Source organism: Podarcis melisellensis (genome assembly GCF_964234715.1).
Source record: "Podarcis melisellensis genome assembly, chromosome: 9".
Lineage (NCBI taxonomy): Eukaryota > Metazoa > Chordata > Lepidosauria > Squamata > Lacertidae > Podarcis > Podarcis melisellensis.
In genome coordinates this window covers 79,226,532-79,298,620 of record NC_138541.1, presented here as the reverse complement: position 1 = coordinate 79,298,620, position 72,089 = coordinate 79,226,532, and positions in this window count along the sequence as shown.

The window sequence follows — 72,089 nt, the reverse complement described above, 5'->3', positions numbered from 1 at the left end:
AGAATCCCAGAGAGATGAGGAGGAGGATGACGATGACCAAAGGTCGTCCATGAGTCTGTCCAGTGAGTCAGAGGACTCCCAGAAGGGAGCCCCCCTGGTCAGACCAAAGGGAGGCCAAGGGGGAAGCAGTGAGGAGCAGGGGAGCGAAGGGAGAAGCCCCAGTAGGAGTTGGACACAGGAGCCGGCTTCTCAGCCGGAACGGAGTGAAGGGGGTGGAGTTACCAGTGTGTCAGAGGGAGCAGAGCAAGAAGGAGACAGGGGGAGGAGATCGGAGCAGGACGCTCAGCCGGAGGGGGTGGAGAGTAGCACCGGGAGCAGTGTAGCGGTCGAGAGAAAGGTCAGAAGCAACGTACGCGCGCCAAGTTCAAATGTAGAGGCGCGCGGAAGTGAGGAGAGCCCTGGGGAGGAGCCCGGCCCCAAAGCGAGAAGGAGGGGGGCAGAGGCATCAGAGGATTCAGCCTCGGGCGAGTCCCGGCGAGGGGGAACCCAGGGGGGCAGAAAGACCCTGCGGAAAAGGAAGGAGAGGAAGAGGTGGTCCAGCACAAGCCTCTTAAATTGGTGCCGAGGCGGTACGGATTCAGAGGGTACTTCAGCGGTCTAACGTTACAGACGTAGAGTCGCAAAGATGGAATGTAAACGCAACCATGATCTTCAATAAAGACTTTCTGTAAATAAACCGGATTGGAGTTGGGTCTCTTGTGAGCTGGGACCAGACGGGTGGCTCTGACACGTGTTTTTCTTCTTCACAAAGAAAACAGGACTGCCTCCCACTGCTTTGGATTCCCGGATGAAACCGCGCTTCAAATTATGCTCTATGAACTCTCTGAGCTCTTGCATCTCGTCCTCAGACATGGAATACAGCTTTGCAGTCGGCAGCTGCGCCCCCGGCACCAGGTCGATCGCACAGTCGTAAGGCCTGTGAGGCGGCAACTTGTCAGCTTCTTTCTCGCAGAAAACCTCCAAGAATCCTTCGTACTTGCGAGGCACTGCCTGCACCATGCCAAGTTGCAGCTGCTGCTCAGCTCCCTCCTCCTGATTGGTCTGGATGCAATGCTGAGCACAATACGATGAGCAGAAGGTGATTTGCCGCTGGTACCACGCTACAGCGGGACTGTGCCTCTCCAGCCAACTCATGCCCAATACTATGGGCGTGTCTGACAGGTGGGTGACATTGAAGCTAATGACTTCTCGATGATTTCCAATCTGCATCACCATGGGAGGCGTCTGCTGCACAACTTGCCCTCCCAGCAATTTCCTGCCGTCCACCGTAACTACGTTCAGAGGCGTTGTTGCGGGCAGGAGCGCTATACGATGCTGCTTGACAAATTGCATTCCCACAAAATCCGCATTGCTCCCTGAATCAATCGTGATGGGAACTTCCAGGGTGTGTCCATTCGGCAGCTGAAGCGTTGCAGCGAGTTGCACTGCTGGCTTGGGTGGTAAGGGGTCTGTGCGTTGCAAGGGTGCTGGGGACTGCTCTACAGATTCGCCTGGCTGAGCCCCAGTAGCTCCGCTTCCAGCCAGGCACTGTCGTTTCCCTGAGGTTGCTCTCTTTGCACCACTTCCGCTGCCACTGTTGCTAGAGCTGCAGTGTGTTTTTGGAGCCTCTGGGGGCACTCTTTCGCCATATGCTGTGCACTGTCACAGATGTAACATTTCCTGGTCCCTCTAGGAGGCTTCGCCTTTACTGCACCGGAAACAGGGGCTCTGGTTGGTGTCTGAGCCCTAGCACCACCAATTTCCATCGGCTCTTCTCCCTGCCTCCCCAAGGGCGAGGGGTGCGTCTGGCTGAAGTCCCTGGGGACAAAAGGGGGGGTTCTCGCTGGTGCACGCGCCTGGGGTCCCTCCCCCTCGTGCCAAGGGCGTCCCTCGTGTCGTATTCCAATCGGAAGAGCCCTCTGCACCACGTCTTCTAGGGTCTGGGGTCTGTCTCCTCTGGCAATCTCATCCTTGATGGGGGCGCTAAGACCTTCCCAGAACAGATCTCTTACTGGTTTACTGTCTTTCTCCCAGCCTAACGCAGTTAATAATGCGAAGAATCTGGAATGATATTGACGTACAGTGGCTTTGCCTTGCCGCAGTCCATGCATCTCTTTACGTGCAATATCCACATCCACAGATGACTGGAAACAAGCATCCATCGCTTTAATAAACTCATCAGAATTGCGGCGGGCAGGGCCATCTTCGCGCCACAAATTGCGCAACCAAGCTCTGGTCTCCCCATGCAAATGCGAAATTATAAACCCCACTCTCTCTTCCTCATCTTTAAAATCATTGCGAAGCAAATGCAGTGCATACACGACATCTGCCCTGAAGTTAGGGTAGTTCTTCAGGTTCCCATCGAAGTGAGTGACTAGGGTGCCCCCCCGCCGTCCAAGTCCAACTCCCTCCGATCTGGATCCCGGGAACCCTGCCCCGCTTGCATGCTCCCACCTTGTTCGCAGGTCCTGGCAAGTCTTCTCCAGTTCGTCATTCTTCTTTTGAGATGCAATGACTGCAGCTGTGAGGTCGGTAACCTGATTCCTCAGTGCTAGCAGCTGTTCCTCCGTACTCATGGCTGCTACCGTTGGTGAGCTTTGCAAAAAAAAATTTTGCGTTCTGAGAGAGGGGACTTACTGTCAGAGCCACCCGTTGGTCCCAGCTCACAAGAGACCCAAGTCCAAACCAGTTTATTTACAAAAGTCTTTATTGAAGAGCATTGCTGCTTTTACATTCCATCTCCGTGGCTCTACGTCTGTGACATCAGACCGCCGAAGTCCCCTCTGAATCCGTGCCGCCTCTGCACCAGTTTAAGAGGTTTGCGCTGGACCACCTCTTCCTCTCCTTCCTCTTCCGCAGGGTCTTTCTGCCCCCCTGGGTTCCCTCCCGCCGGGACTCGCCCGAGGCTGAATCCTCTGACGCCTCTTCCCCCCTCCTTCGCGCTTTGGGGCCGGGCTCCTCCCCAGGGCTCTCCTCACTTCCGCGCGCCTCCACATTTGAACTTGGCGCGCGTACGTTGCTTCTGACCTTTCTCTCGACCGCTACACTGCTCCCGGTGCTACTCTCCGCCCCTTCCGGCAGAGCGTCCTGCTCCGATCTCCTCCCCCTGTCTCCTTCTTGCTCTGCTCCATCTGACACACTGGTAACTCCACCCCCTTCACTCCGTTCCGGCGGAGAAACTGGCCCCGATCTCCAACTCCCACTGGGGGCTCTCCCTTCGCTCCCCTGCTCCTGATTGCTTCCCCCTTGGGCTCCCCTTGGTCTGACCAGGGGGGCTCCCTTTTGGGAGTCCTCTGACTCACTGGACAGACTCATGGACGACCTTTGGTCATTGTCATCCTCCTCCTCGTCTCTCTGGGATTCTTCCCCCTCGCTCTCTGTCTCCTCCCCCATCTGCCCTTCTCTCCCTGAAACCCTGACACCTTCATTTGAAGAAAACCCTGCCAAAATCATTAAGCTGTTTGAGGGAATTTTTTTAAACATACAACCCCACTTTTTATGATGTGCAATATTTGATGGATGCCCTGCTAGCTACAGAGGAGGATAGGCGAATTCATGCTGAAGCCCGAGCACACATGAGAGCGCAGGGGGCAGGAGATCAAGCTGTTGCAGCAGGATATCCTGAAAATACACTGAATTGGGATTATCAGATCACTGAAGGGCAAAATACCCTCACCACTTATCGCCAGAATGTCTTAAATGGCATGAGGAGGGCAGCCAGAAAACTCACCAACTTTGTGGAAGCCAGAGAAATAGTGCAAGGGACAGAGGAGGCCCCTGGAGCCTACTTAAAGAGGCTGAAGGAAGCCTACCGCCAGTATACCCCCGTGGACCCAGATGAGGCTGCCAACGCCCTAATTTTCAAAGCGGCCTTTTGTAGCCCAGGCAGCGCCCGATATTTGCCGAAAAATCCAGATGGGCCACACCCTGAAATGGATGTTAGAAATAGCCCAAACCACTTATAATCAGAGAGAGGAAGAGGCCCAGAAGAAAAAAGGAGAAGTACCAGGCAGAGAAGTTGATGGCCCTGAAGACGGGAGGTCCACTGTTAGGAGAAGAAGAGGAGGGCGAGGCCGCTTAGGAAAGAGTCAGCGTGCCATCTGCCGAACGGCACCTATTTCCTCTCCTAGGCTAAAATGAGGAAATGTCAGATGCTACTACTACATCCACGTTAAAAATTCCAAGTCACCACAGCCCTCAACCCAGCTGCCCTATTACCGGTAGGAGTAGGTGAGGAGCCCACGCATGATTGCATTGAAGTAATGGATGAGGTGTACTCTAGCAGACCTGACCTTAAAGATGAAGCAGACCCCCAGTGGCCATCATGGTTTATGGATGGAAGCAGCTTCATTGAGGCTGGACACCGGAAGGCAGGTTATGCAGTGGTAGCCCTGGAAGACCAGGTGATCAAGGCAAAGCCACTCTCGCCTGGAACATCGGCCCAGATGGCAGAATTAACTGCGCTCACCAGAGCCCTAAACCTGGCAAAGGGGCAGACGCTGACAATGAACCAGTCTTTGTTCATTCAATGTTGCAGGAATTGGCTAAGGCACTACAAATCAACTGAAAATTGCATATAGCACACAGATCCCAGAATCAGCGATCCAAGCTAACATAGGAAACTGGGTCTAATTGGGTGACAATGTTACCTCTGGCATTACTCAGGGTCCGCAATCTCCCATTAAATTGTGCTTGGGAGACCGGTCCCATATGTCAGAATGTTGTCCCCACATGCTGGTCAGGATATGCAATTGAATAATTATGTCCAGACATTTTTCTGAGTTTTCTTTTGTCTCGACAGGTGGACCCAGGCTCGCAACCCCTGTGTGTTGGCTGCATCAGTTCGAGCCAGGTGATGAAGTGTGGGTAAACGATTGGGCACGGACGCAGCTACAACCGTGCTGGAAAGAACCTTATACCGTCCTGCTCTCCACACCCACCGCCGTGAAATTCGCCGGCATCACCCCTTGGGTCCACCACACCAGAGTGACCACTACAGATTGGACTGTGCAGTTAAATCCTGATTAACCCCTTCGGCTGACCATCTCCAGACCCTCCGCTGACGACCGCTCTGCTGATATCACACCGGAAGCTGATATCTCTATGCACAGCTGAAGAATTGGATGGGAGGGGCGCCCGCGGGCAGCGTCCCCAACGTGAAAACCCGTGCCGGGACTGATCCAGGAAGTCCACCAGGACATTTAATACTTTCATAAGGACTTTCTCTTTTCTTTTTTTCTGTTATCTGCTCTATGCCCCACAGCCCTGACCCCACTGAGCCATACCGCCCTTATTGGCCTGCTGGCCTCTGCTACGACTGGTTCGTCTTGCCGGTGGTAAGAGATGGCGTGCTCTTTGGCTATTGGAAACTGGGGTTTGATGAGATTGCCGTATTGAAACACCCCACTGCCCCGTTGTGGCTCCTCTCCCACACCACTGTCCAGCACGCGTGGATAGTGCTCATACGGGAAGTTGCAGAGACGGTCGAAATCTATCGAGTTCTGGACCGCTCTTGCTGTTGTGGGAGGGTAGTCAACTGTTATCTGGGAGGTAGAGCACTGTACCAACCTCATTTGATAGACCAGGTCCTACTCTTAATCCAGGCGATAGATGGGACGGAACCTATCTTAATGCAAGTATTGCAGGGGTGGGAGCCTTAACCAGGTGTGCATTGAAATTGCTAAACAAGTGCCAGTAAGAGTTGCCACCCCAGGATTTCAGCTTCCATATGCTCTGGTCAGTAGGGAGGCAGCACGAGAGCTCAATCCACCCAACAGGGTTAGTAGAAAAGTTGACCCACATAGTGGGAGCATCAGCTCACCGGTGGGCTCTCATCCTTGTGGGGCGAAGATTGGTGCTTCGCAAGCTCACAAAAACGGGGCAAAATGACTACCGAAGAACACCTAGCAAGCCTGCGGGAAGCAGTGACGCAACTTAACGCGGAAATTTTTGCATCCAGGAAAAAGGAGGCGGAAGCAGCGGCTGCCTGCCAGGATCTGCGAGCCAGGTTAGAAGCGTTGACTACACAGGGGCTGCCGGGACCCAGACCAGAGGGGATTGGGCTGGGGAAGAGAGGAGGGAGCCTTGTGTCTCATTTCGATGGGAATCTGCAGCAGTATCCTAACTTCAGAGCAGACGTAATTTATGCACTAAAGTTGCTGGAGAAGGACTTTAGAGATCAGGAGGAGAAAGTGGGCTTCATAGTCAGTCATCTCTATGGAGAAGCTAAAGCATGGTTGCGCAATCTCTGGAGAGATAAGGATCCAGCCCTCCAGAATGCGGATGCCTTCATTAAAGCGATGGATGCGTGTTTTTTGTCAGAGATTGATGTAGATATCGCCAGGAGAGAGATTCATGGACTGAGACAAGGCAAAGCCACTGTGAGGCAATATCACTCCCGTTTTTTTGCATTGGTCAACGCATTAGGGTGGGAGAAAGAGTCAGCTGCCGTCAGAGACGTGTTCTGGGAGGGGCTGAACGGGGCTGTGAATGACGAAATTGCAAGGGGGGAGAGGCCCCAAACCACCAAAGATGTAGTGCAGAGGGCGCTAACGATTGGGGTGCGCCTGGAAGAACGCCCTTGGAGCAAGGAGGAAGGGCGTTGGGGACGCACGCCAGCAAGAGCACCGCCCTCCTTTCCCAGGGAAACGGTGCGCGCTCAATCCACGCCTCCGCTGGGAGGGGGAGAAGAGCCGATGGAGATAGGTGGTGCTAAGGCTCGGTCAGCAGCCGGAGCCCTAACGCCGGGAGCAGTCAAAACGAAGCCTCCTAGAGGGAACAGGAAATGTTACATCTGCGACAGTGCTCAGCACATGGCGAAAGAGTGTCCCCAGAGGATCCACAAGCACACTGCAGCCTCAGCAACAGTAACAGAATCAGTTCAGCAGAGTGCACCACAGCAGGGAAACGGAATGGTCTGGCTGGAATCGGAGGCACTGGGGCCCAGCCAGACAAGTCAATGAAGCAGTCCCCAGGGATCTTACAGCCCACAGACCCCCTCCCACCCAAACCAGTGGTGCAACTCACCGCATCTCTCCAGCTTCCCCATGGGCTCACCATGGAAGTCCCGATCACCATTGACTCTGGGAGCAATGCAGACTTTATCGGAGTGGATTTTCTCAAGCAACACAACGTGGCGCTCCTACCGGCCACGATGCCCCTGAACGTAGTCACAGTGGACGGCAGAGAGCTACTGGGGGGGCAAGTGCTGCAGCAGACACCGCCAATGGTGATGCGAATTGGAAATCACTGCGAAGTCATCAGCTTCAATGTCACCCACCTGTCAGACACGCCCATAGTGTTGGGCATGAGTTGGCTGGACAGGCACAGCCCTGCATTAGCATGGTACCAGCGCCAACTGACCTTCGGCTCCTCCTACTGTGCAAAACACTGCATCCTCGCTAACCCGGAAGAGGAGGGGCAAGAGGATGGACCACAGCTGAACCTAGGCATGTTGCAAGCAGTACCCAATAAGTACAAAGAGTTTTTGGAGGTTTTCTGCGAGAAGGAAGCAGACAAGCTGCCTCCCCACAGGCCCTACGACTGCAAAATTGATCTCCTGCCGGGGCGACGCTGCCGACGGGGAAACTGTATTCCATGTCTGAGGATGAACTGCAGGAACTCAGAGAGTTCATAGATCACAATTTGGAGCGGGGATTCATCCGAGAATCCAAGGCGGTAGGGGGCAGTCCCGTGTTTTATGTGAAGAAGCGGGACACGCCCCAGAAGAGGCTGGTAGTTGATTACAGAATCTTGAACTCGAAAACCACGCCCTCAGCCTTCCCCATACCCAAGATCGATGACCTGCTGGCGACGGTGAGGAAGGGTCGCATCTTTACCAAGTTGGATCTACGCGGAGCGTACAATCTCATACGCGTGAGGGAAGGCCACGAGTGGAAAACGGCCATGTTTACGCCGCTAGGCACCTATGAATATAGAGTTATGCCTTATGGATTACAGAATGGTTCCCACTGCTTTCAAGCCTTCATGCACGACGTCTTAGGGGGTCTCCTCTACAAGAAGTGCGTCTGCTTCCTGGACGACATCCTGATCTTCTCAGAGTCGAAGGAGGCTCACGAGGGCGATGTCAAGGAAGTCCTGCAGTGGCTGAGGGACCACAGGCTTTACGCCAAGCTGGAGAAGTGCCAGTTCGAGAAGACGGAGGTGGATTTCCTGGGGTACAAGCTGTCCGACAAGGGACGCGCCATGGACAGCGCCAAGGTCCATTCGGTGCTGGACTGGAAAAGCCCGCGCAATCGGAAGGAGGTCCAGAGGTTTGTCGGCTTTGCCAACTTTTATCGCAAGTTCATCAAGGGTTTCGCTATGCAGACGGCGGCCATCACCGACACCCTCAGCTCCAAGAAGAAGAAGTTCATCTGGACGGAGCAGGCGGAGCAGTCCTTTCAGAAACTCAAGCGTCTCTTCGCGTCTGAAGAACAACTACTGCATGTGAACCCCAGCAGGCCCATAAGGGTGGAGACGGACGCCTCAGACAGAGCCGTGGGGGCCGTCCTGTTGCAGCAAGACCACCAGGGGGACTGGAGGCCGTGCACTTTCTACTCCAGGAAGCTAAGCAAGTCGGAACAGAACTACACCATCTGGGACAGGGAGTTGCTGGCCATTCATGCAGCCTTCAAGGTGTGGCGGCACTTCCTCATTGGAGCCAAACACACGGTGCAGGTCCGCACGGACCATAAGAACTTGGAGTACTGGCGCACGGCGAGGTTCCTGAACCAGAGGCACATCCGCTGGGCGGAGTTCTTTGCGGATTTCGACTTCAGGATAGAATACATCCCGGGAGACAGCAACACCATGGCGGATGCGCTATCCAGGAAACCGCAGTATCTAGAGGAAGAGGCACCGGCGGCGGCCAAGCACATTTTCGCACCAGAAGCGTGGGCCTGCGCCTCAGTCACAGTGGACCTGGAGGCGGTACGTCGTGCGCTGCAGACGGACCCCTTCGCTCAAGCCAAGATGGAGGAGGTGCGCAGCGGCACGGCGGGGGGCGACGAGTTCCAAGTACGTGACGGACTGCTCATACGCAAAGGGGCCCTCTACGTGCCGGGAGACGACCTACGAGCGAGAGTACTGCAACAGTTGCACGACGCACCCAGCGCTGGGCACTTCGGCAAAGAGAAGACGGTGGAATTAGTAGCCAGAGACTTTTGGTGGCCCAAGATGAGAGGGGAGGTCGCGGATTATGTCAATAGGTGCAACACCTGCCAAAGGGCCAAGCCAGTACACAGGCCACCGGCGGGACTGTTGGAACCACTACAGACACCGTTCGAACCGTGGGAGAGGGTGGCTCTGGACTTTGTCACTGATCTGCCCAGCTCAAGGGGAAAGACAGCAGTACTCGTGGTAGTAGATCTGTTCACCAAGATGGCCCACTTCATTCCTTGCGCGAAGGTGGCCACGGCGGAACAGACGGCCAAACTGTTCATAGACCACGTGTTCAAGGTGCACGGCCTGCCACGGTCCATCCTGTCCGACCGGGGGCGCCAGTTCATTTCGAGTTTCTGGCAGAAGCTGATGGGCATCCTGAACGTCAAAGTCAACCTGTCGTCGGCGAGACACCCACAGACCAACGGACAAGCGGAGAGGGTTAACGCCGTCATGCAGCAGTACTTGAGATGCTACGCGAACCAGCAGCCCTCGACCTGGGTGGACTATCTACCGCTGGCCAAGTTTGCCTACAACAACACGAAGCACGTGTCCACGGGGGTGACACCGTTTTTCGCCAACAATGGGCGGCATCCCAGAACCTTCCCGGGTTTAGAGAAAGTGAGGGAGGGGGAGCCGCAGGGAGCAGACGCTGTGGCAGCGGAGTTACAGGAGGTCCACGAGCAGCTCAGGAGGCAGTTAGAGCTAGCAAAACAAGCTTACAAAGTGCAGGCAGACAGACACAGGAGAGTTGGGGAGGACATCCGGGTGGGGGACTGGGTCTGGTTGGCAGCCCAGGCAGTCCCGGCCAGATCGTTAGCCAAGAAGAAGTTCGGACACAAGCAGCTAGGGCCTTACCAAGTCGAGGCACAGATCAACCCAGTGGCCTTCCGGTTGACACTCCTGGAGGGAGCCAGAATGCACCCGGTCTTTCATAGAGCAGTGCTAACGCCCTACAAGGCGCCTCACAGGTTCCAGGTGCCAGGGACGGCTCCGAGCCCGCTCAGGGAAGCGCCCACTACGGGGGGGGTCGCCGAGGGCGGAGCCGCTCAACGAGGTCACAGAGATTTTGGACTCCAGATGGGGGGTAGAGGGGGTTGAATATCTCCTTGCCAGGGAAGGTACCCCGGCCAGCGCCAACAGCTGGGTACCGTATTTTGCAGTGGAGGAGCACTACCTCAAGGACGAGTTCCACGCACTTTCCCCACACAGGCCCATGCCGGCAGATTATTTCGACGAATATCTTTTCACGCCCACACTCTCAGACAGCACGTTTCAGGGGTTCTCTTCAGCTGAGGACAAGGCGCCAGAGACTAGCTCCCCAGAGGGATCACTCTCAGGGTTCGGCACAGGGGGCTCCTATTGGTGGGAGGATCAACCTGAGGTGGGGTGGCGCAGAGGGATGCCGAGAGGGCCACTGCACGCAGCATCACCCCAGGAGACGGGGGATGAGGGGGTCATGGGCGAGTTGGGGGAAGATCCCGGGTTCGAACACGCCGCCCAGGAGATGGAAGCCGAGGAGATCGCCGTCGATGAGCCCGTACAGGACTTCCCGGACTTATCCCGATGGCTGCACGCCACGGGGGACGAACTGTATCCTGCACTCAACCCCACAACACTGGAGCCACCGGAACGCGCACCTGAAGAGGGGGAGGGGGAAGGGGGGGCTTCGAGGGGGGAATGGATGTCAGGGGTTCAGGAGCAGAGACACAGGAGAGGGAGCAAATGGAGAGCGAGGAGGAGGAATCCGAGGGGGGAGTAGGCAGTGACAGTGGTCAGAGAGATTCCACGAGTCTCACCAGCGAATCGGAAGACTCACAGAAGGGAGCGCCCATAGCCAGGGCGAGGGGGGTGCCAAAGGGAAAGCCCCAGAAGGAAGGGGCCAGCGGGGACTCCTTGAGCAGCAGCTGGAAATCAGGACCAGCTTCCCCACCAGAGCACAGTAGGGGGGAGGAGTCCCAGGAATCGGGAACAGTGTTCTCGCCACCAGCGAGAGGAGATGAGTCAGGGTTGACCACGCCCACATCGGAGAGCGGGAGAACGGTCAGGAGGAAGGTTACCGGCTGGGCGCGCGCGCCAAGTTCAAATGTACAGGCGAGCGGCACAGCAGGTAGCCCGGATGGGGAGCCAGGTCCTAAAGCCCGCCGGAAGGAAGGGCAAGACTCAGGAGGGTCAGCGTCAGAAGAGTCGAGAAGGGAGGAAACCCCAGGGGGCAGAAGGACCCAGAGGAGGAAAGAACAGCGGAGGAGGTGGAGCCGGGCCAGGATCTTAAACTGGTGCGGAAGGGGTAGTGATTCAGAGGGGACTTCGCCGATCTGAAGTCAAGACGTAGGGCTGCACGCTCTGGGGTTTGAAATGGAAACTAAACTTCAATAAAGACTTTTGTACATTAAATCAACTGGGCGTTGGTCCTCTGTGAGCTGGGACCTGGAGGCAGTCCTGACACATGTCAATAGAAAAAGGACGAATGAGCTTCGATTGCTCTTTCGGTGTTCATTGCCGCACAAATAGCAAAGCGAACTGTGATAAGCCTAAACAAAGTAAAAGAGGTTTGTTTTGGGTTCCAGCTACATAGAAAGAAGAATCTTGGATTTTGCTTATTTCAAGTCGTGATCTTTGGTGTTAAGCACTTTGACCCAGAAATCGCAAGATGTGTGGAATGAGACCAAAATAACACAATGACCTCTTTTCGCTTCCATATGCGTAGAAAGACGAGGAATAAGCTTTGATTGGGCTTATTTCAATTCGCATGGTGTTTTTTGGGTGTGCACCAGAATCACCCCCAAACAAAGCAAAAAGGTGTTTGGGGTTCCAACTACATAAAAAGAAGATGATAAAGCTCGAATTGGGCTTATTTCAAATTGGTGTTTTGGGGTTAGAATGCACATTCACCCACAAATCGCAGTGACATGCTTGTTAGCAGCCCAAATCAAGCATAGGTAAGTTTTGGTTCCCTGTCAATAGAAAAAGGACGAATGAGCTTCGATTGCTCTTTCGGTGTTCATTGCCCCACAAATAGCAAAGCGAACTGTGATAAGCCTAACAAAGCAAAAGAGGTTGTTTTGGGTTCCAGCTACATAGAAAGAAGAATCTTGAATTTCGATTATTTCAAGTCGTGATCTTTGGTGTTAAGCAATTTGACCCAGAAATCGCAAAATGTGTGGATTGAGACCAAAATAACACAGACCTCTTTTCGCTTCCATATGCGTAGAAAGACGACGAATAAGCTTTGATTGGGCTTATTTCAATTCGCATGGTGTTTTTTGGTGTGCACCAGAATCACCCCCAAACAAAGCAAAAAGGTCTTTGGGGTTCCAACTACATAAAAAGAAGATGATAAAGCTCGGATTGGGCTTATTTCAAATTGGTGTTTTGGGGTTAGAATGCACATTCACCCACAAATCGCAGCGTGACATGTTAGTTATCAGCCCAATTCAAGCATAGGTGTTTTGGTTCCATGTTAATAGAAAAAGGACGAATGAGCTTCGATTGCTCTTTCGGTGTTCATTGCCCCACAAATAGCAAAGCGAAATGTGATAAGCCTAAACAAAGCAAAAGAGGTTGTTTTGGGTTCCAGCTACATAGAAAGAAGAATCTTGGATTTCGCTTATTTCAAGTGTGATCTCTGGTGTTAAGCACTTTGTCCCAGAAATCGCAAAATGAGTGGAATGAGACCAAAATAACACAATGACCTCTTTTCGCTTCCATATGCGTAGAAAGACGACGAATAAGCTTTGATTGGGATTTCAATTCGCAAGGTGTTTTTTGGTGTGCACCAGAATCACCCCCAAACAAAACAAAAAGGTCTTTGGCGTTCCAACTACATAAAAAGAAGATGATAAAGCTCGGATTGGGCTTATTTCAAATTGGTGTTTTGGGGTTAGAATGCACATTCACCCACAAATCGCAGCGTGACATGTTAGTTATCAGCCCAATTCAAGCATAGGTGTTTTGGTTCCATGTCAATAGAAAAAGGACGAATGAGCTTCGATTGCTCTTTCGGTGTTCATTGCCCCACAAATAGCAAAGCGAACTGTGATAAGCCTAAACAAAGCAAAAGAGGTTGTTTTGGGTTCCAGCTACATAGAAAGAAGAATCTTGGATTTCGCTTATTTCAAGTCGTGATCTTTGGTGTTAAGCAATTTGACCCCGAAATCGCAAAATGTGTGGATTGAGAACAAAATACCACAGACCTCTTTTCGCTTCCCTATGCGTAGAAAGACGACGAATAAGCTTTGATTGGGCTTATTTCAATTCGCATGGTGTTCTTTGGGTGTGCACCAGAATCACCCCCAATCAAAGCAAAGAAGTGTTTTGGATTAAATCTCCATAAAAAGAAGATGATAAAGCTCGGACTGGGCTTATTTCAAATTGGTGTTTTGGGGTTAGAATGCACATTCACCCACAAATCGCAGCGTGACATGTTAGTTATCAGCCCAATTCAAGCATAGGTGTTTTGGTTCCATGTCAATAGAAAAAGTACGAATGAGCTTCGATTGCTCTTTGGGTGTTCATTGCCCCACAAATAGCAAAGTGAACTGTGATAGGCCTAAACAAAGCAAAAGAGGTTGTTTTGGGTTCCAGCTACATAGAAAGAAGAATCTTGGATTTCGTTTATTTCAAGTGTGATCTTTGGTGTTAAGCACTTTGGCCCAGAAATCGCAAAATGTGTGGAATGAGACCAAAATAACACAGACCTCTTTTCGTTTCCATATGCGTAGAAAGACGACGAATAAGCTTTGATTGGGCTTATTTCAATTCGCATGGTGTTTTTTGGGTGTGCACCAGAATCACCCCCAATCAAAGCAAAGAAGTGTTTTGGATTAAATCTTCATAAAAAGAAGATGATAAAGCTCGGATTGGGCTTATTTCAAATTGGTGTTTTGGGGTTAGAATGCACATTCACCCACAAATCGCAGCGTGACATGTAAGTTATCAGCCCAATTCAATCATAGGTGTTTTGGTTCCATGTCAATAGAAAAAGGACGAATGAGCTTCGTTTGCTCTTTCGGTGTTCATTACCCCACAAATAGCAAAGCGAACTGTGATAAGCCTAAACAAAGCAAAAGAGGTTGTTTTGGGTTCCAGCTACATAGAAAGAAGAATCTTGGATTTCGCTTATTTCAAGTGTGATCTTTGGCCCAGAAATCGCAAAATGTGTGGAATGAGACCAAAATAACACAATGACCTCTTTTCGCTTCCATATGCGTAGAAAGACGACGAATAAGCTTGATTGGGCTTATTTCAATTCGCATGGTGTTTTTTGGGTGTGCACCAGAATCACCCCCAAACCAAAGCAAAAAGGGTTTTGGGTTCCAACTACATAAAAAGAAGATGATAAAGCTCGGATTGGGCTTATTTCAAATTGGTGTTTTGGGGTTAGAATACACATTCACCCACAAATCGCAGCGTGACATGTTAGTTATCAGCCCAATTCAAGCATAGGTGTTTTGGTTCCATGTCAATAGAAAAAGGACGAATGAGCTTCGATTGCTCTTTCGGTGTTCATTACCCCACAAATAGCAAAGCGAACTGTGATAAGCCAAAAGAGGTTGTTTTGGGTTCCAGCTACATAGAAAGAAGAATCTTGGATTTCGCTTATTTCAAGTCGTGATCTTTGGTGTTAAGCACTTTGACCCAGAAATCGCAAAATGTGTGGATTGAGACCAAAATAACACAGACCTCTTTTCGCTTCCATATGCGTCGAAAGACGACGAATAAGCTTTGATTGGGCTTATTTCAATTCGCATGGTGTTCTTTGGGTGTGCACCAGAATCACCCCCAAACAAAGCAAAAAGGTCTTTGGGGTTCCAACTACATAAAAAGAAGATGATAAAGCTCGGATTGGGCTTATTTCAAATTGGTGTTTTGGGGTTAGAATGCACATTCACCCACAAATCGCAGTGACATGTTTGTTATCAGCCCAAATCAAGCATAGGTGTTTTGGTTCCATGTCAATAGAAAAAGGACGAATGAGCTTCGATTGCTCTTTCGGTGTTCATTGCCCCACAAATAGCAACGCGAACTGTGATAAGCCTAAACAAAGCAAAAGAGGTTGTTTTGGTTTCCAGCTACATAGAAAGAAGAATCTTGGATTTCGCTTATTTCAAGTTGTGATCTTTGGTGTTAAGCACTTTGACCCAGATATCGCAAAATGTGTGGATTGAGACCAAAATAACACAGACCTCTTTTCGCTTCCCTATGCGTAGAAAGACGACGAATAAGCTTTGATTGGGCTTATTTCAATTCGCATGGTGTTTTTTGGGTGTGCACCAGAATCACCCCCAATCAAAGCAAAAATGTGTTTTGGATTAAATCTTCATAAAAAGAAGATGATAAAGCTCGGATTGGGTTTATTTCAAATTGGTGTTTTGGGGTTAGAATGCACATTCACCCACAAATCGCAGTGACATGTTTGTTATCAGCCCAAATCAAGCATAGGTAAGTTTTGGTTCCATGTCAATAGAAAAAGGACGAATGAGCTTCGATTGCTCTTTCGGTGTTCATTACCCCACAAATAGCAAAGCGAACTGTGATAAGCCAAAAGAGGTTGTTTTGGGTTCCAGCTACATAGAAAGAAGAATCTTGGATTTCGATTATTTCAAGTCGTGACCCAGAAATCGCAAAATGTGTGGATTGAGACCAAAATAACACAGACCTCTTTTCGCTTCCATATGCGTAGAAAGACGACGAATAAGCTTTGATTGGGCTTATTTAAATTCGCATGGTGTTTTTTGGGTGTGCACCAGAATCACCCCCAATCAAAGCAAAAAGGTGTTTTGGGTTCCAACTACATAAAAAGAAGATGTGATAAGCCTAAACAAAGCAAAAGAGGTTGTTTTGGGTTCCAGCTACATAGAAAGAAGAATCTTGAATTTCGATTATTTCAAGTCGTGATCTTTGGTTAAGCAATTTGACCCAGAAATCGCAAAATGTGTGGATTGAGACCAAAATAACACAATGACCTCTTTTCGCTTCCATATGCGTAGAAACACGACGAATAAGCTTTCATTGGGATTTCAATTCGCAAGGTGTTTTTTGGTCTGCACCAGAATCACCCCCAAACAAAGCAAAAAGGTCTTTGGGGTTCCAACTACATAAAAAGAAGATGATAAAGCTCGGATTGGGCTTATTTCAAATTGGTGTTTTGGGGTTAGAATGCACATTCACCCACAAATCGCAGCGTGACATGTTAGTTATCAGCCCAATTAAAGCATAGGTGTTTTGGTTCCATGTCAATAGAAAAAGGACGAATGAGCTTCGATTGCTCTTTCGGTGTTCATTGCCCCACAAATAGCAAAGCGAACTGTGATAAGCCTAAACAAAGCAAAAGAGGTTGTTTTGGGTTCCAGCTACATAGAAAGAAGAATCTTGGATTTCGCTTATTTCAAGTGGTGATCTTTGGTGTTAAGCAATTTGACCCCGAAATCGCAAAATGTGTGGATTGAGAACAAAATACCACAGACCTCTTTTCGCTTCGATATGCGTAGAAAGACGACGAATAAGCTTTGATTGGGCTTATTTCAATTCGCATGGTGTTTTTTGGGTGTGCACCAGAATCACCCCCAACCTAAGCAAAAAGGTGTTTTGGATTAAATCTTCATAAAAAGATGATGATAAAGCTCGGATTGGGCTTATTTCAAATTGGTGTTTTGGGGTTAGAATGCACATTCACCCACAAATCGCAGCGTGACATGTTAGTTATCAGCCCAATTCCAGCATAGGTGTTTTGGTTCCATGTCAATAGAAAAAGGACGAATGAGCTTCGATTGCTCTTTCGGTGTTCATTGCCCCACAAATAGCAAAGCGAACTGTGATAAGCCTAAACAAAGCAAAAGAGGTTGTTTTGGGTTCCAGCTACATAGAAAGAAGAATCTTGGATTTCGCTTATTTCAAGTGTGATCTTTGGCCCAGAAATCGCAAAATGTGTGGAATGAGACCAAAATAACACAATGACCTCTTTTCGCTTCCATATGCGTAGAAAGACGACGAATAAGCTTGATTGGGCTTATTTCAATTCGCATGGTGTTTTTTGGGTGTGCACCAGAATCACCCCCAAACCAAAGCAAAAAGGGTTTTGGGTTCCAACTACATAAAAAGAAGATGATAAAGCTCGGATTGGGCTTATTTCAAATTGGTGTTTTGGGGTTAGAATACACATTCACCCACAAATCGCAGCGTGACATGTTAGTTATCAGCCCAATTCAAGCATAGGTGTTTTGGTTCCATGTCAATAGAAAAAGGACGAATGAGCTTCGATTGCTCTTTCGGTGTTCATTACCCCACAAATAGCAAAGCGAACTGTGATAAGCCAAAAGAGGTTGTTTTGGGTTCCAGCTACATAGAAAGAAGAATCTTGGATTTCGCTTATTTCAAGTCGTGATCTTTGGTGTTAAGCACTTTGACCCAGAAATCGCAAAATGTGTGGATTGAGACCAAAATAACACAGACCTCTTTTCGCTTCCATATGCGTCGAAAGACGACGAATAAGCTTTGATTGGGCTTATTTCAATTCGCATGGTGTTCTTTGGGTGTGCACCAGAATCACCCCCAAACAAAGCAAAAAGGTCTTTGGGGTTCCAACTACATAAAAAGAAGATGATAAAGCTCGGATTGGGCTTATTTCAAATTGGTGTTTTGGGGTTAGAATGCACATTCACCCACAAATCGCAGTGACATGTTTGTTATCAGCCCAAATCAAGCATAGGTGTTTTGGTTCCATGTCAATAGAAAAAGGACGAATGAGCTTCGATTGCTCTTTCGGTGTTCATTGCCCCACAAATAGCAACGCGAACTGTGATAAGCCTAAACAAAGCAAAAGAGGTTGTTTTGGTTTCCAGCTACATAGAAAGAAGAATCTTGGATTTCGCTTATTTCAAGTTGTGATCTTTGGTGTTAAGCACTTTGACCCAGATATCGCAAAATGTGTGGATTGAGACCAAAATAACACAGACCTCTTTTCGCTTCCCTATGCGTAGAAAGACGACGAATAAGCTTTGATTGGGCTTATTTCAATTCGCATGGTGTTTTTTGGGTGTGCACCAGAATCACCCCCAATCAAAGCAAAAATGTGTTTTGGATTAAATCTTCATAAAAAGAAGATGATAAAGCTCGGATTGGGTTTATTTCAAATTGGTGTTTTGGGGTTAGAATGCACATTCACCCACAAATCGCAGTGACATGTTTGTTATCAGCCCAAATCAAGCATAGGTAAGTTTTGGTTCCATGTCAATAGAAAAAGGACGAATGAGCTTCGATTGCTCTTTCGGTGTTCATTACCCCACAAATAGCAAAGCGAACTGTGATAAGCCAAAAGAGGTTGTTTTGGGTTCCAGCTACATAGAAAGAAGAATCTTGGATTTCGATTATTTCAAGTCGTGACCCAGAAATCGCAAAATGTGTGGATTGAGACCAAAATAACACAGACCTCTTTTCGCTTCCATATGCGTAGAAAGACGACGAATAAGCTTTGATTGGGCTTATTTAAATTCGCATGGTGTTTTTTGGGTGTGCACCAGAATCACCCCCAATCAAAGCAAAAAGGTGTTTTGGGTTCCAACTACATAAAAAGAAGATGTGATAAGCCTAAACAAAGCAAAAGAGGTTGTTTTGGGTTCCAGCTACATAGAAAGAAGAATCTTGAATTTCGATTATTTCAAGTCGTGATCTTTGGTTAAGCAATTTGACCCAGAAATCGCAAAATGTGTGGATTGAGACCAAAATAACACAATGACCTCTTTTCGCTTCCATATGCGTAGAAACACGACGAATAAGCTTTCATTGGGATTTCAATTCGCAAGGTGTTTTTTGGTCTGCACCAGAATCACCCCCAAACAAAGCAAAAAGGTCTTTGGGGTTCCAACTACATAAAAAGAAGATGATAAAGCTCGGATTGGGCTTATTTCAAATTGGTGTTTTGGGGTTAGAATGCACATTCACCCACAAATCGCAGCGTGACATGTTAGTTATCAGCCCAATTAAAGCATAGGTGTTTTGGTTCCATGTCAATAGAAAAAGGACGAATGAGCTTCGATTGCTCTTTCGGTGTTCATTGCCCCACAAATAGCAAAGCGAACTGTGATAAGCCTAAACAAAGCAAAAGAGGTTGTTTTGGGTTCCAGCTACATAGAAAGAAGAATCTTGGATTTCGCTTATTTCAAGTGGTGATCTTTGGTGTTAAGCAATTTGACCCCGAAATCGCAAAATGTGTGGATTGAGAACAAAATACCACAGACCTCTTTTCGCTTCGATATGCGTAGAAAGACGACGAATAAGCTTTGATTGGGCTTATTTCAATTCGCATGGTGTTTTTTGGGTGTGCACCAGAATCACCCCCAACCTAAGCAAAAAGGTGTTTTGGATTAAATCTTCATAAAAAGATGATGATAAAGCTCGGATTGGGCTTATTTCAAATTGGTGTTTTGGGGTTAGAATGCACATTCACCCACAAATCGCAGCGTGACATGTTAGTTATCAGCCCAATTCCAGCATAGGTGTTTTGGTTCCATGTCAATAGAAAAAGGACGAATGAGCTTCGATTGCTCTTTCGGTGTTCATTGCCCCACAAATAGCAAAGCGAACTGTGATAAGCCTAAACAAAGCAAAAGAGGTTGTTTTGGGTTCCAGCTACATAGAAAGAAGAATCTTGGATTTCGCTTATTTCAAGTGTGATCTTTGGTGTTAAGCACTTTGGCCCAGAAATCGCAAAATGTGTGGAATGAGACCAAAATAACACAATGACCTCTTTTCGCTTCCATATGCGTAGAAAGACGACGAATAAGCTTTGATTGGGCTTATTTCAATTCGCATGGTGTTTTTTGGGTGTGCACCAGAATCACCCCCAAACAAAGTAAAAAGGTCTTTGGGGTTCCAACTACATAAAAAGAAGATGATAAAGCTCGGATTGGGCTTATTTCAAATTGGTGTTTTGGGGTTAGAATGCACATTCACCAAAAAATCGCAGCGTGACATGTTAGTTATCAGCCCAATTCCAGCATAGGTGTTTTGGTTCCATGTCAATAGAAAAAGGACGAATGAGCTTCGATTCCTCTTTCGGTGTTCATTACCCCACAAATAGCAAAGCGAACTGTGATAAGCCAAAAGAGGTTGTTTTGGGTTCCAGCTACATAGAAAGAAGAATCTTGGATTTCGCTTATTTCAAGTGTGATCTTTGGCCCAGAAATCGCAAAATGTGTGGAATGAGACCAAAATAACACAATGACCTCTTTTCGCTTCCATATGCGTAGAAAGACGACGAATAAGCTTGATTGGGCTTATTTCATTTCGCATGGTGTTTTTTGGGTGTGCACCAGAATCACCCCCAAACCAAAGCAAAAAGGTGTTTTGGGTTCCAACTACATAAAAAGAAGATGATAAAGCTCGGATTGGGCTTATTTCAAATTGGTGTTTTGGGGTTAGAATGCACATTCACCCACAAATCGCAGTGACATGTTTGTTATCAGCCCAATTCAAGCATAGGTGTTTTGGTTCCATGTCAATAGAAAAAGGACGAATGAGCTTCGATTGCTCTTTCGGTGTTCATTGCCCCACAAATAGCAAAGCGAAGTGTGATAAGCCTAAACAAAGCAAAAGAGGTTGTTTTGGGTTCCAGCTACATAGAAAGAAGAATCTTGGATTTCGCTTATTTCAAGTCGTGATCTTTGGTGTTAAGAACTTTGACCCAGAAATCGCAAAATGTGTGGATTGAGACCAAAATAACACAGACCTCTTTTCGCTTCCATATGCGTCGAAAGACGACGAATAAGCTTTGATTGGGCTTATTTCAATTCGCATGGTGTTCTTTGGGTGTGCACCAGAATCACCCCCAAACAAAGCAAAAAGGTCTTTGGGGTTCCAACTACATAAAAAGAAGATGATAAAGCTCGGATTGGGCTTATTTCAAATTGGTGTTTTGGGGTTAGAATGCACATTCACCCACAAATCGCAGTGACATGTTTGTTATCAGCCCAATTCAAGCATAGGTGTTTTGGTTCCATGTCAATAGAAAAAGGACGAATGAGCTTCGATTGCTCTTTCGGTGTTCATTGCCCCACAAATAGCAACGCGAACTGTGATAAGCCTAAACAAAGCAAAAGAGGTTGTTTTGGGTTTCAGCTACATAGAAAGAAGAATCTTGGATTTCGCTTATTTCAAGTCGTGACCCAGAAATCGCAAAATGTGTGGATTGAGACCAAAAAAACACAGACCTCTTTTCGCTTCCATATGCGTAGAAAGACGACGAATAAGCTTTGATTGGGCTTATTTCAATTCGCATGGTGTTTTTTGGGTGTGCACCAGAATCACCCCCAATCAAAGCAAAAAGGTGTTTTGGGTTCCAACTACATAAAAAGAAGATGATAAAGCTCGGATTGGGCTTATTTCAAATTGGTGTTTTGGGGTTAGAATGCACATTCACCCACAAATCGCAGTGACATGTTTGTTAGCAGCCCAAATCAAGCATAGGTAAGTTTTGGTTCCCTGTCAATAGAAAAAGGACGAATGAGCTTCGATTGCTCTTTCGGTGTTCATTGCCCCACAAATAGCAAAGCGAACTGTGATAAGCCTAAACAAAGCAAAAGAGGTTGTTTTGGGTTCCAGCTACATAGAAAGAAGAATCTTGAATTTCGCTTATTTCAAGTCGTGATCTTTGGTGTTAAGCAATTTGACCCAGAAATCGCAAAATGTGTGGATTGAGACCAAAATAACACAGACCTCTTTTCGCTTCCATATGCGTAGAAAGACGACGAATAAGCTTTGATTGGGCTTATTTCAATTCGCATGGTGTTTTTTGGTGTGCACCAGAATCACCCCCAAACAAAGCAAAAAGGTCTTTGGGGTTCCAACTACATAAAAAGAAGATGATAAAGCTCGGATTGGGCTTATTTCAAATTGGTGTTTTGGGGTTAGAATGCACATTCACCCACAAATCGCAGCGTGACATGTTAGTTATCAGCCCAATTCAAGCATAGGTGTTTTGGTTCCATGTCAATAGAAAAAGGACGAATGAGCTTCGATTGCTCTTTCGGTGTTCATTGCCCCACAAATAGCAAAGCGAACTGTGATAAGCCTAAACAAAGCAAAAGAGGTTGTTTTGGGTTCCAGCTACATAGAAAGAAGAATCTTGGATTTCGCTTATTTCAAGTCGTGATCTTTGGTGTTAAGCAATTTGACCCCGAAATCGCAAAATGTGTGGATTGAGAACAAAATACCACAGACCTCTTTTCGCTTCCCTATGCGTAGAAAGACGACGAATAAGCTTTGATTGGGCTTATTTCAATTCGCATGGTGTTCTTTGGGTGTGCACCAGAATCACCCCCAATCAAAGCAAAGAAGTGTTTTGGATTAAATCTCCATAAAAAGAAGATGATAAAGCTCGGACTGGGCTTATTTCAAATTGGTGTTTTGGGGTTAGAATGCACATTCACCCACAAATCGCAGCGTGACATGTTAGTTATCAGCCCAATTCAAGCATAGGTGTTTTGGTTCCATGTCAATAGAAAAAGGACGAATGAGCTTCGATTGCTCTTTCGGTGTTCATTGCCCCACAAATAGCAAAGCGAACTGTGATAGGCCTAAACAAAGCAAAAGAGGTTGTTTTGGGTTCCAGCTACATAGAAAGAAGAATCTTGGATTTCGTTTATTTCAAGTGTGATCTTTGGTGTTAAGCACTTTGGCCCAGAAATCGCAAAATGTGTGGAATGAGACCAAAATAACACAGACCTCTTTTCGTTTCCATATGCGTAGAAAGACGACGAATAAGCTTTGATTGGGCTTATTTCAATTCGCATGGTGTTTTTTGGGTGTGCACCAGAATCACCCCCAAACAAAGCAAAAAGGTCTTTGGGGTTCCAACTACATAAAAAGAAGATGATAAAGCTCGGATTGGGTTTATTTCAAATTGGTGTTTTGGGGTTAGAATGCACATTCACCCACAAATCGCAGCGTGACATGTTAGTTATCAGCCCAATTCAAGCATAGGTGTTTTGGTTCCATGTCAATAGAAAAAGGACGAATGAGCTTCCTTTGCTCTTTCGGTGTTCATTACCCCACAAATAGCAAAGCGAACTGTGATAAGCCAAAAGGTTGTTTTGGGTTCCAGCTACATAGAAAGAAGAATCTTGGATTTCGCTTATTTCAAGTGTGATCTTTGGCCCAGAAATCGCAAAATGTGTGGAATGAGACCAAAATAACACAATGACCTCTTTTCGCTTCCATATGCGTCGAAAGACGACGAATAAGCTTTGATTGGGCTTATTTCAATTCGCATGGTGTTTTTTGGGTGTGCACCAGAATCACCCTCAAACAAAGCAAAAAGGTCTTTGGGGTTCCAACTACATAAAAAGAAGATGATAAAGCTCGGATTGGGCTTATTTCAAATTGGTGTTTTGGGGTTATAATGCACATTCACCCACAAATCGCAGTGACATGTTTGTTATCAGCCCAAATCAAGCATAGGTAAGTTTTGGTTCCATGTCAATAGAAAAAGGACGAATGAGCTTCGATTGCTCTTTCGGTGTTCATTGCCCCACAAATAGCAACGCGAACTGTGATAAGCCTAAACAAAGCAAAAGAGGTTGTTTTGGTTTCCAGCTCCATAGAAAGAAGAATCTTGGATTTCGCTTATTTCAAGTTGTGATCTTTGGTGTTAAGTAAGCACTTTGACCCAGATATCGCAAAATGTTTGGATTGAGACCAAAATAACACAATGACCTCTTTTCGCTTCCATGTGCGTAGAAAGACGACGAATAAGCTTTGATTGGGCTTATTTCAATTCGCATGGTGTTTTTTGGGTGTGCACCAGAATCACCCCCAATCAAAGCAAAAATGTGTTTTGGATTAAATCTTCATAAAAAGAAGATGATAAAGCTCGGATTGGGTTTATTTCAAATTGGTGTTTTGGGGTTAGAATGCACATTCACCCACAAATCGCAGCGTGACATGTTAGTTAGACCAATTCCAGCATAGGTGTTTTGGTTCCATGTCAATAGAAAAAGGACGAATGAGCTTCGATTGCTCTTTCGGTGTTCATTGCCCCACAAATAGCAAAGCGAACTGTGATAAGCCTAAACAAAGCAAAAGAGGTTGTTTTGGGTTCCAGCTACATAGAAAGAAGAATCTTGGATTTCGCTTATTTCAAGTCGTGATCTTTGGTGTTAAGCACTTTGGCCCAGAAATCGCAAAATGTGTGGAATGAGACCAAAATAACACAATGACCTCTTTTCGCTTCCCTATGCGTAGAAAGACGACGAATAAGCTTTGATTGGGCTTATTTCAATTCGCATGGTGTTTTTTGGGTGTGCACCAGAATCACCCCCAAACAAAGCAAAAAGGTCTTTGGGGTTCCAACTACATAAAAAGAAGATGATAAAGCTCGGATTGGGCTTATTTCAAATTGGTGTTTTGGGGTTAGAATGCCCATTCACCCACAAATCGCAGCGTGACATGTTAGTTATCAGCCCAATTCAAGCATAGGTGTTTTGGTTCCATGTCAATAGAAAAAGGACGAATGAGCTTCGATTGCTCTTTCGGTGTTCATTACCCCACAAATAGCAAAGCGAACTGTGATAAGCCAAAAGAGGTTGTTTTGGGTTCCAGCTACATAGAAAGAAGAATCTTGGATTTCGCTTATTTCAAGTGTGATCTTTGGCCCAGAAATCGCAAAATGTGTGGAATGAGACCAAAATAACACAATGACCTCTTTTCGCTTCCATATGCGTAGAAAGACGACGAATAAGGTTGATTGGGCTTATTTCAATTCGCATGGTGTTTTTTGGGTGTGCACCAGAATCACCCCCAAACAAAGCAAAAAGGTCTTTGGGGTTCCAACTACATAAAAAGAAGATGATAAAGCTCGGATTGGGCTTATTTCAAATTGGTGTTTTGGGGTTAGAATGCACATTCACCCACAAATCGCAGCGTGACATGTTAGTTATCAGCCCAATTCCAGCATAGGTGTTTTGGTTCCATGTCAATAGAAAAAGGACGAATGAGCTTCGATTGCTCTTTCGGTGTTCATTGCCCCACAAATAGCAACGCGAACTGTGATAAGCCTAAACAAAGCAAAAGAGGTTGTTTTGGTTTCCAGCTACATAGAAAGAAGAATCTTGGATTTCGCTTATTTCAAGTTGTGATCTTTGGTGTTAAGCACTTTGACCCAGATATCGCAAAATGTGTGGAATGAGACCAAAATAACACAATGACCTCTTTTCGCTTCCATATGCGTAGAAAGACGACGAATAAGCTTTGATTGGGCTTATTTCAATTCGCATGGTGTTTTTTGGGTGTGCACCAAAATCACCCCCAAACAAAGCAAAAAGGTCTTTGGGGTTCCAACTACATAAAAAGAAGATGATAAAGCTCGGATTGGGCTTATTTCAAATTGGTGTTTTGGGGTTAGAATGCACATTCACCAAAAAATCGCAGCGTGACATGTTAGTTATCAGCCCAATTCAAGCATAGGTGTTTTGGTTCCATGTCAATAGAAAAAGGACGAATGAGCTTCGTTTGCTCTTTCGGTGTTCATTACCCCACAAATAGCAAAGCGAACTGTGATAAGCCAAAAGAGGTTGTTTTGGTTTCCAGCTACATAGAAAGAAGAATCTTGGATTTCGCTTATTTCAAGTGTGATCTTTGGCCCAGAAATCGCAAAATGTGTGGAATGAGACCAAAAAAACACAATGACCTCTTTTCGCTTCCATATGCGTAGAAAGACGACGAATAAGCCTGATTGGGCTTATTTCAATTCGCATGGTGTTTTTTGGGTGTGCACCAGAATCACCCCCAAACCAAAGCAAAAAGGTGTTTTGGCTTCCAACTACATAAAAAGGAGATGATAAAGCTCGGATTGGGCTTATTTCAAATTGGTGTTTTGGGGTTAGAATGCACATTCACCCACAAATCGCAGCGTGACATGTTAGTTATCAGCCCAATTCAAGCATAGGATGTCAATAGAAAAAGGACGAAAGAGCTTCGATTGCTCTTTCGGTGTTCATTGCCCCACAAATAGCAAAGCGAACTGTGATAAGCCTAAACAAAGCAAAAGAGGTTGTTTTGGTTTCCAGCTACATAGAAAGAAGAATCTTGGATTTCGCTTATTTCAAGTTGTGATCTTTGGTGTTAAGTAAGCACTTTGACCCAGATATCGCAAAATGTGTGGATTGAGACCAAAATAACACAGACCTCTTTTCGCTTCCCTATGCGTAGAAAGACGACGAATAAGCTTTGATTGGGCTTATTTCAATTCGCATGGTGTTTTTTGGGTGTGCACCAGAATCACCCCCAATCAAAGCAAAAATGTGTTTTGGATTAAATCTTCATAAAAAGAAGATGATAAAGCTCGGATTGGGTTTATTTCAAATTGGTGTTTTGGGGTTAGAATGCACGTGCATTCACCCACAAATCGCAGCGTGACATGTTAGTTATCAGCCCAATTCAAGCATAGGTGTTTTGGTTCCATGTCAATAGAAAAAGGACGAATGAGCTTCGATTGCTCTTTCGGTGTTCATTGCCCCACAAATAGCAAAGCGAACTGTGATAAGCCTAAACAAAGCAAAAGAGGTTGTTTTGGGTTCCAGCTACATAGAAAGAAGAATCTTGGATTTCGCTTATTTCAAGTCGTGATCTTTGGTGTTAAGCAATTTGACCCCGAAATCGCAAAATGTGTGGATTGAGAACAAAATACCACAGACCTCTTTTCGCTTCCCTATGCGTAGAAAGACGACGAATAAGCTTTGATTGGGCTTATTTCAATTCGCATGGTGTTCTTTGGGTGTGCACCAGAATCACCCCCAATCAAAGCAAAGAAGTGTTTTGGATTAAATCTCCATAAAAAGAAGATGATAAAGCTCGGACTGGGCTTATTTCAAATTGGTGTTTTGGGGTTAGAATGCACATTCACCCACAAATCGCAGCGTGACATGTTAGTTATCAGCCCAATTCAAGCATAGGTGTTTTGGTTCCATGTCAATAGAAAAAGGACGAATGAGCTTCGATTGCTCTTTCGGTGTTCATTGCCCCACAAATAGCAAAGCGAACTGTGATAGGCCTAAACAAAGCAAAAGAGGTTGTTTTGGGTTCCAGCTACATAGAAAGAAGAATCTTGGATTTCGTTTATTTCAAGTGTGATCTTTGGTGTTAAGCACTTTGGCCCAGAAATCGCAAAATGTGTGGAATGAGACCAAAATAACACAGACCTCTTTTCGTTTCCATATGCGTAGAAAGACGACGAATAAGCTTTGATTGGGCTTATTTCAATTCGCATGGTGTTTTTTGGGTGTGCACCAGAATCACCCCCAATCAAAGCAAAGAAGTGTTTTGGATTAAATCTTCATAAAAAGAAGATAAAGCTCGGATTGGGCTTATTTCAAATTGGTGTTTTGGGGTTAGAAATGCACATTCACCCACAAATCGCAGCGTGACATGTAAGTTATCAGCCCAATTCAATCATAGGTGTTTTGGTTCCATGTCAATAGAAAAAGGACGAATGAGCTTCGTTTGCTCTTTCGGTGTTCATTACCCCACAAATAGCAAAGCGAACTGTGATAAGCCTAAACAAAGCAAAAGAGGTTGTTTTGGGTTCCAGCTACATAGAAAGAAGAATCTTGGATTTCGTTTATTTCAAGTATGATCTTTGGTGTTAAGCACTTTGGCCCAGAAATCGCAAAATGTGTGGAATGAGACCAAAATAGCACAATGACCTCTTTTCGCTTCCATATGCGTCGAAAGACGACGAATAAGCTTTGATTGGGCTTATTTCAATTCGCATGGTGTTTTTTGGGTGTGCACCAGAATCACCCCCAAACAAAGCAAAAAGGTCTTTGGGGTTCCAACTACATAAAAAGAAGATGATAAAGCTCGGATTGGGTTTATTTCAAATTGGTGTTTTGGGGTTAGAATGCACATTCACCAAAAAATCGCAGCGTGACATGTTAGTTATCAGCCCAATTCAAGCATAGGTGTTTTGGTTCCATGTCAATAGAAAAAGGACGAATGAGCTTCCTTTGCTCTTTCGGTGTTCATTACCCCACAAATAGCAAAGCGAACTGTGATAAGCCAAAAGGTTGTTTTGGGTTCCAGCTACATAGAAAGAAGAATCTTGGATTTCGCTTATTTCAAGTGTGATCTTTGGCCCAGAAATCGCAAAATGTGTGGAATGAGACCAAAATAACACAATGACCTCTTTTCGCTTCCATATGCGTCGAAAGACGACGAATAAGCTTTGATTGGGCTTATTTCAATTCGCATGGTGTTTTTTGGGTGTGCACCAGAATCACCCTCAAACAAAGCAAAAAGGTCTTTGGGGTTCCAACTACATAAAAAGAAGATGATAAAGCTCGGATTGGGCTTATTTCAAATTGGTGTTTTGGGGTTATAATGCACATTCACCCACAAATCGCAGTGACATGTTTGTTATCAGCCCAAATCAAGCATAGGTAAGTTTTGGTTCCATGTCAATAGAAAAAGGACGAATGAGCTTCGATTGCTCTTTCGGTGTTCATTGCCCCACAAATAGCAACGCGAACTGTGATAAGCCTAAACAAAGCAAAAGAGGTTGTTTTGGTTTCCAGCTACATAGAAAGAAGAATCTTGGATTTCGCTTATTTCAAGTTGTGATCTTTGGTGTTAAGTAAGCACTTTGACCCAGATATCGCAAAATGTGTGGATTGAGACCAAAATAACACAGACCTCTTTTCGCTTCCCTATGCGTAGAAAGACGACGAATAAGCTTTGATTGGGCTTATTTCAATTCGCATGGTGTTTTTTGGGTGTGCACCAGAATCACCCCCAATCAAAGCAAAAATGTGTTTTGGATTAAATCTTCATAAAAAGAAGATGATAAAGCTCGGATTGGGTTTATTTCAAATTGGTGTTTTGGGGTTAGAATGCACGTGCATTCACCCACAAATCGCAGCGTGACATGTTAGTTATCAGCCCAATTCAAGCATAGGTGTTTTGGTTCCATGTCAATAGAAAAAGGACGAATGAGCTTCGATTGCTCTTTCGGTGTTCATTGCCCCACAAATAGCAAAGCGAACTGTGATAAGCCTAAACAAAGCAAAAGAGGTTGTTTTGGGTTCCAGCTACATAGAAAGAAGAATCTTGGATTTCGCTTATTTCAAGTCGTGATCTTTGGTGTTAAGCAATTTGACCCCGAAATCGCAAAATGTGTGGATTGAGAACAAAATACCACAGACCTCTTTTCGCTTCCCTATGCGTAGAAAGACGACGAATAAGCTTTGATTGGGCTTATTTCAATTCGCATGGTGTTCTTTGGGTGTGCACCAGAATCACCCCCAATCAAAGCAAAGAAGTGTTTTGGATTAAATCTCCATAAAAAGAAGATGATAAAGCTCGGACTGGGCTTATTTCAAATTGGTGTTTTGGGGTTAGAATGCACATTCACCCACAAATCGCAGCGTGACATGTTAGTTATCAGCCCAATTCAAGCATAGGTGTTTTGGTTCCATGTCAATAGAAAAAGGACGAATGAGCTTCGATTGCTCTTTCGGTGTTCATTGCCCCACAAATAGCAAAGCGAACTGTGATAGGCCTAAACAAAGCAAAAGAGGTTGTTTTGGGTTCCAGCTACATAGAAAGAAGAATCTTGGATTTCGTTTATTTCAAGTGTGATCTTTGGTGTTAAGCACTTTGGCCCAGAAATCGCAAAATGTGTGGAATGAGACCAAAATAACACAGACCTCTTTTCGTTTCCATATGCGTAGAAAGACGACGAATAAGCTTTGATTGGGCTTATTTCAATTCGCATGGTGTTTTTTGGGTGTGCACCAGAATCACCCCCAATCAAAGCAAAGAAGTGTTTTGGATTAAATCTTCATAAAAAGAAGATAAAGCTCGGATTGGGCTTATTTCAAATTGGTGTTTTGGGGTTAGAAATGCACATTCACCCACAAATCGCAGCGTGACATGTTAGTTATCAGCCCAATTCAAGCATAGGTGTTTTGGTTCCATGTCAATAGAAAAAGGACGAATGAGCTTCGATTGCTCTTTCGGTGTTCATTGCCCCACAAATAGCAAAGCGAACTGTGATAGGCCTAAACAAAGCAAAAGAGGTTGTTTTGGGTTCCAGCTACATAGAAAGAAGAATCTTGGATTTCGTTTATTTCAAGTGTGATCTTTGGTGTTAAGCACTTTGGCCCAGAAATCGCAAAATGTGTGGAATGAGACCAAAATAACACAGACCTCTTTTCGTTTCCATATGCGTAGAAAGACGACGAATAAGCTTTGATTGGGCTTATTTCAATTCGCATGGTGTTTTTTGGGTGTGCACCAGAATCACCCCCAAACAAAGCAAAAAGGTCTTTGGGGTTCCAACTACATAAAAAGAAGATGATAAAGCTCGGATTGGGTTTATTTCAAATTGGTGTTTTGGGGTTAGAATGCACATTCACCAAAAAATCGCAGCGTGACATGTTAGTTATCAGCCCAATTCAAGCATAGGTGTTTTGGTTCCATGTCAATAGAAAAAGGACGAATGAGCTTCCTTTGCTCTTTCGGTGTTCATTACCCCACAAATAGCAAAGCGAACTGTGATAAGCCAAAAGGTTGTTTTGGGTTCCAGCTACATAGAAAGAAGAATCTTGGATTTCGCTTATTTCAAGTGTGATCTTTGGCCCAGAAATCGCAAAATGTGTGGAATGAGACCAAAATAACACAATGACCTCTTTTCGCTTCCATATGCGTCGAAAGACGACGAATAAGCTTTGATTGGGCTTATTTCAATTCGCATGGTGTTTTTTGGGTGTGCACCAGAATCACCCTCAAACAAAGCAAAAAGGTCTTTGGGGTTCCAACTACATAAAAAGAAGATGATAAAGCTCGGATTGGGCTTATTTCAAATTGGTGTTTTGGGGTTATAATGCACATTCACCCACAAATCGCAGTGACATGTTTGTTATCAGCCCAAATCAAGCATAGGTAAGTTTTGGTTCCATGTCAATAGAAAAAGGACGAATGAGCTTCGATTGCTCTTTCGGTGTTCATTGCCCCACAAATAGCAACGCGAACTGTGATAAGCCTAAACAAAGCAAAAGAGGTTGTTTTGGTTTCCAGCTCCATAGAAAGAAGAATCTTGGATTTCGCTTATTTCAAGTTGTGATCTTTGGTGTTAAGTAAGCACTTTGACCCAGATATCGCAAAATGTTTGGATTGAGACCAAAATAACACAATGACCTCTTTTCGCTTCCATGTGCGTAGAAAGACGACGAATAAGCTTTGATTGGGCTTATTTCAATTCGCATGGTGTTTTTTGGGTGTGCACCAGAATCACCCCCAATCAAAGCAAAAATGTGTTTTGGATTAAATCTTCATAAAAAGAAGATGATAAAGCTCGGATTGGGTTTATTTCAAATTGGTGTTTTGGGGTTAGAATGCACATTCACCCACAAATCGCAGCGTGACATGTTAGTTAGACCAATTCCAGCATAGGTGTTTTGGTTCCATGTCAATAGAAAAAGGACGAATGAGCTTCGATTGCTCTTTCGGTGTTCATTGCCCCACAAATAGCAAAGCGAACTGTGATAAGCCTAAACAAAGCAAAAGAGGTTGTTTTGGGTTCCAGCTACATAGAAAGAAGAATCTTGGATTTCGCTTATTTCAAGTCGTGATCTTTGGTGTTAAGCACTTTGGCCCAGAAATCGCAAAATGTGTGGAATGAGACCAAAATAACACAATGACCTCTTTTCGCTTCCCTATGCGTAGAAAGACGACGAATAAGCTTTGATTGGGCTTATTTCAATTCGCATGGTGTTTTTTGGGTGTGCACCAGAATCACCCCCAAACAAAGCAAAAAGGTCTTTGGGGTTCCAACTACATAAAAAGAAGATGATAAAGCTCGGATTGGGCTTATTTCAAATTGGTGTTTTGGGGTTAGAATGCCCATTCACCCACAAATCGCAGCGTGACATGTTAGTTATCAGCCCAATTCAAGCATAGGTGTTTTGGTTCCATGTCAATAGAAAAAGGACGAATGAGCTTCGATTGCTCTTTCGGTGTTCATTACCCCACAAATAGCAAAGCGAACTGTGATAAGCCAAAAGAGGTTGTTTTGGGTTCCAGCTACATAGAAAGAAGAATCTTGGATTTCGCTTATTTCAAGTGTGATCTTTGGCCCAGAAATCGCAAAATGTGTGGAATGAGACCAAAATAACACAATGACCTCTTTTCGCTTCCATATGCGTAGAAAGACGACGAATAAGGTTGATTGGGCTTATTTCAATTCGCATGGTGTTTTTTGGGTGTGCACCAGAATCACCCCCAAACAAAGCAAAAAGGTCTTTGGGGTTCCAACTACATAAAAAGAAGATGATAAAGCTCGGATTGGGCTTATTTCAAATTGGTGTTTTGGGGTTAGAATGCACATTCACCCACAAATCGCAGCGTGACATGTTAGTTATCAGCCCAATTCCAGCATAGGTGTTTTGGTTCCATGTCAATAGAAAAAGGACGAATGAGCTTCGATTGCTCTTTCGGTGTTCATTGCCCCACAAATAGCAACGCGAACTGTGATAAGCCTAAACAAAGCAAAAGAGGTTGTTTTGGTTTCCAGCTACATAGAAAGAAGAATCTTGGATTTCGCTTATTTCAAGTTGTGATCTTTGGTGTTAAGCACTTTGACCCAGATATCGCAAAATGTGTGGAATGAGACCAAAATAACACAATGACCTCTTTTCGCTTCCATATGCGTAGAAAGACGACGAATAAGCTTTGATTGGGCTTATTTCAATTCGCATGGTGTTTTTTGGGTGTGCACCAAAATCACCCCCAAACAAAGCAAAAAGGTCTTTGGGGTTCCAACTACATAAAAAGAAGATGATAAAGCTCGGATTGGGCTTATTTCAAATTGGTGTTTTGGGGTTAGAATGCACATTCACCAAAAAATCGCAGCGTGACATGTTAGTTATCAGCCCAATTCAAGCATAGGTGTTTTGGTTCCATGTCAATAGAAAAAGGACGAATGAGCTTCGTTTGCTCTTTCGGTGTTCATTACCCCACAAATAGCAAAGCGAACTGTGATAAGCCAAAAGAGGTTGTTTTGGTTTCCAGCTACATAGAAAGAAGAATCTTGGATTTCGCTTATTTCAAGTGTGATCTTTGGCCCAGAAATCGCAAAATGTGTGGAATGAGACCAAAATAACACAATGACCTCTTTTCGCTTCCATATGCGTAGAAAGACGACGAATAAGCCTGATTGGGCTTATTTCAATTCGCATGGTGTTTTTTGGGTGTGCACCAGAATCACCCCCAAACCAAAGCAAAAAGGTGTTTTGGCTTCCAACTACATAAAAAGGAGATGATAAAGCTCGGATTGGGCTTATTTCAAATTGGTGTTTTGGGGTTAGAATGCACATTCACCCACAAATCGCAGCGTGACATGTTAGTTATCAGCCCAATTCAAGCATAGGTGTTTTGGTTCCATGTCAATAGAAAAAGGACGAAAGAGCTTCGATTGCTCTTTCGGTGTTCATTGCCCCACAAATAGCAAAGCGAACTGTGATAAGCCTAAACAAAGCAAAAGAGGTTGTTTTGGTTTCCAGCTACATAGAAAGAAGAATCTTGGATTTCGCTTATTTCAAGTTGTGATCTTTGGTGTTAAGTAAGCACTTTGACCCAGATATCGCAAAATGTGTGGATTGAGACCAAAATAACACAGACCTCTTTTCGCTTCCCTATGCGTAGAAAGACGACGAATAAGCTTTGATTGGGCTTATTTCAATTCGCATGGTGTTTTTTGGGTGTGCACCAGAATCACCCCCAATCAAAGCAAAAATGTGTTTTCGATTAAATCTTCATAAAAAGAAGATGATAAAGCTCGGATTGGGTTTATTTCAAATTGGTGTTTTGGGGTTAGAATGCACATTCACCCACAAATCGCAGCGTGACATGTTAGTTATCAGCCCAATTCAAGCATAGGTGTTTTGGTTCCATGTCAATAGAAAAAGGACGAATGAGCTTCGATTGCTCTTTCGGTGTTCATTGCCCCACAAATAGCAAAGTGAACTGTGATAAGAATAAACAAAGCAAAAGAGGTTGTTTTGGGTTCCAGCTACATAGAAAGAATAATCTTGGATTTCGCTTATTTCAAGTTGTGATCTTTGGTGTTAAGCACTTTGACCCAGAAATCGCAAAATGTGTGGATTGAGACCAAAATAACACAGACCTCTTTTCGCTTCCCTATGCGTAGAAAGAAGAGGAATAAGCTTTGATTGGGCTTATTTCAATTCGCATGGTGTTCTTTGGGTGTGCACCAGAATCACCCCCAATCAAAGCAAAGAAGTGTTTTGGATTAAATCTCCATAAAAAGAAGATGATAAAGCTCGGATTGGCCTTATTTCAAATTGGTGTTTTGGGGTTAGAATGCACATTCACCCACAAATCGCAGCGTGACATGTTAGTTATCAGCCCAATTCAAGCATAGGTGTTTTGGTTCCATGTCAATAGAAAAAGGACGAATGAGCTTCGATTGCTCTTTGGGTGTTCATTGCCCCACAAATAGCAAAGTGAACTGTGATAGGCCTAAACAAAGCAAAAGAGGTTGTTTTGGGTTCCAGCTACATAGAAAGAAGAATCTTGGATTTCGTTTATTTCAAGTGTGATCTTTGGTGTTAAGCACTTTGGCCCAGAAATCGCAAAATGTGTGGAATGAGACCAAAATAACACAGACCTCTTTTCGCTTCCATATGCGTAGAAAGACGACGAATAAGCTTTGATTGGGCTTATTTCAATTCGCATGGTGTTCTTTGGGTGTTCACCAGAATCACCCCCAATCAAAGCAAAGAAGTGTTTTGGATTAAATCTCCATAAAAAGAAGATGATAAAGCTCGGATTGGCCTTATTTCAAATTGGTGTTTTGGGGTTAGAATGCACATTCACCCACAAATCGCAGCGTGACATGTTAGTTATCAGCCCAATTCCAGCATAGGTGTTTTGGTTCCATGTCAATAGAGAAAGGACGAATGAGCTTCGATTGCTCTTTGGGTGTTCATTGCCCCACAAATAGCAAAGTGAACTGTGATAAGCCTAAACAAAGCAAAAGAGGTTGTTTTGGGTTCCAGCTACATAGAAAGAAGAATCTTGGATTTCGTTTATTTCAAGTGTGATCTTTGGTGTTAACCACTTTGGCCCAGAAATCGCAAAATGTGTGGAATGAGACCAAATTAACACAGACCTCTTTTCGCTTCCCTATGCGTAGAAAGACGACGAATAAGCTTTGATTGGGCTTATTTCAATTCGCATGGTGTTCTTTGGGTGTGCACCAGAATCACCCCCAATCAAAGCAAAGAAGTGTTTTGGATTAAATCTCCATAAAAAGAAGATGATAAAGCTCGGATTGGCCTTATTTCAAATTGGTGTTTTGGGGTTAGAATGCACATTCACCCACAAATCGCAGCGTGACATGTTAGTTATCAGCCCAATTCCAGCATAGGTGTTTTGGTTCCATGTCAATAGAGAAAGGACGAATGAGCTTCGATTGCTCTTTGGGTGTTCATTGCCCCACAAATAGCAAAGTGAACTGTGATAAGCCTAAACAAAGCAAAAGAGGTTGTTTTGGGTTCCAGCTACATAGAAAGAAGAATCTTGGATTTCGTTTATTTCAAGTGTGATCTTTGGTGTTAACCACTTTGGCCCAGAAATCGCAAAATGTGTGGAATGAGACCAAATTAACACAGACCTCTTTTCGCTTCCCTATGCGTAGAAAGACGACGAATAAGCTTTGATTGGGCTTATTTCAATTCGCATGGTGTTCTTTGGGTGTGCACCAGAATCACCCCCAATCAAAGCAAAGAAGTGTTTTGGATTAAATCTCCATAAAAAGAAGATGATAAAGCTCGGATTGGCCTTATTTCAAATTGGTGTTTTGGGGTTAGAATGCACATTCACCCACAAATCGCAGCGTGACATGTTAGTTATCAGCCCAATTCAATCATAGGTGTTTTGGTTCCATATCAATAGAAAAAGGACGAATGAGCTTCGATTGCTCTTTGGGTGTTCATTGCCCCACAAATAGCAAAGTGAACTGTGATAAGCCTAAACAAAGCAAAAGAGGTTGTTTTGGGTTCCAGCTACATAGAAAGAAGAATCTTGGATTTCGTTTATTTCAAGTGTGATCTTTGGTGTTAAGCACTTTGGCCCAGAAATCGCAAAATGTGTGGAATGAGACCAAAATAACACAATGACCTCTTTTCGCTTCCATATGCGTAGAAAGACGACGAATAAGCTTTGATTGGGCTTATTTCAATTCGCATGGTGTTTTTTGGGTGTGCACCAGAATCACCCCCAAACAAAGCAAAAAGGTCTTTGGGGTTCCAACTACATAAAAAGAAGATGATAAAGCTCTGATTGGGCTTATTTCAAATTGGTGTTTTGGGGTTAGAATGCACATTCACCCACAAATCGAAGCATGACATGTTAGTTATCAGCCCAATTCAAGCATAGGTGTTTTGGTTCCATGTCAATAGAAAAAGGACGAATGAGCTTCGATTGCTCTTTCGGTGTTCATTACCCCACAAATAGCAAAGCGAACTGTGATAAGCCAAAAGAGGTTGTTTTGGGTTCCAGCTACATAGAAAGAAGAATCTTGGATTTCGCTTATTTCAAGTGTGATCTTTGGCCCAGAAATCGCAAAATGTGTGGAATGAGAGCAAAATAACACAATGACCTCTTTTCGCTTCCATATGCGTAGAAAGACGACGAATAAGCTTGATTGGGCTTATTTCAATTCGCATGGTGTTTTTTGGGTGTGCACAAGAATCACCCCCAAACAAAGCAAAAAGGTCTTTGGGGTTCCAACTACTTAAAAAGAAGATGATAAAGCTCGGATTGGGCTTATTTCAAATTGGTGTTTTGGGGTTAGAATGCACATTCACCCACAAATCGCAGCGTGACATGTTAGTTATCAGCCGAATTCCAGCATAGGTGTTTTGGTTCCATGTCAATAGAAAAAGGACGAATGAGCTTCGATTGCTCTTTCGGTGTTCATTGCCCCACAAATAGCAAAGCGAACTGTGATAAGCCTAAACAAAGCAAAAGAGGTTGTTTTGGGTTCCAGCTACATAGAAAGAAGAATCTTGGATTTTGCTTATTTCAAGTCGTGATCTTTGGTGTTAAGCACTTTGGCCCAGAAATCGCAAAATGTGTGGAATGAGACCAAAATAACACAATGACCTCTTTTCGCTTCCATATGCGTAGAAAGACGACGAATAAGCTTTGATTGGCCTTATTTCAATTCGTTTTTTGGGTGTGCACCAGAATCACCCCCAAACAAAGCAAAAAGGTCTTTGGGGTTCCAACTACATAAAAAGAAGATGATAAAGCTCGGATTGGGCTTATTTCAAATTGGTGTTTTGGGGTTAGAATGCACATTCACCAAAAAATCGCAGCGTGACATGTTAGTTATCAGCCCAATTCAAGCATAGGTGTTTTGGTTCCATGTCAATAGAAAAAGGACGAATGAGCTTCGATTGCTCTTTCGGTGTTCATTACCCCACAAATAGCAAAGCGAACTGTGATAAGCCAAAAGAGGTTGTTTTGGGTTCCAGCTACATAGAAAGAAGAATCTTGGATTTCGCTTATTTCAAGTGTGATCTTTGGCCCAGAAATCGCAAAATGTGTGGAATGAGACCAAAATAACACAATGACCTCTTTTCGCTTCCATATGCGTCGAAAGACGACGAATAAGCTTTGATTGGGCTTATTTCAATTCGCATGGTGTTCTTTGGGTGTGCACCAGAATCACCCCCAAACAAAGCAAAAAGGTCTTTGGGGTTCCAACTACATAAAAAGAAGATGATAAAGCTCGGATTGGGCTTATTTCAAATTGGTGTTTTGGGGTTAGAATGCACATTCACCCACAAATCGCAGTGACATGTTTGTTATCAGCCCAAATCAAGCATAGGTAAGTTTTGGTTCCATGTCAATAGAAAAAGGACGAATGAGCTTCGATTGCTCTTTCGGTGTTCATTGCCCCACAAATAGCAACGCGAACTGTGATAAGCCTAAACAAAGCAAAAGAGGTTGTTTTGGTTTCCAGCTACATAGAAAGAAGAATCTTGGATTTCGCTTATTTCAAGTTGTGATCTTTGGTGTTAAGTAAGCACTTTGACCCAGATATCGCAAAATGTGTGGATTGAGACCAAAATAACACAGACCTCTTTTCGCTTCCCTATGCGTAGAAAGACGACGAATAACCTTTGATTGGGCTTATTTCAATTCGCATGGTGTTTTTTGGGTGTGCACCAGAATCACCCCCAATCAAAGCAAAAATGTGTTTTGGATTAAATCTTCATAAAAAGAAGATGATAAAGCTCGGATTGGGTTTATTTCAAATTGGTGTTTTGGGGTTAGAATGCACATTCACCCACAAATCGCAGCGTGACATGTTAGTTATCAGCCCAATTCAAGCATAGGTGTTTTGGTTCCATGTCAATAGAAAAAGGACGAATGAGCTTCGATTGCTCTTTCGGTGTTCATTGCCCCACAAATAGCAAAGTGAACTGTGATAAGAATAAACAAAGCAAAAGAGGTTGTTTTGGGTTCCAGCTACATAGAAAGAATAATCTTGGATTTCGCTTATTTCAAGTTGTGATCTTTGGTGTTAAGCACTTTGACCCAGAAATCGCAAAATGTGTGGATTGAGACCAAAATAACACAGACCTCTTTTCGCTTCCCTATGCGTAGAAAGAAGAGGAATAAGCTTTGATTGGGCTTATTTCAATTCGCATGGTGTTCTTTGGGTGTGCACCAGAATCACCCCCAATCAAAGCAAAGAAGTTTTTTGGATTAAATCTCCATAAAAAGAAGATGATAAAGCTCGGATTGGCCTTATTTCAAATTGGTGTTTTGGGGTTAGAATGCACATTCACCCACAAATCGCAGCGTGACATGTTAGTTATCAGCCCAATTCAAGCATAGGTGTTTTGGTTCCATGTCAATAGAAAAAGGACGAATGAGCTTCGATTGCTCTTTGGGTGTTCATTGCCCCACAAATAGCAAAGTGAACTGTGATAGGCCTAAACAAAGCAAAAGAGGTTGTTTTGGGTTCCAGCTACATAGAAAGAAGAATCTTGGATTTCGTTTATTTCAAGTGTGATCTTTGGTGTTAACCACTTTGGCCCAGAAATCGCAAAATGTGTGGAATGAGACCAAATTAACACAGACCTCTTTTCGCTTCCCTATGCGTAGAAAGACGACGAATAAGCTTTGATTGGGCTTATTTCAATTCGCATGGTGTTCTTTGGGTGTGCACCAGAATCACCCCCAATCAAAGCAAAGAAGTGTTTTGGATTAAATCTCCATAAAAAGAAGATGATAAAGCTCGGATTGGCCTTATTTCAAATTGGTGTTTTGGGGTTAGAATGCACATTCACCCACAAATCGCAGCGTGACATGTTAGTTATCAGCCCAATTCAATCATAGGTGTTTTGGTTCCATATCAATAGAAAAAGGACGAATGAGCTTCGATTGCTCTTTGGGTGTTCATTGCCCCACAAATAGCAAAGTGAACTGTGATAAGCCTAAACAAAGCAAAAGAGGTTGTTTTGGGTTCCAGCTACATAGAAAGAAGAATCTTGGATTTCGTTTATTTCAAGTGTGATCTTTGGTGTTAAGCACTTTGGCCCAGAAATCGCAAAATGTGTGGAATGAGACCAAAATAACACAATGACCTCTTTTCGCTTCCATATGCGTAGAAAGACGACGAATAAGCTTTGATTGGGCTTATTTCAATTCGCATGGTGTTCTTTGGGTGTGCACCAGAATCACCCCCAAACAAAGCAAAAAGATCTTTGGGGTTCCAACTACATAAAAAGAAGATGATAAAGCTCGGATTGGGCTTATTTCAAATTGGTGTTTTGGGGTTAGAATGCACATTCACCCACAAATCGCAGCGTGACATGTTAGTTATCAGCCCAATTCAAGCATAGGTGTTTTGGTTCCATGTCAATAGAAAAAGGACGAATGAGCTTCGATTGCTCTTTCGGTGTTCATTGCCCCACAAATAGCAAAGCGAACTGTGATAAGCCTAAACAAAGCAAAAGAGGTTGCTTTGGGTTCCAGCTACATAGAAAGAAGAATCTTGGATTTCGCTTATTTCAATTGTGATCTTTGGTGTTAAGCACTTTGGCCCAGAAATCGCAAAATGTGGGGAATGAGACCAAAATAACACAATGACCTCTTTTCGCTTCCATATGCGTAGAAAGACGACGAATAAGCTTTGATTGGGCTTATTTCAATTCGCATGGTGTTTTTTGGGTGTGCACCAGAATCACCCCCAAACAAAGCAAAAAGGTCTTTGGGGTTCCAACTACATAAAAAGAAGATGATAAAGCTCGGATTGGGCTTATTTCAAATTGGTGTTTTGGGGTTAGAATGCACATTCACCCACAAATCGCAGCGTGACATGTTAGTTATCAGCCCAATTCAAGCATAGGTGTTTTGGTTCCATGTCAATAGAAAAAGGACGAATGAGCTTCGTTTGCTCTTTCGGTGTTCATTACCCCACAAATAGCAAAGCGAACTGTGATAAGCCAAAAGAGGTTGTTTTGTGTTCCAGCTACATAGAAAGAAGAATCTTGGATTTCGCTTATTTCAAGTGTGATCTTTGGCCCAGAAATCGCAAAATGTGTGTAATGAGACCAAAATAACACAATGACCTCTTTTCGCTTCCATATGCGTAGAAAGACGACGAATAAGCTTGATTGGGCTTATTTCAATTCGCATGGTGTTCTTTGTGTGTGCACCAGAATCACCCCCAATCAAAGCAAAGAAGTGTTTTGGATTAAATCTCCATAAAAAGAAGATGATAAAGCTCGGATTGGCCTTATTTCAAATTGGTGTTTTGGGGTTAGAATGCACATTCACCCACAAATCGCAGCGTGACATGTTAGTTATCAGCCCAATTCCAGCATAGGTGTTTTGGTTCCATGTCAATAGAAAAAGGACGAATGAGCTTCGATTGCTCTTTCGGTGTTCATTGCCCCACAAATAGCAAAGCGAACTGTGATAAGCCTAAACAAAGCAAAAGAGGTTGTTTTGGGTTCCAGCTACATAGAAAGAAGAATCTTGGATTTCGCTTATTTCAAGTGTGATCTTTGGTGTTAAGCACTTTGGCCCAGAAATCGCAAAATGTGTGGAATGAGACCAAAATAACACAATGACCTCTTTTCGCTTCCATATGCGTAGAAAGACGACGAATAAGCTTTGATTAGGCTTATTTCAATTCGCATGGTGTTTTTTGGGTGTGCACCAGAATCACCCCCAAACAAAGCAAAAAGGTCTTTGGGGTTCCAACTACATAAAAAGAAGATGATAAAGCTCGGATTGGGCTTATTTCAAATTGGTGTTTTGGGGTTAGAATGCACATTCACCCACAAATCGCAGCGTGACATGTTAGTTATCAGCCCAATTCAAGCATAGGTGTTTTGGTTCCATGTCAATAGAAAAAGGACGAATGAGCTTCGATTGCTCTTTCGGTGTTCATTACCCCACAAATAGCAAAGCGAACTGTGATAAGCCAAAAGAGGTTGTTTTGGGTTCCAGCTACATAGAAAGAAGAATCTTGGATTTCGCTTATTTCAAGTGTGATCTTTGGCCCAGAAATCGCAAAATGTGTGGAATGAGACCAAAATAACACAATGACCTCTTTTCGCTTCCATATGCGTCGAAAGACGACGAATAAGCTTTGATTGGGCTCATTTCAATTCGCATGGTGTTCTTTGGGTGTGCACCAGAATCACCCCCAAACAAAGCAAAAAGGTCTTTGGGGTTCCAACTACATAAAAAGAAGATGATAAAGCTCGGATTGGGCTTATTTCAAATTGGTGTTTTGGGGTTAGAATGCACATTCACCCACAAATCGCAGTGACATGTTTGTTATCAGCCCAAATCAAGCATAGGTAAGTTTTGGTTCCATGTCAATAGAAAAAGGACGAATGAGCTTCGATTGCTCTTTCGGTGTTCATTGCCCCACAAATAGCAACGCGAACTGTGATAAGCCTAAACAAAGCAAAAGAGGTTGTTTTGGGTTCCAGCTACATAGAAAGAATAATCTTGGATTTCGCTTATTTCAAGTTGTGATCTTTGGTGTTAAGTAAGCACTTTGACCCAGATATCGCAAAATGTGTGGATTGAGACCAAAATAACACAGACCTCTTTTCGCTTCCCTATGCGTAGAAAGACGACGAATAAGCTTTGATTGGGCTTATTTCAATTCGCATGGTGTTTTTTGGGTGTGCACCAGAATCACCCCCAATCAAAGCAAAAATGTGTTTTGGATTAAATCTTCATAAAAAGAAGATGATAAAGCTCGGATTGGGTTTATTTCAAATTGGTGTTTTGGGGTTAGAATGCACATTCACCCACAAATCGCAGCGTGACATGTTAGTTATCAGCCCAATTCAAGCATAGGTGTTTTGGTTCCATGTCAATAGAAAAAGGACGAATGAGCTTCGATTGCTCTTTCGGTGTTCATTGCCCCACAAATAGCAAAGTGAACTGTGATAAGAATAAACAAAGCAAAAGAGGTTGTTTTGGGTTCCAGCTACATAGAAAGAATAATCTTGGATTTCGCTTATTTCAAGTTGTAATCTTTGGTGTTAAGCACTTTGACCCAGAAATCGCAAAATGTGTGGATTGAGACCAAAATAACACAGACCTCTTTTCGCTTCCCTATGCGTAGAAAGAAGAGGAATAAGCTTTGATTGGGCTTATTTCAATTCGCATGGTGTTCTTTGGGTGTGCACCAGAATCACCCCCAATCAAAGCAAAGAAGTGTTTTGGATTAAATCTCCATAAAAAGAAGATGATAAAGCTCGGATTGGCCTTATTTCAAATTGGTGTTTTGGGGTTAGAATGCACATTCACCCACAAATCGCAGCGTGACATGTTAGTTATCAGCCCAATTCAAGCATAGGTGTTTTGGTTCCATGTCAATAGAAAAAGGACGAATGAGCTTCGATTGCTCTTTGGGTGTTCATTGCCCCACAAATAGCAAAGTGAACTGTGATAAGCCTAAACAAAGCAAAAGAGGTTGTTTTGGGTTCCAGCTACATAGAAAGAAGAATCTTGGATTTCGTTTATTTCAAGTGTGATCTTTGGTGTTAAGCACTTTGGCCCAGAAATCGCAAAATGTGTGGAATGAGACCAAAATAACACAGACCTCTTTTCGCTTCCATATGCGTAGAAAGACGACGAATAAGCTTTGATTGGGCTTATTTCAATTCGCATGGTGTTCTTTGGGTGTGCACCAGAATCACCCCCAATCAAAGCAAAGAAGTGTTTTGGATTAAATCTCCATAAAAAGAAGATGATAAAGCTCGGATTGGCCTTATTTCAAATTGGTGTTTTGGGGTTAGAATGCACATTCACCCACAAATCGCAGCGTGACATGTTAGTTATCAGCCCAATTCCAGCATAGGTGTTTTGGTTCCATGTCAATAGAGAAAGGACGAATGAGCTTCGATTGCTCTTTGGGTGTTCATTGCCCCACAAATAGCAAAGTGAACTGTGATAAGCCTAAACAAAGCAAAAGAGGTTGTTTTGGGTTCCAGCTACATAGAAAGAAGAATCTTGGATTTCGTTTATTTCAAGTGTGATCTTTGGTGTTAACCACTTTGGCCCAGAAATCGCAAAATGTGTGGAATGAGACCAAATTAACACAGACCTCTTTTCGCTTCCCTATGCGTAGAAAGACGACGAATAAGCTTTGATTGGGCTTATTTCAATTCGCATGGTGTTCTTTGGGTGTGCACCAGAATCACCCCCAATCAAAGCAAAGAAGTGTTTTGGATTAAATCTCCATAAAAAGAAGATGATAAAGCTCGGATTGGCCTTATTTCAAATTGGTGTTTTGGGGTTAGAATGCACATTCACCCACAAATCGCAGCGTGACATGTTAGTTATCAGCCCAATTCAATCATAGGTGTTTTGGTTCCATATCAATAGAAAAAGTTCGAATGAGCTTCGATTGCTCTTTGGGTGTTCATTGCCCCACAAATAGCAAAGTGAACTGTGATAAGCCTAAACAAAGCAAAAGAGGTTGTTTTGGGTTCCAGCTACATAGAAAGAAGAATCTTGGATTTCGTTTATTTCAAGTGTGATCTTTGGTGTTAAGCACTTTGGCCCAGAAATCGCAAAATGTGTGGAATGAGACCAAAATAACACAATGACCTCTTTTCGCTTCCATATGCGTAGAAAGACGACGAATAAGCTTTGATTGGGCTTATTTCAATTCGCATGGTGTTTTTTGGGTGTGCACCAGAATCACCCCCAAACAAAGCAAAAAGGTCTTTGGGGTTCCAACTACATAAAAAGAAGATGATAAAGCTCTGATTGGGCTTATTTCAAATTGGTGTTTTGGGGTTAGAATGCACATTCACCCACAAATCGCAGCGTGACATGTTAGTTATCAGCCCAATTCAAGCATAGGTGTTTTGGTTCCATGTCAATAGAAAAAGGACGAATGAGCTTCGATTGCTCTTTCGGTGTTCATTACCCCACAAATAGCAAAGCGAACTGTGATAAGCCAAAAGAGGTTGTTTTGGGTTCCAGCTACATAGAAAGAAGAATCTTGGATTTCGCTTATTTCAAGTGTGATCTTTGGCCCAGAAATCGCAAAATGTGTGGAATGAGACCAAAATAACACAATGACCTCTTTTCGCTTCCATATGCGTAGAAAGACGACGAATAAGCTTGATTGGGCTTATTTCAATTCGCATGGTGTTTTTTGGGTGTGCACCAGAATCACCCCCAAACAAAGCAAAAAGGTCTTTGGGGTTCCAACTACTTAAAAAGAAGATGATAAAGCTCGGATTGGGCTTATTTCAAATTGGTGTTTTGGGGTTAGAATGCACATTCACCCACAAATCGCAGCGTGACATGTTAGTTATCAGCCGAATTCCAGCATAGGTGTTTTGGTTCCATGTCAATAGAAAAAGGACGAATGAGCTTCGATTGCTCTTTCGGTGTTCATTGCCCCACAAATAGCAAAGCGAACTGTGATAAGCCTAAACAAAGCAAAAGAGGTTGTTTTGGGTTCCAGCTACATAGAAAGAAGAATCTTGGATTTTGCTTATTTCAAGTCGTGATCTTTGGTGTTAAGCACTTTGGCCCAGAAATCGCAAAATGTGTGGAATGAGACCAAAATAACACAATGACCTCTTTTCGCTTCCATATGCGTAGAAAGACGACGAATAAGCTTTGATTGGCCTTATTTCAATTCGTTTTTTGGGTGTGCACCAGAATCACCCCCAAACAAAGCAAAAAGGTCTTTGGGGTTCCAACTACATAAAAAGAAGATGATAAAGCTCGGATTGGGCTTATTTCAAATTGGTGTTTTGGGGTTAGAATGCACATTCACCAAAAAATCGCAGCGTGACATGTTAGTTATCAGCCCAATTCAAGCATAGGTGTTTTGGTTCCATGTCAATAGAAAAAGGACGAATGAGCTTCGATTGCTCTTTCGGTGTTCATTACCCCACAAATAGCAAAGCGAACTGTGATAAGCCAAAAGAGGTTGTTTTGGGTTCCAGCTACATAGAAAGAAGAATCTTGGATTTCGCTTATTTCAAGTGTGATCTTTGGCCCAGAAATCGCAAAATGTGTGGAATGAGACCAAAATAACACAATGACCTCTTTTCGCTTCCATATGCGTCGAAAGACGACGAATAAGCTTTGATTGGGCTTATTTCAATTCGCATGGTGTTCTTTGGGTGTGCACCAGAATCACCCCCAAACAAAGCAAAAAGGTCTTTGGGGTTCCAACTACATAAAAAGAAGATGATAAAGCTCGGATTGGGCTTATTTCAAATTGGTGTTTTGGGGTTAGAATGCACATTCACCCACAAATCGCAGTGACATGTTTGTTATCAGCCCAAATCAAGCATAGGTAAGTTTTGGTTCCATGTCAATAGAAAAAGGACGAATGAGCTTCGATTGCTCTTTCGGTGTTCATTGCCCCACAAATAGCAACGCGAACTGTGATAAGCCTAAACAAAGCAAAAGAGGTTTTTTTTGGTTTCCAGCTACATAGAAAGAAGAATCTTGGATTTCGCTTATTTCAAGTTGTGATCTTTGGTGTTAAGTAAGCACTTTGACCCAGATATCGCAAAATGTGTGGATTGAGACCAAAATAACACAGACCTCTTTTCGCTTCCCTATGCGTAGAAAGACGACGAATAAGCTTTGATTGGGCTTATTTCAATTCGCATGGTGTTTTTTGGGTGTGCACCAGAATCACCCCCAATCAAAGCAACAATGTGTTTTGGATTAAATCTTCATAAAAAGAAGATGATAAAGCTCGGATTGGGTTTATTTCAAATTGGTGTTTTGGGGTTAGAATGCACATTCACCCACAAATCGCAGCGTGACATGTTAGTTATCAGCCCAATTCAAGCATAGGTGTTTTGGTTCCATGTCAATAGAAAAAGGACGAATGAGCTTCGATTGCTCTTTCGGTGTTCATTGCCCCACAAATAGCAAAGTGAACTGTGATAAGAATAAACAAAGCAAAAGAGGTTGTTTTGGGTTCCAGCTACATAGAAAGAATAATCTTGGATTTCGCTTATTTCAAGTTGTGATCTTTGGTGTTAAGCACTTTGACCCAGAAATCGCAAAATGTGTGGATTGAGACCAAAATAACACAGACCTCTTTTCGCTTCCCTATGCGTAGAAAGAAGAGGAATAAGCTTTGATTGGGCTTATTTCAATTCGCATGGTGTTCTTTGGGTGTGCACCAGAATCACCCCCAATCAAAGCAAAGAAGTTTTTTGGATTAAATCTCCATAAAAAGAAGATGATAAAGCTCGGATTGGCCTTATTTCAAATTGGTGTTTTGGGGTTAGAATGCACATTCACCCACAAATCGCAGCGTGACATGTTAGTTATCAGCCCAATTCAAGCATAGGTGTTTTGGTTCCATGTCAATAGAAAAAGGACGAATGAGCTTCGATTGCTCTTTGGGTGTTCATTGCCCCACAAATAGCAAAGTGAACTGTGATAGGCCTAAACAAAGCAAAAGAGGTTGTTTTGGGTTCCAGCTACATAGAAAGAAGAATCTTGGATTTCGTTTATTTCAAGTGTGATCTTTGGTGTTAACCACTTTGGCCCAGAAATCGCAAAATGTGTGGAATGAGACCAAATTAACACAGACCTCTTTTCGCTTCCCTATGCGTAGAAAGACGACGAATAAGCTTTGATTGGGCTTATTTCAATTCGCATGGTGTTCTTTGGGTGTGCACCAGAATCACCCCCAATCAAAGCAAAGAAGTGTTTTGGATTAAATCTCCATAAAAAGAAGATGATAAAGCTCGGATTGGCCTTATTTCAAATTGGTGTTTTGGGGTTAGAATGCACATTCACCCACAAATCGCAGCGTGACATGTTAGTTATCAGCCCAATTCAATCATAGGTGTTTTGGTTCCATATCAATAGAAAAAGGACGAATGAGCTTCGATTGCTCTTTGGGTGTTCATTGCCCCACAAATAGCAAAGTGAACTGTGATAAGCCTAAACAAAGCAAAAGAGGTTGTTTTGGGTTCCAGCTACATAGAAAGAAGAATCTTGGATTTCGTTTATTTCAAGTGTGATCTTTGGTGTTAAGCACTTTGGCCCAGAAATCGCAAAATGTGTGGAATGAGACCAAAATAACACAATGACCTCTTTTCGCTTCCATATGCGTAGAAAGACGACGAATAAGCTTTGATTGGGCTTATTTCAATTCGCATGGTGTTCTTTGGGTGTGCACCAGAATCACCCCCAAACAAAGCAAAAAGATCTTTGGGGTTCCAACTACATAAAAAGAAGATGATAAAGCTCGGATTGGGCTTATTTCAAATTGGTGTTTTGGGGTTAGAATGCACATTCACCCACAAATCGCAGCGTGACATGTTAGTTATCAGCCCAATTCAAGCATAGGTGTTTTGGTTCCATGTCAATAGAAAAAGGACGAATGAGCTTCGATTGCTCTTTCGGTGTTCATTGCCCCACAAATAGCAAAGCGAACTGTGATAAGCCTAAACAAAGCAAAAGAGGTTGCTTTGGGTTCCAGCTACATAGAAAGAAGAATCTTGGATTTCGCTTATTTCAATTGTGATCTTTGGTGTTAAGCACTTTGGCCCAGAAATCGCAAAATGTGGGGAATGAGACCAAAATAACACAATGACCTCTTTTCGCTTCCATATGCGTAGAAAGACGACGAATAAGCTTTGATTGGGCTTATTTCAATTCGCATGGTGTTTTTTGGGTGTGCACCAGAATCACCCCCAAACAAAGCAAAAAGGTCTTTGGGGTTCCAACTACATAAAAAGAAGATGATAAAGCTCGGATTGGGCTTATTTCAAATTGGTGTTTTGGGGTTAGAATGCACATTCACCCACAAATCGCAGCGTGACATGTTAGTTATCAGCCCAATTCAAGCATAGGTGTTTTGGTTCCATGTCAATAGAAAAAGGACGAATGAGCTTCGATTGCTCTTTCGGTGTTCATTACCCCACAAATAGCAAAGCGAACTGTGATAAGCCAAAAGAGGTTGTTTTGGGTTCCAGCTACATAGAAAGAAGAATCTTGGATTTCGCTTATTTCAAGTGTGATCTTTGGCCCAGAAATCGCAAAATGTGTGGAATGAGACCAAAATAACACAATGACCTCTTTTCGCTTCCATATGCGTAGAAAGACGACGAATAAGCTTGATTGGGCTTATTTCAATTCGCATGGTGTTTTTTAGGTGTGCACCAGAATCACCCCCAAACCAAAGCAAAAAGGTGTTTTGGGTTCCAACTACATAAAAAGAAGATGATAAAGCTCGGATTGGGCTTATTTCAAATTGGTGTTTTGGGGTTAGAATGCACATTCACCCACAAATCGCAGCGTGACATGTTAGTTATCAGCCGAATTCAAGCATAGGTGTTTTGGTTCCATGTCAATAGAAAAAGGACGAAAGAGCTTCGATTGCTCTTTCGGTGTTCATTGCCCCACAAATAGCAAAGCGAACTGTGATAAGCCTAAACAAAGCAAAAGAGGTTGTTTTGGGTTCCAGCTACATAGAAAGAAGAATCTTGGATTTCGCTTATTTCAAGTGTGATCTTTGGCCCAGAAATCGCAAAATGTGTGGAATGAGACCAAAATAACACAATGACCTCTTTTCGCTTCCATATGCGTCGAAAGACGACGAATAAGCTTTGATTGGGCTTATTTCAATTCGCATGGTGTTCTTTGGGTGTGCACCAGAATCACCCCCAAACAAAGCAAAAAGGTCTTTGGGGTTCCAACTACATAAAAAGAAGATGATAAAGCTCGGATTGGGCTTATTTCAAATTGGTGTTTTGGGGTTAGAATGCACATTCACCCACAAATCGCAGTGACATGTTTGTTATCAGCCCAAATCAAGCATAGGTAAGTTTTGGTTCCATGTCAATAGAAAAAGGACGAATGAGCTTCGATTGCTCTTTCGGTGTTCATTGCCCCACAAATAGCAACGCGAACTGTGATAAGCCTAAACAAAGCAAAAGAGGTTGTTTTGGGTTCCAGCTACATAGAAAGAATAATCTTGGATTTCGCTTATTTCAAGTTGTGATCTTTGGTGTTAAGTAAGCACTTTGACCCAGATATCGCAAAATGTGTGGATTGAGACCAAAATAACACAGACCTCTTTTCGCTTCCCTATGCGTAGAAAGACGACGAATAAGCTTTGATTGGGCTTATTTCAATTCGCATGGTGTTTTTTGGGTGTGCACCAGAATCACCCCCAATCAAAGCAAAAATGTGTTTTGGATTAAATCTTCATAAAAAGAAGATGATAAAGCTCGGATTGGGTTTATTTCAAATTGGTGTTTTGGGGTTAGAATGCACATTCACCCACAAATCGCAGCGTGACATGTTAGTTATCAGCCCAATTCAAGCATAGGTGTTTTGGTTCCATGTCAATAGAAAAAGGACGAATGAGCTTCGATTGCTCTTTCGGTGTTCATTGCCCCACAAATAGCAAAGTGAACTGTGATAAGAATAAACAAAGCAAAAGAGGTTGTTTTGGGTTCCAGCTACATAGAAAGAATAATCTTGGATTTCGCTTATTTCAAGTTGTAATCTTTGGTGTTAAGCACTTTGACCCAGAAATCGCAAAATGTGTGGATTGAGACCAAAATAACACAGACCTCTTTTCGCTTCCCTATGCGTAGAAAGAAGAGGAATAAGCTTTGATTGGGCTTATTTCAATTCGCATGGTGTTCTTTGGGTGTGCACCAGAATCACCCCCAATCAAAGCAAAGAAGTGTTTTGGATTAAATCTCCATAAAAAGAAGATGATAAAGCTCGGATTGGCCTTATTTCAAATTGGTGTTTTGGGGTTAGAATGCACATTCACCCACAAATCGCAGCGTGACATGTTAGTTATCAGCCCAATTCAAGCATAGGTGTTTTGGTTCCATGTCAATAGAAAAAGGACGAATGAGCTTCGATTGCTCTTTCGGTGTTCATTGCCCCACAAATAGCAAAGTGAACTGTGATAAGCCTAAACAAAGCAAAAGAGGTTGTTTTGGGTTCCAGCTACATAGAAAGAAGAATCTTGGATTTCGTTTATTTCAAGTGTGATCTTTGGTGTTAAGCACTTTGGCCCAGAAATCGCAAAATGTGTGGAATGAGACCAAAATAACACAGACCTCTTTTCGCTTCCATATGCGTAGAAAGACGACGAATAAGCTTTGATTGGGCTTATTTCAATTCGCATGGTGTTCTTTGGGTGTGCACCAGAATCACCCCCAATCAAAGCAAAGAAGTGTTTTGGATTAAATCTCCATAAAAAGAAGATGATAAAGCTCGGATTGGCCTTATTTCAAATTGGTGTTTTGGGGTTAGAATGCACATTCACCCACAAATCGCAGCGTGACATGTTAGTTATCAGCCCAATTCCAGCATAGGTGTTTTGGTTCCATGTCAATAGAGAAAGGACGAATGAGCTTCGATTGCTCTTTGGGTGTTCATTGCCCCACAAATAGCAAAGTGAACTGTGATAAGCCTAAACAAAGCAAAAGAGGTTGTTTTGGGTTCCAGCTACATAGAAAGAAGAATCTTGGATTTCGTTTATTTCAAGTGTGATCTTTGGTGTTAACCACTTTGGCCCAGAAATCGCAAAATGTGTGGAATGAGACCAAATTAACACAGACCTCTTTTCGCTTCCCTATGCGTAGAAAGACGACGAATAAGCTTTGATTGGGCTTATTTCAATTCGCATGGTGTTCTTTGGGTGTGCACCAGAATCACCCCCAATCAAAGCAAAGAAGTGTTTTGGATTAAATCTCCATAAAAAGAAGATGATAAAGCTCGGATTGGCCTTATTTCAAATTGGTGTTTTGGGGTTAGAATGCACATTCACCCACAAATCGCAGCGTGACATGTTAGTTATCAGCCCAATTCAATCATAGGTGTTTTGGTTCCATATCAATAGAAAAAGGACGAATGAGCTTCGATTGCTCTTTGGGTGTTCATTGCCCCACAAATAGCAAAGTGAACTGTGATAAGCCTAAACAAAGCAAAAGAGGTTGTTTTGGGTTCCAGCTACATAGAAAGAAGAATCTTGGATTTCGTTTATTTCAAGTGTGATCTTTGGTGTTAAGCACTTTGGCCCAGAAATCGCAAAATGTGTGGAATGAGACCAAAATAACACAATGACCTCTTTTCGCTTCCATATGCGTAGAAAGACGACGAATAAGCTTTGATTGGGCTTATTTCAATTCGCATGGTGTTTTTTGGGTGTGCACCAGAATCACCCCCAAACAAAGCAAAAAGGTCTTTGGGGTTCCAACTACATAAAAAGAAGATGATAAAGCTCTGATTGGGCTTATTTCAAATTGGTGTTTTGGGGTTAGAATGCACATTCACCCACAAATCGCAGCGTGACATGTTAGTTATCAGCCCAATTCAAGCATAGGTGTTTTGGTTCCGTGTCAATAGAAAAAGGACGAATGAGCTTCGATTGCTCTTTCGGTGTTCATTACCCCACAAATAGCAAAGCGAACTGTGATAAGCCAAAAGAGGTTGTTTTGGGTTCCAGCTACATAGAAAGAAGAATCTTGGATTTCGCTTATTTCAAGTGTGATCTTTGGCCCAGAAATCGCAAAATGTGTGGAATGAGACCAAAATAACACAATGACCTCTTTTCGCTTCCATATGCGTAGAAAGACGAATAATAAGCTTGATTGGGCTTATTTCAATTCGCATGGTGTTTTTTGGGTGTGCACCAGAATCACCCCCAAACAAAGCAAAAAGGTCTTTGGGGTTCCAACTACTTAAAAAGAAGATGATAAAGCTCGGATTGGGCTTATTTCAAATTGGTGTTTTGGGGTTAGAATGCACATTCACCCACAAATCGCAGCGTGACATCACGCACATTCACCACAAATCGCAGCCGAATTCCAGCATAGGTGTTTTGGTTCCATGTCAATAGAAAAAGGACGAATGAGCTTCGATTGCTCTTTCGGTGTTCATTGCCCCACAAATAGCAAAGCGAACTGTGATAAGCCTAAACAAAGCAAAAGAGGTTGTTTTGGGTTCCAGCTACATAGAAAGAAGAATCTTGGATTTTGCTTATTTCAAGTCGTGATCTTTGGTGTTAAGTACTTTGGCCCAGAAATCGCAAAATGTGTGGAATGAGACCAAAATAACACAATGACCTCTTTTCGCTTCCATATGCGTAGAAAGACGACGAATAAGCTTTGATTGGCCTTATTTCAATTCGTTTTTTGGGTGTGCACCAGAATCACCCCCAAACAAAGCAAAAAGGTCTTTGGGGTTCCAACTACATAAAAAGAAGATGATAAAGCTCGGATTGGGCTTATTTCAAATTGGTGTTTTGGGGTTAGAATGCACATTCACCAAAAAATCGCAGCGTGACATGTTAGTTATCAGCCCAATTCAAGCATAGGTGTTTTGGTTCCATGTCAATAGAAAAAGGACGAATGAGCTTCGATTGCTCTTTCGGTGTTCATTACCCCACAAATAGCAAAGCGAACTGTGATAAGCCAAAAGAGGTTGTTTTGGGTTCCAGCTACATAGAAAGAAGAATTTTGGATTTCGCTTATTTCAAGTGTGATCTTTGGCCCAGAAATCGCAAAATGTGTGGAATGAGACCAAAATAACACAATGACCTCTTTTCGCTTCCATATGCGTCGAAAGACGACGAATAAGCTTTGATTGGGCTTATTTCAATTCGCATGGTGTTCTTTGGGTGTGCACCAGAATCACCCCCAAACAAAGCAAAAAGGTCTTTGGGGTTCCAACTACATAAAAAGAAGATGATAAAGCTCGGATTGGGCTTATTTCAAATTGGTGTTTTGGGGTTAGAATGCACATTCACCCACAAATCGCAGTGACATGTTTGTTATCAGCCCAAATCAAGCATAGGTAAGTTTTGGTTCCATGTCAATAGAAAAAGGACGAATGAGCTTCGATTGCTCTTTCGGTGTTCATTGCCCCACAAATAGCAACGCGAACTGTGATAAGCCTAAACAAAGCAAAAGAGGTTGTTTTGGTTTCCAGCTACATAGAAAGAAGAATCTTGGATTTCGCTTATTTCAAGTTGTGATCTTTGGTGTTAAGTAAGCACTTTGACCCAGATATCGCAAAATGTGTGGATTGAGACCAAAATAACACAGACCTCTTTTCGCTTCCCTATGCGTAGAAAGACGACGAATAAGCTTTGATTGGGCTTATTTCAATTCGCATGGTGTTTTTTGGGTGTGCACCAGAATCACCCCCAATCAAAGCAACAATGTGTTTTGGATTAAATCTTCATAAAAAGAAGATGATAAAGCTCGGATTGGGTTTATTTCAAATTGGTGTTTTGGGGTTAGAATGCACATTCACCCACAAATCGCAGCGTGACATGTTAGTTATCAGCCCAATTCAAGCATAGGTGTTTTGGTTCCATGTCAATAGAAAAAGGACGAATGAGCTTCGATTGCTCTTTCGGTGTTCATTGCCCCACAAATAGCAAAGTGAACTGTGATAAGAATAAACAAAGCAAAAGAGGTTGTTTTGGGTTCCAGCTACATAGAAAGAATAATCTTGGATTTCGCTTATTTCAAGTTGTGATCTTTGGTGTTAAGCACTTTGACCCAGAAATCGCAAAATGTGTGGATTGAGACCAAAATAACACAGACCTCTTTTCGCTTCCCTATGCGTAGAAAGAAGAGGAATAAGCTTTGATTGGGCTTATTTCAATTCGCATGGTGTTCTTTGGGTGTGCACCAGAATCACCCCCAATCAAAGCAAAGAAGTTTTTTGGATTAAATCTCCATAAAAAGAAGATGATAAAGCTCGGATTGGGCTTATTTCAAATTGGTGTTTTGGGGTTAGAATGCACATTCACCCACAAATCGCAGCGTGACATGTTAGTTATCAGCCGAATTCCAGCATAGGTGTTTTGGTTCCATGTCAATAGAAAAAGGACGAATGAGCTTCGATTGCTCTTTCGGTGTTCATTGCCCCACAAATAGCAAAGCGAACTGTGATAAGCCTAAACAAAGCAAAAGAGGTTGTTTTGGGTTCCAGCTACATAGAAAGAAGAATCTTGGATTTTGCTTATTTCAAGTCGTGATCTTTGGTGTTAAGCACTTTGGCCCAGAAATCGCAAAATGTGTGGAATGAGACCAAAATAACACAATGACCTCTTTTCGCTTCCATATGCGTAGAAAGACGACGAATAAGCTTTGATTGGCCTTATTTCAATTCGTTTTTTGGGTGTGCACCAGAATCACCCCCAAACAAAGCAAAAAGGTCTTTGGGGTTCCAACTACATAAAAAGAAGATGATAAAGCTCGGATTGGGCTTATTTCAAATTGGTGTTTTGGGGTTAGAATGCACATTCACCAAAAAATCGCAGCGTGACATGTTAGTTATCAGCCCAATTCAAGCATAGGTGTTTTGGTTCCATGTCAATAGAAAAAGGACGAATGAGCTTCGATTGCTCTTTCGGTGTTCATTACCCCACAAATAGCAAAGCGAACTGTGATAAGCCAAAAGAGGTTGTTTTGGGTTCCAGCTACATAGAAAGAAGAATCTTGGATTTCGCTTATTTCAAGTGTGATCTTTGGCCCAGAAATCGCAAAATGTGTGGAATGAGACCAAAATAACACAATGACCTCTTTTCGCTTCCATATGCGTCGAAAGACGACGAATAAGCTTTGATTGGGCTTATTTCAATTCGCATGGTGTTCTTTGGGTGTGCACCAGAATCACCCCCAAACAAAGCAAAAAGGTCTTTGGGGTTCCAACTACATAAAAAGAAGATGATAAAGCTCGGATTGGGCTTATTTCAAATTGGTGTTTTGGGGTTAGAATGCACATTCACCCACAAATCGCAGTGACATGTTTGTTATCAGCCCAAATCAAGCATAGGTAAGTTTTGGTTCCATGTCAATAGAAAAAGGACGAATGAGCTTCGATTGCTCTTTCGGTGTTCATTGCCCCACAAATAGCAACGCGAACTGTGATAAGCCTAAACAAAGCAAAAGAGGTTGTTTTGGTTTCCAGCTACATAGAAAGAAGAATCTTGGATTTCGCTTATTTCAAGTTGTGATCTTTGGTGTTAAGTAAGCACTTTGACCCAGATATCGCAAAATGTGTGGATTGAGACCAAAATAACACAGACCTCTTTTCGCTTCCCTATGCGTAGAAAGACGACGAATAAGCTTTGATTGGGCTTATTTCAATTCGCATGGTGTTTTTTGGGTGTGCACCAGAATCACCCCCAATCAAAGCAACAATGTGTTTTGGATTAAATCTTCATAAAAAGAAGATGATAAAGCTCGGATTGGGTTTATTTCAAATTGGTGTTTTGGGGTTAGAATGCACATTCACCCACAAATCGCAGCGTGACATGTTAGTTATCAGCCCAATTCAAGCATAGGTGTTTTGGTTCCATGTCAATAGAAAAAGGACGAATGAGCTTCGATTGCTCTTTCGGTGTTCATTGCCCCACAAATAGCAAAGTGAACTGTGATAAGAATAAACAAAGCAAAAGAGGTTGTTTTGGGTTCCAGCTACATAGAAAGAATAATCTTGGATTTCGCTTATTTCAAGTTGTGATCTTTGGTGTTAAGCACTTTGACCCAGAAATCGCAAAATGTGTGGATTGAGACCAAAATAACACAGACCTCTTTTCGCTTCCCTATGCGTAGAAAGAAGAGGAATAAGCTTTGATTGGGCTTATTTCAATTCGCACGGTGTTCTTTGGGTGTGCACCAGAATCACCCCCAATCAAAGCAAAGCAGTTTTTTGGATTAAATCTCCATAAAAAGAAGATGATAAAGCTCGGATTGGCCTTATTTCAAATTGGTGTTTTGGGGTTAGAATGCACATTCACCCACAAATCGCAGCGTGACATGTTAGTTATCAGCCCAATTCAAGCATAGGTGTTTTGGTTCCATGTCAATAGAAAAAGGACGAATGAGCTTCGATTGCTCTTTGGGTGTTCATTGCCCCACAAATAGCAAAGTGAACTGTGATAGGCCTAAACAAAGCAAAAGAGGTTGTTTTGGGTTCCAGCTACATAGAAAGAAGAATCTTGGATTTCGTTTATTTCAAGTGTGATCTTTGGTGTTAACCACTTTGGCCCAGAAATCGCAAAATGTGTGGAATGAGACCAAATTAACACAGACCTCTTTTCGCTTCCCTATGCGTAGAAAGACGACGAATAAGCTTTGATTGGGCTTATTTCAATTCGCATGGTGTTCTTTGGGTGTGCACCAGAATCACCCCCAATCAAAGCAAAGAAGTGTTTTGGATTAAATCTCCATAAAAAGAAGATGATAAAGCTCGGATTGGCCTTATTTCAAATTGGTGTTTTGGGGTTAGAATGCACATTCACCCACAAATCGCAGCGTGACATGTTAGTTATCAGCCCAATTCAATCATAGGTGTTTTGGTTCCATATCAATAGAAAAAGGACGAATGAGCTTCGATTGCTCTTTGGGTGTTCATTGCCCCACAAATAGCAAAGTGAACTGTGATAAGCCTAAACAAAGCAAAAGAGGTTGTTTTGGGTTCCAGCTACATAGAAAGAAGAATCTTGGATTTCGTTTATTTCAAGTGTGATCTTTGGTGTTAAGCACTTTGGCCCAGAAATCGCAAAATGTGTGGAATGAGACCAAAATAACACAATGACCTCTTTTCGCTTCCATATGCGTAGAAAGACGACGAATAAGCTTTGATTGGGCTTATTTCAATTCGCATGGTGTTCTTTGGGTGTGCACCAGAATCACCCCCAAACAAAGCAAAAAGATCTTTGGGGTTCCAACTACATAAAAAGAAGATGATAAAGCTCGGATTGGGCTTATTTCAAATTGGTGTTTTGGGGTTAGAATGCACATTCACCCACAAATCGCAGCGTGACATGTTAGTTATCAGCCCAATTCAAGCATAGGTGTTTTGGTTCCATGTCAATAGAAAAAGGACGAATGAGCTTCGATTGCTCTTTCGGTGTTCATTGCCCCACAAATAGCAAAGCGAACTGTGATAAGCCTAAACAAAGCAAAAGAGGTTGCTTTGGGTTCCAGCTACATAGAAAGAAGAATCTTGGATTTCGCTTATTTCAATTGTGATCTTTGGTGTTAAGCACTTTGGCCCAGAAATCGCAAAATGTGGGGAATGAGACCAAAATAACACAATGACCTCTTTTCGCTTCCATATGCGTAGAAAGACGACGAATAAGCTTTGATTGGGCTTATTTCAATTCGCATGGTGTTTTTTGGGTGTGCACCAGAATCACCCCCAAACAAAGCAAAAAGGTCTTTGGGGTTCCAACTACATAAAAAGAAGATGATAAAGCTCGGATTGGGCTTATTTCAAATTGGTGTTTTGGGGTTAGAATGCACATTCACCCACAAATCGCAGCGTGACATGTTAGTTATCAGCCCAATTCAAGCATAGGTGTTTTGGTTCCATGTCAATAGAAAAAGGACGAATGAGCTTCGTTTGCTCTTTCGGTGTTCATTACCCCACAAATAGCAAAGCGAACTGTGATAAGCCAAAAGAGGTTGTTTTGTGTTCCAGCTACATAGAAAGAAGAATCTTGGATTTCGCTTATTTCAAGTGTGATCTTTGGCCCAGAAATCGCAAAATGTGTGTAATGAGACCAAAATAACACAATGACCTCTTTTCGCTTCCATATGCGTAGAAAGACGACGAATAAGCTTGATTGGGCTTATTTCAATTCGCATGGTGTTTTTTAGGTGTGCACCAGAATCACCCCCAAACCAAAGCAAAAAGGTGTTTTGGGTTCCAACTACATAAAAAGAAGATGATAAAGCTCGGATTGGGCTTATTTCAAATTGGTGTTTTGGGGTTAGAATGCACATTCACCCACAAATCGCAGCGTGACATGTTAGTTATCAGCCGAATTCAAGCATAGGTGTTTTGGTTCCATGTCAATAGAAAAAGGACGAAAGAGCTTCGATTGCTCTTTCGGTGTTCATTGCCCCACAAATAGCAAAGCGAACTGTGATAAGCCTAAACAAAGCAAAAGAGGTTGTTTTGGGTTCCAGCTACATAGAAAGAAGAATCTTGGATTTCGCTTATTTCAAGTCGTGATCTTTGGTGTTTAGCACTTTGGCCCAGAAATCGCAAAATGTGTGGAATGAGACCAAAATAACACAGACCTCTTTTCGCTTCCATATGCGTAGAAAGACGACGAATAAGCTTTGATTGGGCTTATTTCAATTCGCATGGTGTTCTTTGTGTGTGCACCAGAATCACCCCCAATCAAAGCAAAGAAGTGTTTTGGATTAAATCTCCATAAAAAGAAGATGATAAAGCTCGGATTGGCCTTATTTCAAATTGGTGTTTTGGGGTTAGAATGCACATTCACCCACAAATCGCAGCGTGACATGTTAGTTATCAGCCCAATTCCAGCATAGGTGTTTTGGTTCCATGTCAATAGAAAAAGGACGAATGAGCTTCGATTGCTCTTTCGGTGTTCATTGCCCCACAAATAGCAAAGCGAACTGTGATAAGCCTAAACAAAGCAAAAGAGGTTGTTTTGGGTTCCAGCTACATAGAAAGAAGAATCTTGGATTTCGCTTATTTCAAGTGTGATCTTTGGTGTTAAGCACTTTGGCCCAGAAATCGCAAAATGTGTGGAATGAGACCAAAATAACACAATGACCTCTTTTCGCTTCCATATGCGTAGAAAGACGACGAATAAGCTTTGATTAGGCTTATTTCAATTCGCATGGTGTTTTTTGGGTGTGCACCAGAATCACCCCCAAACAAAGCAAAAAGGTCTTTGGGGTTCCAACTACATAAAAAGAAGATGATAAAGCTCGGATTGGGCTTATTTCAAATTGGTGTTTTGGGGTTAGAATGCACATTCACCCACAAATCGCAGCGTGACTAGTTATCATCCCAATTCCAGCATAGGTGTTTTGGTTCCATGTCAATAGAAAAAGGACGAATGAGCTTCGATTGCTCTTTCGGTGTTCATTGCCCCACAAATAGCAAAGCGAACTGTGATAAGCCTAAACAAAGCAAAAGAGGTTGTTTTGGGTTCCAGCTACATAGAAAGAAGAATCTTGGATTTCGCTTATTTCAAGTGTGATCTTTGGTGTTAAGCACTTTGGCCCAGAAATCGCAAAATGTGTGGAATGAGACCAAAATAACACAATGACCTCTTTTCGCTTCCATATGCGTAGAAAGACGACGAATAAGCTTTGATTGGGCTTATTTCAATTCGCATGGTGTTTTTTGGTGTGCACCAGAATCACCCCCAAACAAAGCAAAAAGGTCTTTGGGGTTCCAACTACATAAAAAGAAGATGATAAAGCTCGGATTGGGCTTATTTCAAATTGGTGTTTTGGGGTTAGAATGCACATTCACCCACAAATCGCAGCGTGACATGTTAGTTATCAGCCCAATTCAAGCATAGGTGTTTTGGTTCCGTCAATAGAAAAAGGACGAATGAGCTTCGATTGCTCTTTCGGTGTTCATTGCCCCACAAATAGCAAAGCGAACTGTGATAAGCCTAAAGAAAGCAAAAGAGGTTGTTTTCTGTTCCAGCTACATAGAAAGAAGAATCTTGGATTTCGCTTATTTCGTGATCTTTGGTGTTAAGCACTTTGACCCCGAAATCGCAAAATGTGTGGATTCAGACCAAAATACCACAGACCTCTTTTCGCTTTGATATGCGTAGAAGGACGACGAATAAGCTTTGATTGGGCTTATTTCAATTCGCATGGTGTTTTTTGGGTGTGCACCAGAATCACCCCCAACCAAAGCAAAAAGGTGTTTTGGATTAAATCTTCATAAAAAGAAGATGATAAAGCTCGGATTGGGCTTATTTCAAATTGGTGTTTTGGGGTTAGAATGCACATTCACCCACAAATCGCAGCGTGACATGTTAGTTATCAGCCCAATTCCAACATAGGTGTTTTGGTTCCATGTCAATAGAAAAAGGACGAATGAGCTTCGATTGCTCTTTCGGTGTTCATTGCCCCACAAATAGCAAAGTGAACTGTGATAAGCCTAAACAAAGCAAAAGAGGTTGTTTTGGGTTCCAGCTACATAGAAAGAAGAATCTTGGATTTCGCTTATTTCAAGTGTGATCTTTGGTGTTAAGCACTTTGGCCCAGAAATCGCAAAATGTGTGGAATGAGACCAAAATAACACAGACTTCTTTTCGCTTCCATATGCGTAGAAAGACGACGAATAAGCTTTGATTGGGCTTATTTTCGCATGGTGTTTTTTGGGTGTGCACCAGAATCACCCCCAATCAAAGCAAAAAGGTGTTTTGGATTAAATCTTCATAAAAAGAAGATGATAAAGCTCGGATTGGGCTTATTTCAAATTGGTGTTTTGGGGTTAGAATGAACATTCACCCACAAATCGCAGCGTGACATGTTAGTTATCAGCCCAATTCCAGCATAGGTGTTTTGGTTCCATGTCAATAGAAAAAGGACGAATGAGCTTCGATTGCTCTTTCGGTGTTCATTGCCCCACAAATAGCAAAGCGAACTGTGATAAGCCTAAACAAAGCAAAAGAGGTTGTTTTGGGTTCCAGCTACATAGAAAGAAGAATCTTGGATTTCGCTTATTTCAAGTCGTGATCTTTGGTGTTAAGCACTTTGACCCCGAAATCGCAAAATGTGTGGATTGAGACCAAAATAACACAGACCTCTTTTCGCTTCCCTATGCGTAGAAAGACGACGAATAAGCTTTGATTGGGCTTATTTCAATTCGCATGGTGTTTTTTGGGTGTGCACCAGAATCACCCCCAATCAAAGCAAAAATGTGTTTTGGATTAAATCTACATAAAAAGAAGATGATAAAGCTCGGATTGGGCTTATTTCAAATTGGTGTTTTGGGGTTAGAATGCACATTCACCCACAAATCGCAGCGTGACATGTTAGTTATCAGCCCAATTCAAGCATAGGTGTTTTGGTTCCATGTTAATAGAAAAAGGACGAATGAGCTTCGATTGCTCTTTCGGTGTTCATTGCCCCACAAATAGCAAAGTGAACTGTGATAAGCCTAAACAAAGCAAAAGAGGTTGTTTTGGGTTCCAGCTACATAGAAAGAAGAATCTTGGATTTCGCTTATTTCAAGTCGTGATCTTTGGTGTTAAGCACTTTGGCCCAGAAATCGCAAAATGTGTGGAATGAGACCAAAATAACACAATGACCTCTTTTCGCTTCCATATGCGTAGAAAGATGACGAATAAGCTTTGATTGGGCTTATTTCAATTCGCTTGGTGTTTTTTGGGTGTGCACCAGAATCACCCCCAAACAAAGCAAAAAGGTCTTTGGGGTTCCAACTACATAAAAAGAAGATGATAGAGCTCGGATTGGGCTTATTTCAAATTGGTGTTTTGGGGTTAGAATGCACATTCACCCACAAATCGCAGCGTGACATGTTAGTTATCAGCCCAATTCAAGCATAGGTGTTTTGGTTCCGTCAATAGAAAAAGGACGAATGAGCTTCGATTGCTCTTTCGGTGTTCATTGCCCCACAAATAGCAAAGCGAACTGTGATAAGCCTAAACAAAGCAAAAGAGGTTGTTTTCTGTTCCAGCTACATAGAAAGAAGAATCTTGGATTTCGCTTATTTCGTGATCTTTGGTGTTAAGCACTTTGACCCCGAAATCGCAAAATGTGTGGATTCAGACCAAAATACCACAGACCTCTTTTCGCTTTGATATGCGTAGAAGGACGACGAATAAGCTTTGATTGGGCTTATTTCAATTCGCATGGTGTTTTTTGGGTGTGCACCAGAATCACCCCCAACCAAAGCAAAAAGGTGTTTTGGATTAAATCTTCATAAAAAGAAGATGATAAAGCTCGGATTGGGCTTATTTCAAATTGGTGTTTTGGGGTTAGAATGCACATTCACCCACAAATCGCAGCGTGACATGTTAGTTATCAGCCCAATTCCAACATAGGTGTTTTGGTTCCATGTCAATAGAAAAAGGACGAATGAGCTTCGATTGCTCTTTCGGTGTTCATTGCCCCACAAATAGCAAAGTGAACTGTGATAAGCCTAAACAAAGCAAAAGAGGTTGTTTTGGGTTCCAGCTACATAGAAAGAAGAATCTTGGATTTCGCTTATTTCAAGTGTGATCTTTGGTGTTAAGCACTTTGGCCCAGAAATCGCAAAATGTGTGGAATGAGACCAAAATAACACAGACTTCTTTTCGCTTCCATATGCGTAGAAAGACGACGAATAAGCTTTGATTGGGCTTATTTTCGCATGGTGTTTTTTGGGTGTGCACCAGAATCACCCCCAATCAAAGCAAAAAGGTGTTTTGGATTAAATCTTCATAAAAAGAAGATGATAAAGCTCGGATTGGGCTTATTTCAAATTGGTGTTTTGGGGTTAGAATGCACATTCACCCTCAAATCGCAGCGTGACATGTTAGTTATCAGCCCAATTCAAGCATAGGTGTTTTGGTTCCATGTTAATAGAAAAAGGACGAATGAGCTTCGATTGCTCTTTCGGTGTTCATTGCCCCACAAATAGCAAAGTGAACTGTGATAAGCCTAAACAAAGCAAAAGAGGTTGTTTTGGGTTCCAGCTACATAGAAAGAAGAATCTTGGATTTCGCTTATTTCAAGTCGTGATCTTTGGTGTTAAGCACTTTGGCCCAGAAATCGCAAAATGTGTGGAATGAGACCAAAATAACACAATGACCTCTTTTCGCTTCCATATGCGTAGAAAGATGACGAATAAGCTTTGATTGGGCTTATTTCAATTCGCTTGGTGTTTTTTGGGTGTGCACCAGAATCACCCCCAAACAAAGCAAAAAGGTCTTTGGGGTTCCAACTACATAAAAAGAAGATGATAGAGCTCGGATTGGGCTTATTTCAAATTGGTGTTTTGGGGTTAGAATGCACATTCACCCACAAATCGCAGCGTGACATGTTTGTTATCAGCCGATTCGCTGGAAAGACTTCCACTCGTCGCCCTCTCGCACACGTATGAGGTTGTACGCCCCCCGAAGATCCAACTTGGTGAAGATGCGTCCCTTCCGCACTGTCGTGAGTAGGTCGTCAATCTTGGGCATGGGGAATGCCGTGGGCTTTGTCCTCGAATTTATGACCCTGTAATCACACACTAATCTCCATTGGTTCGTGTCAGGGGCTCAGGAGCAGAGGCACAGGAGAGGGAGGAAATGGAGAGCGAGGGGGAGGAATCCAAAGGGAGCGAATCGGAAGATTCACAGAAAGGGGCTCCCATGGTCAGAGCAAGGGGGGTGCCTAGGGGGACAACCCAGGAAGAAGGGGCCAGAGGGGACTCAGAGAGCAGGAGTTGGAAATCAGGACCAGCTTCCCCACCAGAGCGCAGTAGGGGGGAGGAGTCCCAGGTATCGGGATCAGGCTGCTCACCACCAGCGGGAGGAGATGAGTCAGGATTGGCCACGCCTCCATCGGAGAGCGGGGAAACGGTCAAGAGGAAGGTTGGAGACTGGGCGCGCGCGCCAAGTTCAAATGTACAGGCGAGCGGCACAGTCGGTAGCCCGGATAGGGAGCCAGGTCCTAAAGCCCGCCGAAAGGAGGGACAGGAGTCAGGGGGGTCAGCGTCAGAAGAGTCCAGAAAGGAGGAGACCCAGGGGGGCAGAAGGACCCAGAGGAGAAAGGAGAGACGGAAGAGGTGGAGTAAGGCTAGAGTCTTAAAATGGTGTACAGGGGGTGGAGACTCAGACGGAGCTTCGCCGATCTAGGTTCTAAGACGTAGGGCTGCACGCTGCGGCTTGGAAATGGAAACTGAACTTCAATAAAGACTTTTGTACATTATTACTGACTAGCGTTGGTCCTCTGTGAGCTGGGACCTAGAGGCAGCTCTGACAGTAAGCTCCATCTCAGCACACCAAAAACCTCGCAACGTGAGTGGACGCAGCGAGGGGCGAAGATTGGTGCTTCGCGAGCTCACAAAAACTGGACAGGATGACTACCGAAGAGCAAATGGCAGCCCTGCAAAAGGCAGTGACGCAACTTAACATGGAGATACTAGCATCCAGGAAGAGGGAAGATGAAGCAGCTGCCGCCTGCAGGGATCTGCAAACCAGGTTGGAAATGTTGACTAAACAGGGGCTACCGGGAGCCAGACCAGAGGGGATTGGGCTGGGAAAGAGAGGAGGCAGCCTTGTGTCTCATTTCGATGGGAGTCTGCAGCAGTACCCTAACTTCCGAGCAGACGTGGTGTTTGCGCTGCAGTTGCTGGAGAAAGACTTTAGAGATGAGCAGGAGAAGGTGGGGTTTATATTGACTCATTTACATGGAGAAGCTAAAGCATGGCTGCACAATCTGTGGAGAGATAAGGATCCGGCGCTCCAAAGTGCGCATGCCTTCATTAAAGCGATGGATGCGTGTTTTTTATCAACAATAGACGTTGATATCGCCAGAAAAGAGGTACATGGACTGAAACAAGGGAGAGCCACTGTAAGGCAGTATCATTCCCGCTTTTTTGCATTGGTCAATGCGCTGGGATGGGAGAAAGATTCAGCTGCAGTCAGAGACCTTTTCTGGGAAGGGTTGAATGGAGCTGTGAAAGACGAAATTGCAAGGGGGGAAAGACCCCAGAGCACTCAGGAAGTTGTCCAGAGGGCGCTGACGATTGGGGTGCGTCTGGAAGAACGTCCTTGGAGCAAAGATGAAGGGCGTTGGGGATGCACGCCAGCGAGAGCACCTCCCTTCTTTCCCAGGGATGCAGCGCACGCTCAATCCACGCCTCCGCTGGGAGGGGGAGAGGAACCGATGGAGATTGGAGGCGCCAGGGCTCAGTCAGCAACCAGAGCCCTAACACCGGGAGCAGTCAAAGCGAAGCCTCCTAGAGGGAACAGGAAGTGTTACATCTGCGACAGTGCTCAGCACATGGCGAAAGAGTGTCCCCAGAGGCTCCACAAGCACACTGCAGCCTCAGTAACAGAGGCAAATCAGCAGAGAGAACCACAGCAGGGAAACGACAGAGTCTGGCTGGAAGCAGAGGCACTGGGGCCCAGCCAGACGAGTCAGTGAAGCAGTCCCCAGAAATTTTGCAGCCCACAGACCCACTCCCGCCCAAACCAGTGGTGCAACTCACTGCATCGCTCCAGCCGATGATGATGCAAATTGGAAATCACCGGGAAGTCATCAGCTTCAATGTCACCCAACTGTTGGACACGCCTGTAGTATTGGGCATGAGTTGGCTGCACAGGCACAGCCCAGCATTGGCATGGTACCAGCGCCAACTGACTTTCGGCTCCTCCTACTGTGCAGAACACTGCATTCTGCCTAGCCCGGAAGGGGAAGAGGATGACCCGCCGCTACGATTAGGTACCCTGCAAGCAGTGCCCCACAAGTACGCAGCGTTTTTGGAGGTTTTCTGCGAGAAGGAAGCGGACAAGCTGCCTCCCCACAGGCCCTACGATTGCAAGATTGACCTCCTGCCGGGGGCGACGCTGCGTCCCAATTGTTATTGGGATGATTCATCCCCTCAGCCCACCACGCAGGGTTGTGAGCTGGAGGCACTCAATGGTCATCCCTCCTGACCCGGACACTTAGGGGTGCCTTGTGTGAGCCCCACCTTCGGCACCCAACTCAGTCCAATCCCAGCTCCACCAATTGCCGTGGGGCATCCTCCAGCCTCAGGTGCCAGATTCAAAATCGCACACGCCTGAGCAGGGGGGACAAGCCAGAGCATCCCCGTTTTTCTTCTCCATCCCCGTTTTGCACCTGGAACCCTTTGGTCTTGGGGTGGACACCCTCCTTGGCTCTACAACTCCCAAAACTTACATGCACCGAGGCAGCTCCCCGACATCACCTTGAGGTTGTCGAACGCCATGTATGATGGCGCAGTCCCTGCCACCTGCGCTGTGTGTGTGTCGGCATGCTGCAAACTTGAACCTGGTACTGTTGCCCGAACCCTGATGCCCACCGAACACTTGCCACTGACCTCCACAGTGAAATTCCTGTAGTGCCACCTCCCGCCCTGCCTCAAACCTGCCACTGGCACCTCAGCCTTCTGCTCACCCTCTTTCTCCACGCAAACATGCAGAGAGCCTGGCGAGGGAAAGCAGGGCATCGTTTCACTGGGGTCCTCTTGCTTGGAGGCAAGAGGGAACTCTGTGGGCCATCCAGCCCACCCTGAGCTTTTACTGGAATCTCCGCTGCTCAGGTAGTACCAGAAGCCGATGCAGTGGGTGCCCCCAAGCGGGTATATCCCCATCCACAGTGCCACTGCTTGACCTGCTGCCAGAGAGCCAGTGCTGGTGTCGGCAACCATGTAGTGCCCTGGGGAAAGGAAGAAATGTGTTCCAGTTGAATCTTCTTCTGGATTGGAAACCCTGGGGGTCATCCAGTCCAACCTGCTGCAAGGCGCCACTCACCCTCCAGGTGTGGTTGTCAAGCAGACCTTGTTCCAAGGCGCCACCCCGCCATGCCCACCTGGTGGGGTTGGCTCCTAGGAAAGGACAAGGGCTGATGGAATCTGGAGACGTTCCTTGCCTCCCAGCACCCATCTGCAGGGTAGATGACCCAGGGTGTGCCCTCCAGCTCTACAATGCTATCATTCTGTGATGTTGTAAACCAGGACATGCTCAAAGCAGAGGGTGCTGGGTTTTAGTGCTGCACAGGGTGCTGCCCCTGGGTGGGCTCAGACCCAGCAGGGAATTTGGTTTCCGTGTAACATGGCCACCCCATTTCTGGCATGACAAGATACACAAGGAGAAAACACTTTCCTGTCTCCTGTGGCAGCCAGTTCCACAAGTTAACAAAGGCATGTGGCAGGCCTCAAATTCCCTGCAGATGCTCACCACACTGGCTCTCCTCTGTGCCGTCATGGCAGTCAGGCTCAAAGTCGCACATTTGCTCTCTGCTGATGCAGCGCACACTGTCATCACAGGCAAACTGGCCATCCTTGCGGGTGCCGGGGTGTGTGTGGCTTGCTGGGGGGAGCAGAGAACAGGCCTAGATGGGGAGGGAAGGAGGTGTCAATGTCCGGGACTGGTGGGAGGAATACATATGGGAGGATGGCTCCATCCCATGAGACTCCTCATCTGTGGGTTTTGGGTTCCAGCCAAAAAGATTGGGTTGGATGACACTCAGTGTCCCTTCCCATTCTCCCATTCTCATAGGGCAGTTCACAAAACACACACACACACAGAAACTCACTCACACATACATGGGTACACACACATATACGACCCATGTAAAATATTTTTGAAGAAAGAACTGTTATAAAGAGAACTAGAGCCTTATTTCTACTCCTTTTCCCCTCACTGCTTTGTTGGATGCAACCGGGAGACAGGATCAGGTCATCCAGAGCTATGCTGCTTTGGGGATCCTTCCTGAAGGACAATCTCCATCACCAATACCCATCACCAAAGGTATTAAGTAATAAATGTAAAATTTTATCGAAAATGTATAAATTACTGCTGGAATGGCATTTAAAGGATGAAGAGGTAAAGTCGGTTATGATTAATTGGGCTAAAGACTTTGGGTACAATATACAACTGAATGATTGGGGGAAATTATGGAAAGAAGGTTTAAAATTCACTTCATGCAATGCCTTAAAAGAAAATGTGATGAAAATGTTTTATAGATGGTATATTACACCCGTTAAACTTGCAAAAATGTATAAGGTAAGCAATAAATGTTGGAAATGCAAAGAAAAAGGATCATTTTACCATATGTGGTGGGAATGTAAAAAGGTTAAAAACTTCTGGGAAATGATATAATGAAATGAAGAAAATGTTGAAATATACATTTATCCATTTTATGTACACACACACACACACACACACAGAGAGAGAGAGAGAGAGAGAGAGAGAGAGAGAGAGTCAAACCTTGGTTGTCAAACATAATCCATTCCGGAAGCCTGTCCGGCTTCCAAAACATCAGACAAGCAAAGCATGGCTTCCAATTGGCTGCAAGAGCTTCTTGCACTCAAGCAGAAGCTGCGTTGGACGTTTGACTTCCAAAAACTGGAGCATTTACTTCCAGGTTTTCAGCATTCTGGAGCCGAAACATTCAAAAACGGAGCCGTCTGGGAACTGAGGTTTGACTGTATATGCATGTGTGCACGCGCACACACACATGTATCAATTTTATAGATATAACACACACGCACACACACACACTGTAGGGGAAACAAGGAAGACCATTGTAAATCCAAGGAGTTAGATGGCATGTCTCTTTCGCTTTTACATCCGCGGTTTAAGGTTTGCTAAAACATGATAGTATAATTTGTTTTCACACACCTGTGTCAGCAGTTTTCTGGGTCCCCTGTGTTCTAAGTGCTGATTGGCTAGTGGGGAGGATACCCAGTTGCAGTGAATTGGGTTGGAGACTCTCAGCTGCTCTGCATTAGTTGCACCCGGTGTCCCGGGCTGATCATGAGTGATAACTGCTAACCAGGTGCAATCAATCAAATCAAAGTTGTCTATAAAAGCTGTAGGCTGAAGGGGCTCAGTGAGCTTCTTCACAAATGCAGGTACCATATGCTGTGAGACTGTTGGCCGGGGGTCTCTCTCACTGCTCTATCTGGAGCTCCAGGCAGCTGAAGGGGAGATTGTGTGCGACTCCTCTCTGGTATGCTATAATTTGTGTTTTGTATGCCTGCTGCTATCTGTTAACCTTATGCAAATAAAGCATTGCTTATTCTTCATCCACTGGCATGCTTATTGGCTCCAGATCCAGAAATAACCCTGCCCTTGGCAGAACATATACATTGTGTTTTTTCTGGGGGGGACGCAGGGGAATGCATATTCCTAAAACATTTTGTGAATGTACTTTTGTCCATTTACTGTATTTCTTTTCCCCGGTTTGAACTATAAAATGGTGATTTTCTTGAGTCAAAATGAGAGTACCCCCAATCATTTTTTTTTAGGAAAGAAGCACTGCATATATACGCACACATATACATATATCCATTTAATTTTTATATATTTACAAACGGACACCTATATCTAGGTATGTATATTCTTGGATATAAACTTCCGCGGCCCACCCGCACCATCCCTCTGCCAAGGGGCACGAGAGGAAGGCCACTGGGGGAGAAAGGCAGGTGAGGACGAGGCTGCACCCTGGGGAGAGCGGGGTCGAGAGAGAGTGGGCTGGAGAAAGAGAGAGGGCAAGCCTGGCTCGGCACGTCTCTGCTGGCCCGCAGCGCCTCTTCCGCCCGTTTCCCTCCCCTTCCTGTCCTCTTGCCTCTCCTCCGGTGGCACCTCCTTCCGGTACCCCTGCCCTCGCCCAACATGGCGGCAGCACAGCCTCTTCCGCCCGTTTCCCTCCCCTTCCTGTCCTCTTGCCTCTCCTCCGGTGGCACCTCCTTCCGGTACCCCTGCCCTCGCCCAACATGGCGGCAGCACAGCCTCTTCCGCCCGTTTCCCTCCCCTTCCTGTGCTCATGCATCTTCTCCGGTGGCACCTCCTTCCGGTACTCCTGCCCTCGCCCAACATGGCGGCAGCACAGCCTCTTCCGCCCATTTCCTTCCCCTTCCTGTGCTCATGCATCTCCTCCGGTGGCATCTTTTTCCGGTACCCCTGCTCTCGCCCAACATGGCGGCAGCACAGCCACTTCCGCCCTTCCGAGCTAGGAGTGCAGAAAAGGTGAAACTGCCATGAAAATGAGAGGAGGAGTGTGTGAGTGAGTGAGAGTGAGACAGGGAGCATCCTAGTAGAGATGGAAGGGGAACCCAAGGGTCATCTAGTCCAACCCTCTGCAAAGAAGCTCAGAGCTACAATTCCCAGGTCTTCTTTGGGAATTCTATGGGAATTGAGAGTTTCTACATTCATGAGCATTCACTTAGAGTGCGCTCATGTTTTTACCTTTTATTGAAAATGGCCACAAGTGACTTGGGTGGAGTATACAGTGGTGCCTCGCAAGACGAAATTAATTTGTTCCGCAAGTTTTTTCGTCTTGCGAGTTTTTCGTCTTGCGAAGCACGGTTTCCCATAGGAACGCATTGAAAATCAATCAATGCGTTCCTATGGAAACCGCCTTCAGATCAGGTCCGGGGACAGTCTGTCCCCCGACCTCTTCTGAAGGCTGGGGGGGGGGGGGACAAGGGCTTTTCTTCCCACCCCCAGCATTTTTAAAAAACCCCGGGACAGCAGAGGACTTCTCCGCTGTCCTGGGGTTTTTTAAAATGCTGGTGGGCGGCAGCGAAGCCTTTTTAAAATCGCCCCGGGACAGTGGAGGACTCTGCTGTCCCGGGGCGATTTTAAAGCCCCCGGGAAGGCAGGCAGGGGGGACAAAGAGGTCCTGATCTCATACAAATTAATATTCTCAGATCTCATACAAATTAATATTCTCAAAGGTGCAAAACCCAAAAAAACCTAGAAATGAAGCAAACTCACCATAAATCCAGCACCCAATCTGTTATGTACTATCCTTGGATCCTAGAATGCAACAACTGATTGGTCTTTTCCTACAGGCCAATCAGACTCCAAGAGGGAAGCAGAGTTAGCCAGTCAGACGGGACTCATTGTGTAAATAATGTATATAAAAGCCTGAGGTTGGGGGGGGCAATAAAGAGCATGAAATACATACAAGACTCTGAGTATATTTCACAATCGTAATTTATATAAAAGAAACTATGAAACGAAAACCACAGAAAAAATTCAACATAATCCCAAAAACAAACCAGAAACAACAGAAACAAACCACATCCACCAAAGATGAGAAAACCAATTGAATAGAACCGCAAGAAACCCACGCAGTAAACATCTCGGGGAAAAGAGAAATCACCCCCACACCATGCAAAACTAAGGTTAAACTGGCTTTGGGGCTTCTGCGCAATTTACTTTCCCCCTCTTGTTGGGGGTTTCTGGTGGTATTTCTTCTGCTTCTCACATTTCTGCTTCTTTTCAATTGGTTTTGGGATTCTGGTGAATTTGGTAATGATTTGATTGAAGTCTCTGGCGATTTTCCTTTTTCATGAATTCCTTCCTTGTTGGGTTTCTGGTATCTCACTTGGTTTTCACATTTCTCTTAGTTTTGCTACGTTTCAGGTAGTTTGCTTACTTTTTGGAATTATCCAGTCTCATAAAAATGAAGCAATATCATTAGAAGCTTAAAAAGCATGAAAAAAACCCCAGGCACTAACCCTAACCCTGAACATCCACCTATCCCCTGCCCTAACCCTGATATTCTGGTCATCCATCTTGGGGATAACAATATGGTGAGGTAAATTCAGTTGAGATCACTAAATATCTCCATCAGCTGTGCTTCCTCATCCCTGAGCTTATCATAGTTTGGTTTGCAATGTTGTAGAGGTGCTTATGGAGTGGGGGCAGCCTTCCTAAGAAGGTGGATGGGCAAGACATAAAGCTAATCATTCTACAACGACGTTTGTGTTTGAGAATGTGGGTGCTTATATCCCTCATGGCAGAATTATGTTCTGTGCCCCACAGTTGTATAGACCTGGTGGTATGCATCTTTCTGATTTGGGTTGTGACATGATTCTTAAGGATCTGCAAAGAG